This window comes from Argiope bruennichi, chromosome 4, assembly GCF_947563725.1.
Source record: "Argiope bruennichi chromosome 4, qqArgBrue1.1, whole genome shotgun sequence".
Taxonomy (NCBI): Eukaryota; Metazoa; Arthropoda; class Arachnida; order Araneae; family Araneidae; genus Argiope; species Argiope bruennichi.
The window spans coordinates 138,218,544-138,290,632 of NC_079154.1; the positions used below are offsets into that span (position 1 = coordinate 138,218,544).

A 72,089-nucleotide genomic window follows, 5' to 3' on the forward strand; every position below is an offset into this window, starting at 1 on the left:
GTTCGGTCAGAGACTCTGGGCATGCGCAGACTCATTCCTTCTCTTATACAAATGGTTTTCATGCATGGATTTGCACCATCATGGAATGAAAATAAATAAATAAACATGTGGCTTTAATTTTGACCTCCCAACGGATCGTATGTTGCCTAGTGGTCCGAGTGTCAGCCTGCGAACAAGTGGTCGTAGGTTCGATCCGCGCTGTCACCATTCGTTTTACTTTAAATTTTCATCATCATATTATTATTATTTTTTTAATTTTAAGTATAGAGAAAATTATTATTTTTCTTTTCAGGAAGTAAAATTTTGAACAGAATTAACAAAGATTTCAATATTATATATAAAAATACTTCCAAAATAAAGAAATTGTACAAATAAAAGTCTCTGTTCGGTCAGAGACTCTGGGCATGCGCAGACTCATTCCTTCTCTTATACACATGGCTTTCATGCATGGATTTGCACCATTATAGAATGAAAATAAATAAATAAACATGTGGCTTTAAATTCGACCTCCCAACGGATCGTATGTTGCCTAGTGCTCCGAGTGTCAGCCTGCGAACAAGTGGTCGTAGGTTCGATCCGCGCTCTGACCATTCGTTTTACTTTCACTTTTCATCATCATATTATTATTATTTTTTTTTAATTTTAAGTATAGAGAAAATTATTATTTTTCTTTTCAGGAAGTAAAATTTTGAACAGAATTAACAAAGATTTCAATATTATGTATAAAAATACTTCCAAAATAAAGAAATTGTACAAATAAAAGTCTCAGTTCGGTCAGAGACTCTGGGCTTGCGCAGACTCATTCCTTCTCTTATACACATGGCTTTCATGCATGGATTTGCACCATTATAGAATGAAAATAAATAAATAAACGTGTGGCTTTAAATTCGACCTCCCAACGGATCGTATGTTGCCTAGTGGTCCGAGTGTCAGCCTCTGAACAAGTGGTCGCAGGTTCGATCCGCTCTCTCGGCATTCGTTTTAGTTTTACATTTCTTCATATTAATATTATTTTTTTTAATTTTAAGTATAGAGAAAATTATTATTTTTCTTTTCAAGAAAAAAAGTTTAACCAGAGTTTACAAACATTTCAATATTATATTTAAAAATACTTCCAAAATAAAGAAATTGTACAAACAAAAGTCTCAGTTCGGTCAGAGACTCTGGGCATGCGCAGACTCATTCCTTCTCTTATACACATGGCTTTCATGCATGGATTTGCACCATTATAGAATGAAAATAAATAAATAAACATGTGGCTTTAAATTCGACCTCCCAACGTATCGTATGTTGCCTAGTGGTCCGAGTGTCTGCCTGCGAACAAGTGGTCGTAGGTTCGATCCGCGCTCTCACCATTCGTTTTACTTTCACTTTTCATCATCATCATATTATTATTTTTTTTTTAATTTTAAGTATAGAGAAAATTATTATTTTTCCTTTCAGGAAGTAAAATTTTGAACAGAATTAACAAAGATTTCAATATCATATATAAAAATACTTCCAAAATAAAGAAATTGTACAAATAAAAGTCTCTGTTCGGTCAGAGACTCTGGGCATGCGCAGACTCATTCCTTCTCTTATACACATGGCTTTCATGCATGGATTTGCACCATTATAGAATGAAAATAAATAAATAAACATGTGGCTTTAAATTCGACCTCCCAACGGATCGTATGTTGCCTAGTGGTCCGAGTGTCTGCCTTTGAACAAGTGGTCGTAGGTTCGATCCGCGCTCTCACCATTCGTTTTACTTTCACTTTTCTTCATATTATTATTATTTTTTTTAATTTTAAGTATAGAGAAAATTATTATTTTTCTTTTCAAGAATAAACGTTTAACCAGAGTTTACAAACATTTCAATATTATATTGAAAAATACTTCCAAAATAAAGAAATTGTACAAATAAAAGTCTCAGTTCGGTCAGAGACTCTGGGCATGCGCAGACTCATTCCTTCTCTTATACACATGACTTTCATGCATGGATTTGGACCATTATAGAATGAAAATAAATAAATAAAAATGTGGCTTTAAATTCGACCTGACAACGGATCGTATGTTGCCTAGTGGTCCGAGTGTCAGCCTGCGAACAAGTGGTCGTAATTTCGATCCGCGCTCTCACCATTCGTTTTACTTTCACTTTTCATCATCATATTATTATTATTTTTTTTAAATTTTAAGTATAGAGAAAATTATTATTTTTCTTTTCAGGAAGTAAAATTTTGAACAGAATTAACAAAGATTTCAATATTATATATAAAAATACTTCCAAAATAAAGAAATTGTACAAATAAAAGTCTCTGTTCGGTCAGAGACTTTGGGCATGCGCAAGACTCATTCCTTCTCTTATACACATGGCTTTCATGCATGGATTTGCACCATTATAGAATGAAAATAAATAAATAAACATGTGGCTTTAAATTCGACCTCCCAACGGATCGTATGTTGCCTAGTGGTCCGAGTGTCAGCCTGCGAACAAGTGGTCGTAGGTTCGATCCGCGCTGTCACCATTCGTTTTACTTTAAATTTTCATCATCATATTATTATTATTTTTTTAATTTTAAGTATAGAGAAAGTTATTATTTTTCTTTTCAGGAAGTAAAATTTTGAACAGAATTAACAAAGATTTCAATATTATATATCAAAATACTTCCAAAATAAAAAAATTGTACAAATAAAAGTCTCTGTTCGGTCAGAGACTCTGGGCATGCGCAGACTCATTCCTTCTCTTATACACATGACTTTCATGCATGGATTTGGACCATTATAGAATGAAAATAAATAAATAAACATGTGGCTTTAAATTCGACCTGACAACGGATCGTATGTTGCCTAGTTGTCCGAGTGTCTGCCTGTGAACAAGTGGTCGTAGGTTCGATCCGCGCTCTCACCATTCGTTTTACTTTCACTTTTCATCATCATCATATTATTTTTTTTTTTAATTTTAAGTATAGAGAAAATTATTATTTTTCTTTTCAGGAAGTAAAATTTCGAACAGAATTAACAAAGATTTCAATATTATATATAAAAATACTTCCAAAATAAAGAAATTGTACAAATAAAAGTCTCTGTTCGGACAGAGACTCTGGGCATGCGCAGACTCATACCTTCTCTTATACACATGGCTTTCATGCATGGATTTGCACCATTATAGAATGAAAATAAATAAATAAACATGTGGCTTTAAATTCGACCTACCAACGGATCGTATGTTGCCTAGTGGTCCGAGTGTCAGCCTGTGAACAAGTGGTCGCAGGTTCGATCCGCTCTCTCGGCATTCGTTTTAGTTTTACTTTTCTTCATATTAATATTATTTTTTTTAATTTTAAGTATAGAGAAAATTATTATTTTTCTTTTCAAGAATAAACGTTTAACCAGAGTTTACAAACATTTCAATATTATATTTAAAAATACTTCCAAAATAAAGAAATTGTACAAACAAAAGTCTCAGTTCGGTCAGAGACTCTGGGCATGCGCAGACTCATTCCTTCTCTTATACACATGGCTTTCATGCATTTATTTGCACCATTATAGAATGAAAATAAATAAATAAACATGTGGCTTTAAATTCGACCTCCCAACGGATCGTATGTTGCCTAGTGGTCCGAGTGTCAGCCTGCGAACAAGTGGTCGTAGGTTCGATCCGCGCTGTCACCATTCGTTTTACTTTAAATTTTCATCATCATATTATTATTATTTTTTTAATTTTAAGTATAGAGAAAATTATTATTTTTCTTTTCAGGAAGTAAAATTTTGAACAGAATTAACAAAGATTTCAATATTATATATCAAAATACTTCCAAAATAAAAAAATTGTACAAATAAAAGTCTCTGTTCGGTCAGAGACTCTGGGCATGCGCAGACTCATTCCTTCTCTTATACACATGACTTTCATGCATGGATTTGGACCATTATAGAATGAAAATAAATAAATAAACATGTGGCTTTAAATTCGACCTACCAACGGATCGTATGTTGCCTAGTGGTCCGAGTGTCAGCCTGTGAACAAGTGGTCGCAGGTTCGATCCGCTCTCTCGGCATTCGTTTTAGTTTTACTTTTCTTCATATTAATATTATTTTTTTTAATTTTAAGTATAGAGAAAATTATTATTTTTCTTTTCAAGAATAAAAGTTGAACCAGAGTTTACAAACATTTCAATATTATATTTAAAAATACTTCCAAAATAAAGAAATTGTACAAACAAAAGTCTCAGTTCGGTCAGAGACTCTGGGCATGCGCAGACTCATTCCTTCTCTTATACACATGGCTTTCATGCATTTATTTGCACCATTATAGAATGAAAATAAATAAATAAACATGTGGCTTTAAATTCGACCTCCCAAAGGATCGTATGTTGCCTAGTGGTCCGAGTGTCAGCCTGCGAACAAGTGGTCGTAGGTTCGATCCGCACTCTCACCATTCGTTTTACTTTCACTTTTCATCATCATATTATTATTTTTTTTTTTTTAATTTTAAGTATAGAGAAAATTATTATTTTTCTTTTCAGGAAGTAAAATTTTGAACAGAATTTACAAAGATTTCAATATTATATATAAAAATACTTCCAAAATAAAGAAATTGTACAAATAAAAGTCTCAGTTCGGTCGGAGACTCTGGGCATGCGCAGACTCATTCCATCTCTTATACACATGGCTTTCATGCATGGATTTGCACCATTATAGAATGAAAATAAATAAATAAACATGTGGCTTTAAATTCGACCTCCCAATGGATCGTATGTTGCCTAGTGGTCCGAGTGTCAGGCTGTGAACAAGTGGTCGCAGGTTCGATCCTCTCTCTCTGCATTCGTTTTAGTTTTACTTTTCTTCATATTATTATTATTTTTTTTAATTTTAAGTATAGAGAAAATTATTATTTTTCTTTTCAAGAATAAACGTTTAACCAGAGTTTACAAACATTTCAATATTATATTTAAAAATACTTCCAAAAAAAGAAATTGTGCAAATAAAAGTCTCAGTTCGGTCCGAGACTCTGGGCATGCGCAGACTCATTCCTTCTCTTATACACATGACTTTCATGCATGGATTTGGACCATTATAGAATGAAAATAAATAAATAAACATGTGGCTTTAAATTCGACCTGACAACCGATCGTATGTTGCCTAGTGGTCCGAGTGTCAGCCTGCGAACAAGTGGTCGTAATTTCGATCTGCGCTCTCACCATTCGTTTTACTTTCACTTTTCATCATCATATTATTATTATTATTTTTAATTTTAAGTATAGAGAAAATTATTATTTTTCTTTTCAGGAAGTAAAATTTTGAACAGAATTAACAAAGATTTCAATATTATATATAAAAATACTTCCAAAATAAAGAAATTGTACAAATAAAAGTCTCTGTTCGGTCAGAGACTCTGGGCATGCGCAGACTCATTCCTTCTCTTATACACATGGCTTTCATGCATGGATTTGCACCATTATAGAATGAAAATAAATAAATAAACATGTGGCTTTAAATTCGACCTCCCAACGGATCGTATGTTGCCTAGTGGTCCGAGTGTCAGCCTGCGAACAAGTGGTCGTAGGTTCGATCCGCGCTGTCACCATTCGTTTTACTTTAAATTTTCATCATCATATTATTATTATTTTTTTAATTTTAAGTATAGAGAAAATTATTATTTTTCTTTTCAGGAAGTAAAATTTTGAACAGAATTAACAAAGATTTCAATATTATATATCAAAATACTTCCAAAATAAAAAAATTGTACAAATAAAAGTCTCTGTTCGGTCAGAGACTCTGGGCATGCGCAGACTCATTCCTTCTCTTATACACATGACTTTCATGCATGGATTTGGACCATTATAGAATGAAAATAAATAAATAAACATGTGGCTTTAAATTCGACCTGACAACGGATCGTATGTTGCCTAGTTGTCCGAGTGTCTGCCTGTGAACAAGTGGTCGTAGGTTCGATCCGCGCTCTCAAAATTCGTTTTACTTTCACTTTTCATCATCATCATATTATTTTTTTTTTTTAATTTTAAGTATAGAGAAAATTATTATTTTTCTTTTCAGGAAGTAAAATTTCGAACAGAATTAACAAAGATTTCAATATTATATATAAAAATACTTCCAAAATAAAGAAATTGTACAAATAAAAGTCTCTGTTCGGACAGAGACTCTGGGCATGCGCAGACTCATACCTTCTCTTATACACATGGCTTTCATGCATGGATTTGCACCATTATAGAATGAAAATAAATAAATAAACATGTGGCTTTAAATTCGACCTACCAACGGATCGTATGTTGCCTAGTGGTCCGAGTGTCAGCCTGTGAACAAGTGGTCGCAGGTTCGATCCGCTCTCTCGGCATTCGTTTTAGTTTTACTTTTCTTCATATTAATATTATTTTTTTTAATTTTAAGTATAGAGAAAATTATTATTTTTCTTTTCAAGAATAAACGTTTAACCAGAGTTTACAAACATTTCAATATTATATTTAAAAATACTTCCAAAATAAAGAAATTGTACAAACAAAAGTCTCAGTTCGGTCAGAGACTCTGGGCATGCGCAGACTCATTCCTTCTCTTATACACATGGCTTTCATGCATTTATTTGCACCATTATAGAATGAAAATAAATAAATAAACATGTGGCTTTAAATTCGAACTCCCAACGGATCGTATGTTGCCTAGTGGTCCGAGTGTCAGCCTGCGACCAAGTGGTCGTAGGTTCGATCCGCGCTGTCACCATTCGTTTTACTTTAAATTTTCATCATCATATTATTATTATTTTTTTAATTTTAAGTATAGAGAAAATTATTATTTTTCTTTTCAGGAAGTAAAATTTTGAACAGAATTAACAAAGATTTCAATATTATATATCAAAATACTTCCAAAATAAAAAAATTGTACAAATAAAAGTCTCTGTTCGGTCAGAGACTCTGGGCATGCGCAGACTCATTCCTTCTCTTATACACATGACTTTCATGCATGGATTTGGACCATTATAGAATGAAAATAAATAAATAAACATGTGGCTTTAAATTCGACCTGACAACGGATCGTATGTTGCCTAGTGGTCCGAGTGTCAGCCTGCGAAAAAGTGGTCGTAGGTTCGATCCGCACTCTCACCATTCGTTTTACTTTCACTTTTCATCATCATATTATTATTATTTTTTAATTTTAAGTATAGAGAAAATTATTATTTTTCTTTTCAGGAAGTAAAATTTTGAACAGAATTTACAAAGATTTCAATATTATATATAAAAATACTTCCAAAATAAAGAAATTGTACAAATAAAAGTCTCAGTTCGGTCGGAGACTCTGGACATGCGCAGACTCATTCCATCTCTTATACACATGGCTTTCATGCATGGATTTGCACCATTATAGAATGAAAATAAATAAATAAACATGTGGCTTTAAATTCGACCTCCCAATGGATCGTATGTTGCCTAGTGGTCGGAGTGTCAGCCTGTGAACAAGTGGTCGCAGGTTCGATCCTCTCTCTCTGCATTCGTTTTAGTTTTACTTTTCTTCATATTATTATTATTTTTTTTAATTTTAAGTATAGAGAAAATTATTATTTTTCTTTTCAAGAATAAACGTTTAACCAGAGTTTACAAACATTTCAATATTATATTTAAAAATACTTCCAAAATAAAGAAATTGTGCAAATAAAAGTCTCAGTTCGGTCAGAGACTCTGGGCATGCGCAGACTCATTCCTTCTCTTATACACATGACTTTCATGCATGGATTTGCACCATTATAGAATGAAAATAAATAAATAAACATGTGGCTTTAAATTCGACCTCCCAACGGATCGTATGTTGCCTAGTGGTCCGAGTGTCAGCCTGCGAACAAGTGGTCGTAGGTTCGATCCGCGCTGTCACCATTCGTTTTACTTTAAATTTTCATCATCATATTATTATTATTTTTTTAATTTTAAGTATAGAGAAAATTATTATTTTTCTTTTCAGGAAGTAAAATTTTGAACAGAATTAACAAAAATTTCAATATTATATATCAAAATACTTCCAAAATAAAAAAATTGTACAAATAAAAGTCTCTGTTCGGTCAGAGACTCTGGGCATGCGCAGACTCATTCCTTCTCTTATACACATGACTTTCATGCATGGATTTGGACCATTATAGAATGAAAATAAATAAATAAACATGTGGCTTTAAATTCGACCTGACAACGGATCGTATGTTGCCTAGTGGTCCGAGTGTCAGCCTGTGAACAAGTGGTCGTAGGTTCGATCCGCGCTCTCACCATTCGTTTTACTTTCACTTTTCATCATCATCATATTATTATTTTTTTTTAATTTTAAGTATAGAGAAAATTATTATTTTTCTTTTCAGGAAGTAAAATTTCGAACAGAATTAACAAAGATTTCAATATTATATATAAAAATACTTCCAAAATAAAGAAATTGTACAAATAAAAGTCTCTGTTCTTTCAGAGACTCTGGGCATGCGCAGACTCATACCTTCTCTTATACACATGGCTTTCATGCATGGATTTGCACCATTATAGAATGAAAATAAATAAATAAACATGTGGCTTTAAATTCGACCTACCAACGGATCGTATGTTGCCTAGTGGTCCGAGTGTCAGCCTGTGAACAAGTGGTCGCAGGTTCGATCCGCTCTCTCGGCATTCGTTTTAGTTTTACTTTTCTTCATATTAATATTATTTTTTTTAATTTTAAGTATAGAGAAAATTATTATTTTTCTTTTCAAGAATAAAAGTTTAACCAGAGTTTACAAACATTTCAATATTATATTTAAAAATACTTCCCAAATAATTAAATTGTACAAATAAAAGTCTCAGTTCGGTCAGAGACTCTGGGCATGCGCAGACTCATTCCTTCTCTTATACACATGGCTTTCATGCATGGATTTGCACCATTATAGAATGAAAATAAATAAATAAACATGTGGCTTTAAATTCGACCTACCAACGGATCGTATGTTGCCTAGTGGTCCGAGTGTCAGCCTGAGAACAAGTGGTCGCAGGTTCGATCCGCTCTCTCGGCATTCGTTTTAGTTTTACTTTTCTTCATATTAATATTATTTTTTTTAATTTTAAGTATAGAGAAAATTATTATTTTTCTTTTCAAGAATAAAAGTTTAACCAGAGTTTACAAACATTTCAATATTATATTTAAAAATACTTCCCAAATAATTAAATTGTACAAATAAAAGTCTCAGTTCGGTCAGAGACTCTGGGCATGCGCAGACTCATTCCTTCTCTTATACACATGGCTTTCATGCATGGATTTGCACCATTATAGAATGAAAATAAATAAATAAACATGTGGCTTTAAATTCGACCTGACAACGGATCGTATGTTGCCTAGTGGTCCGAGTGTCAGCCTGTGAACAAGTGGTCGTAGGTTCGATCCGCGCTCTCACCATTCGTTTTACTTTCACTTTTCATCATCATCATATTATTATTTTTTTTTAATTTTAAGTATAGAGAAAATTATTATTTTTCTTTTCAGGAAGTAAAATTTCGAACAGAATTAACAAAGATTTCAATATTATATATAAAAATACTTCCAAAATAAAGAAATTGTACAAATAAAAGTCTCTGTTCTTTCAGAGACTCTGGGCATGCGCAGACTCATACCTTCTCTTATACACATGGCTTTCATGCATGGATTTGCACCATTATAGAATGAAAATAAATAAATAAACATGTGGCTTTAAATTCGACCTACCAACGGATCGTATGTTGCCTAGTGGTCCGAGTGTCAGCCTGTGAACAAGTGGTCGCAGGTTCGATCCGCTCTCTCGGCATTCGTTTTAGTTTTACTTTTCTTCATATTAATATTATTTTTTTTAATTTTAAGTATAGAGAAAATTATTATTTTTCTTTTCAAGAATAAAAGTTTAACCAGAGTTTACAAACATTTCAATATTATATTTAAAAATACTTCCCAAATAATTAAATTGTACAAATAAAAGTCTCAGTTCGGTCAGAGACTCTGGGCATGCGCAGACTCATTCCTTCTCTTATACACATGGCTTTCATGCATGGATTTGCACCATTATAGAATGAAAATAAATAAATAAACACGTGGCTTTAAATTCGGCCTCCCAACGGATCGTATGTTGCCTAGTGGTCCGAGTGTCAATTCGCAAACAAGTGGTCGTAGGTTCGATCCGCTTTCACGCGATTCGTTTTGCTTTCACTTTTCTTCGTATTATTATTATTTTTTTAATTTTAAGTATAGAGAAAATAATTATTTTTCTTTTCAGGAAGTAAAATTTTGAACAGAATTAACAAAGATTTCAATATTATATATAAAAATACTTCCAAAATAAAGAAATTGTACAAATAAATGTCTCAGTTCGGTCAGAGACTCTGGGCATGCGCAGACTCATTCCTTCTCTTATACACATGGCTTTCATGCATGGATTTGCACCATTATAGAATGAAAATAAATATATAAACATGTGGCTTTAAATTCGACCTCCCAACGGATCGTATGTTGCCTAGTGGTCCGAGTGTCTGCCTGCGAACAAGTGGTCGTATGTTCGATCCGCGCACTCACCATTCGTTTTACTTTCACTTTTCATCATCATCATATTATTTTTTTTTTAATTTTAAGTATAGAGAAAATTATTATTTTTCTTTTCAGGAAGTAAAATTTTGAACAGAATTAACAAAGATTTCAATATTATGTATAAAAATACTTCCAAAATAAAGAAATTGTACAAATAAAAGTCTCAGTTCGGTCAGAGACTCTGGGCATGCGCAGACTCATTCCTTCTCTTATACACATGGCTTTCATGCAAGGATTTGCACCATTATAGAATGAAAATAAATAAATAAACCTGTGGCTTTAAATTCGACCTCCCAACGGATCGTATGTTGCCTAGTGGTCCGAGTGTCTGCCTGCGAACAAGTGGTCGTAGGTTCGATCCGCGCTCTCACCATTCGTTTTACTTTCACTTTTCATCATCATATTATTATTATTTTTTTTTAATTTTAAGTATAGAGAAAATTATTATTTTTCCTTTCAGGAAGTAAAATTTTGAACAGAATTAACAAAGATTTCAATATTATATATAAAAATACTTCCAAAATAAAGAAATTGTACAAATAAAAGTCTCTGTTCGGTCAGAGACTCTGGGCATGCGCAGACTCATTCCTTCTCTTATACACATGGCTTTCATGCATGGATTTGCACCATTATAGAATGAAAATAAATAAATAAACATGTGGCTTTAAATTCGACCTACCAACGGATCGTATGTTGCCTAGTGGTCCGAGTGTCAGCCTGCGAACAAGTGGTCGTAGGTTCGATCCGCACTCTCACCATTCGTTTTACTTTCACTTTTCATCATAATATTATTATTATTTTTTTTAATTTTAAGTATAGAGAAAATTATTATTTTTCTTTTCAGGAAGTAAAATTTTGAACAGAATTAACAAAGATTTCAATATTATATATAAAAATACTTCCAAAATAAAGAAATTGTACAAATAAAAGTCTCTGTTCGGTCAGAGACTCTGGGCATGCGCAGACTCATACCTTCTCTTATACACATGGCTTTCATGCATGGATTTGCACCATTATAGAATGAAAATAAATAAATAAACATGTGGCTTTAAATTCGACCTACCAACGGATCGTATGTTGCCTAGTGGTCCGAGTGTCAGCCTGTGAACAAGTGGTTGCAGGTTCGATCCTCTCTCTCTGCTTTCGTTTTAGTTTTACTTTTCTTCATATTATTATTATTTAATTTTAAGTATAGAGAAAATTACTATTTTTCTTTTCAAGAATAAAAGTTTAACCAGAGTTTACAAACATTTCAATATTATATTTAAAAATACTTCCAAAATAAAGAAATTGTACAAACAAAAGTCTCAGTTCGGTCAGAGACTCTGGGCATGCGCAGACTCATTCCTTCTCTTATACACATGACTTTCATGCCTGGATTTGCACCATTATAGAATGAAAATAAATAAATAAACATGTGGCTTTAAATTCGACCTACCAACGGATCGTATGTTGCCTTGTGGTCCGAGTGTCAGGCTGTGAACAAGTGGTCGCAGGTTCGATCCGCTCTCTGGGCATTCGTTTTACTTTCACTTTTCATCATATTATTATTATTTTTTTTAATTTTAAGTATAGAGAAAATTATTATTTTTCTTTTCTGGAAGTAAAATTTTGAACAGAATTAACAAAGATTTCAATATTATATTTAAAAATACTTCCAAAATAAAGAAATTGTACAAATAAAAGTCTCAGTTCGGTCAGAGACTCTGGGCATGCGCAGACTCATTCCTTCTCTTATACACATGGCTTTCATGCATGGATTTGCACCATTATATAATGAAAATAAATAAATAAACATGTGGGTTTAAATTCGACCTCCCAACGGATCATATGTTGCCTAGTGGTCCGAGTGTCAGCCTGCGAATAAGTGGTCGTAGGTTCGATCCGCGCTCTCACCATTCGTTTTACTTTCACTTTTCATCATATTATTATTTTTTTTTTAATTTTATGTATAGAGAAAATTATTATTTTTCTTTTCAGGAAGTAAAATATTGAACTGAATTTCAAAGATTTCAATATTATATATAAAAATACTTCCAAAATAAATAAATTGTACAAATAAAAGTTTCAGTTCGGTCAGAGACTCTGGGCATGCGCAGACTCATTCCTTCTCTTATACACATGGCTTTCATGCATGGATTTGCACCATTATAGAATGAAAATAAATAAATAAACATGTGGCTTTAAATTCGACATCCCAACGGATCGTATGTTGCCTAGTGGTCCGAGTGTTAGCCTGCGAACAAGTGGTCGTAGGTTCGATTCTCTCTCTCGGCATTCGTTTTAGTTTTAATTTTCTTCATATTATTATTTTTTTTTTAATTTTAAGTATAGAGAAAATTATTTTTTTTCTTTTCAGGAAGTAAAATTTTGAACAGAAATAACAAAGATTTCAATATTATATATAAAAATACTTCCAAAATAAAGAAATTGTACAAATAAAAGTCTCAGTTCGGTCAGAGACTCTGGGCATTTGCAGACTCATTCCTTCTCTTATACACATGGCTTTCATGCATGGATTTGCACCATTATAGAATGAAAATAAATAAATAAACACGTGGCTTTTAATTCGACCTCCCAACGGATCGTATGTTGGCTAGTGGTCCGAGTGTTAGCCTGCGAACAAGTGGTCGTAGGTTCGATCCTCTCTCTCGGCATTCGTTTAGATTTCATTTTCTTCATATTATTATTATTTTTTAATTTTAAGTATAGTAAAAATTATTATTTTTCTTTTCAAGAATAAAAGTTTAACCAGAGTTTACAAATATTTCAATATTATATTTAAAAATACTTCTAAAATAAAGAAATTGTACAAATAAAAGTCCCAGTTCGGTCAGAGACTATGGGCATGCGCAGACTCATTCCTTCTCTTATACACATGGCTTTCATGCATGGATTTGCTCCATTATAGAATGAAAATAAATAAATAAACGTGTGGCTTTAAATTCGACCTCCCAACGGATCGTATGTTGCCTAGTGGTCCGAGTGTTAGCCTGCGAACAAGTGGTCGTAGGTTCGATTCTCTCTCTCGGCATTCGTTTTAGTTTTAATTTTCTTCATATTATTATTTTTTTTTAATTTTAAGTATAGAGAAAATTATTTTTTTTCTTTCCAAGAATAAAAGTTTAACCAGAGTTTACAAACATTTCAATATTATATTTAAAAATACTTCTAAAATAAAGAAATTGTACAAATAAAAGTCTCAGTTCGGTCAGAGACTATGGGCATGCACAGACTCATTCCTTCTCTTATACACATGGCTTTCAGGCATGGATTTGCTCCATTATAGAATGAAAATAAATAAATAAACATGTGCCTTTAAATTCGACCTCCCAACGGATCGTATGCTGCCTAGTGGTCCGAGTGTCAGCATGCAAACAAGTGTTCGTAGGTTAGATCCGCGCTCTCACCATTCGTTTTACTTTCACTTTTCATCATATTATTATTTTTTTTTTATTTTTAAGTATAGAGAAAATTATTATTTTTCTTTTCAGGAAGTAAAATTTTGAACGGAAATAACAAAGATTTCAATATTATATATAAAAATACTTCCAAAATAAAGAAATTGTACAAATAAAAGTCTCAGTTCCGTCAGAGACTCTGGGTGCGCAGACTCTTTCCTTCTCTTATACACGTGGCTTTCATGCATGGATTTGCACCATTATAGAATGAAAATAAATAAATAAACATGTGGCTTTAAATTCGACCTCCCAACGGATCGTATGTTGCCTAGTGGTCCGAGTGCAAGCCTGCGAACAAGTGGTCGTAGGTTCGATCCACGCTCTCACCATTCGTTTTACTTTCACTTTTCATCATATTATTATTATTATTTTTTTAATTTTAAGTATAGAGAAAATTATTATTTTTCTTTTCAGGAAGTAAAATTTTGAACAGAATTAACAAAGATTTCAATATTATATATAAAAATACTTCCAAAATAAAGAAATTGTACAAACAAAAGTCTCAGTTCGGTCAGAGACTCTGGGCATGAGCAGTCTCATTCCTTCTCTTATACACATGGCTTTCATGCATGGATTTGCACCATTATAGAATAAAAATAAATAAATAAACATGTGGCTTTAAATTCTTCCTCCCAGCGGATCGTATGTTGCCTAGTGGTCCGAGTGTTAGCCTGCGAACAAGTGGTCGTAGGTTCGATCCGCGCTCTCACCATTCGTTTTACTTTCAATTTTCATCATATTATTATTATTTTTTTTTTAATTTTAAGTATAGAGAAAATTATTATTTTTCTTTTCAAGAATAAAAGTTTAACCAGAGTTTACAAACATTTCAATATTATATTTAAAAATACTTCTAAAATAAAGAAATTGTACAAATAAAAGGCTCAGTTCCGTCAGAAACTATGAACATGCGCAGACTCATTCCTTCTCTTATACACATGGCTTTCATGCATGGATTTGCTCCAGTATAGAATGAAAATAAATAAACATGTGGCTTTAAATTCGACCTCCCAACGGATCGTATGTTGCCTATTGGTCCGAGTGTTAGCCTGCGAACGAGTGGTCGTAGGTTCGATCCTCTCTCTCGGCATTCGTTTTGGTTTTACTTTTCATCATATTATTATTATTATTTTTTTAATTTTAAGTATAGAGAAAATTATTATTTTTCTTTTCAAGAATAAAAGTTTAACCAGAGTTTACAAACATTTCAATATTATATTTAAAAATACTTTCAAAATAAAGAAATTGTACAAACAAAAGTCTGAGTTCGGTCAGAGACTCTGGGCATGCGCTGACTCATTCCTTCTCTTATACACATGGCTTTCATGCATGGATTTGCACCATTATAGAATGAAAATAAATAAATAAACATGTGGCTTTCAATTCGACCTCCCAACGGATCGTATGTTGTCTAGTGGTCCGAGTGTCAGCCTGCGAACAAGTGGTCGTAGGTTCAATCCTCTCTGTCGGCATTCGTTTTACTTTCACTTTTCATCATATTATTATTTATTTTTTTAATTTTAAGTATAGAGAAAATTATTATTTTTCTTTCCAGGAAGTAAAATTTTGAACAGAATTAACAAACATTTCAATATTATATTTAAAAATACTTCCAAAATAAAGAAATTGTACAAATAAAAGTCTCAGTTCGGTCAGAGACTCTGGGCATGCGCAGACTCATTCCTTCTCTTATACACATGGCTTTCATGCATGGATTTGCACCATTATAGAATGAAAATAAATAAATAAACATGTGGCTTTAAATTCGACCTCTCAACGGATCGCATGTTGCCTAGTGGTCCGAGTGTCAGCCTGCGAATAAGTGGTCGTAGGTTCGATCCGCGCTCTCACCATTCGTTTTACTTTCACTTTTCATCATATTATTATTTTTTTTTTTTTTAATTTTATGTATAGAGAAAATTATTATTTTTCTTTTCAGGAAGTAAAATTTTGAACAGAATTAACAAAGATTTCAATATTATATATAAAAATACTTCCAAAATAAATAAATTGTACAAATAAAAGTTTCAGTTCGGTCAGAGACTCTGGGCATGCGCAGACTCATTCCTTCTCTTATACGCATGGCTTTCATGCATGGATTTGCACCATTATAGAATGAAAATAAATAAATAAACACGTGGCTTTTAATCCCAACGGATCGTATGTTGCCTAGTGGTCCGAGTGTAAGCCTGCGAACAAGTGGTCGTAGGTTCGATCCGCGCTCTCACCATTCGTTTTACTTTCACTTTTCATCATATTATTATTATTATTATTTTTTTTAATTTTATGTATAGAGAAAATTATTATTTTTCTTTTCAGGAAGTAAAATATTGAACTGAATTTCAAAGATTTCAATATTATATATAAAAATACTTCCAAAATAAATAAATTGTACAAATAAAAGTTTCAGTTCGGTCAGAGACTCTGGGCATGCGCAGACTCATTCCTTCTCTTATACACATGGCTTTCATGCATGGATTTGCACCATTATAGAATGAAAATAAATAAATAAACATGTGGCTTTAAATTCGACCTCCCAACGGATCGTATGTTGCCTAGTGGTCCGAGTGTCAGCCTGCGAATAAGTGGTCGTAGGTTCGATCCGCGCTCTCACCATTCGTTTTACTTTCACTTTTCATCATATTATTATTATTTTTTTTTTTTAATTTTATGTATAGAGAAAATTATTATTTTTCTTTTCAGGAAGTAAAATATTGAACTGAATTTCAAAGATTTCAATATTATATATAAAAATACTTCCAAAATAAATAAATTGTACAAATAAAAGTTTCAGTTCGGTCAGAGACTCTGGGCATGCGCAGACTCATTCCTTCTCTTATACACATGGCTTTCATGCATGGATTTGCACCATTATAGAATGAAAATAAATAAATAAACATGTGGCTTTAAATTCGACCTCCCAACGGATCGTATGTTGCCTAGTGGTCCGACTGTTAGCCTGCGAACAAGTGGTCGTAGGTTCGATTCTCTCTCTCGGCATTCGTTTTAGTTTTAATTTTCTTCATATTATTATTTTTTTTTAATTTTAAGTATAGAGAAAATTATTTTTTTTCTTTCCAAGAATAAAAGTTTAACCAGAGTTTACAAACATTTCAATATTATATTTAAAAATACTTCCAAAATAAAGAAATTGTACAAACAAAAGTCTCAGTTCGGTCAGAGACTCTGGGCATGCGCAGACTCATTCCTTCTCTTATACACATGGCTTTCATGCATGGATTTGCACCATTATAGAATGAAAATAAATAAATAAACACGTGGCTTTTAATCCCAACGGATCGTATGTTGCCTAGTGGTCCGAGTGTAAGCCTGCGAACAAGTGGTCGTAGGTTCGATCCGCGCTCTCACCATTCGTTTTACTTTCACTTTTCATCATATTATTTTTTTTTTTTAATTTTAAGCATAGAAAAAATTATTATTTTTCTTTTCAGGAAGTAAAATTTTAACAGAATTAACAAAGATTTCAATATTATATATAAAAATACTTCCAAAATAAAGAAGTTGTACAAATAAAAGTCTCAGTTCGATCAGAGACTCTGGGCATGCGCAGACTCATGCATGGATTTGCATCATTATAGAATGAAAATAAATAAATAAACACGTGGCTTTTAATCCCAACGGATCGTATGTTGCCTAGTGGTCCGTGTGTAAGCCTGCGAATAAGTGGTCGTAGGTTCGATCCGCGCTCTCACCATTCGTTTTACTTTCACTTTTCATCATATTATTATTTTTTTTTTTTTTAATTTTATTTATAGAGAAAATTATTATTTTTCTTTTCAGGAAGTAAAATATTGAACTGAATTTCAAAGATTTCAATATTATATATAAAAATACTTCCAAAATGAATAAATTGTACAAATAAAAGTTTCAGTTCGGTCAGAGACTCTGGGCATGCGCAGACTCATTCCTTCTCTTATACACATGGCTTTCATGCATGGATTTGCACCATTATAGAATGAAAATAAATAAATAAACATGTGGCTTTAAATTCGACCTCCCAACGGATCGTATGTTGCCTAGTGGTCCGAGTGTTAGCCTGCGAACAAGTGGTCGTAGGTTCGATCCTCTCTCTCGGCATTCGTTTAGATTTCATTTTCTTCATATTATTATTATTTTTTAATTTTAAGTATAGTAAAAATTATTATTTTTCTTTTCAAGAATAAAAGTTTAACCAGAGTTTACAAACATTTCAATATTATATTTAAAAATACTTCTAAAATAAAGAAATTGTACAAATAAAAGTCTCAGTTCGGTCAGAGACTATGGGCATGCGCAGACTCATTCCTTCTCTTATACACATAGCTTTCATGCATGGATTTGCTCCTTTATAGAATAAAAATAAATAAATAAACGTATGGCTTTAAATTCGACCTCCCAACGGATCGTATGTTGCCTAGTGGTCCGAGTGTTAGCCTGCGAACAAGTGGTCGTAGGTTCGATTCTCTCTCTCGGCATTCGTTTTAGTTTTAATTTTCTTCATATTATTATTTTTTTTTAATTTTAAGTATAGAGAAAATTATTTTTTTTCTTTCCAAGAATAAAAGTTTAACCAGAGTTTACAAACATTTCAATATTATATTTAAAAATACTTCTAAAATAAAGAAATTGTACAAATAAAAGTCTCAGTTCGGTCAGAGACTCTGGGCATGCGCAGACTCATTCCTTCTCTTATACACATGGCTTTCATGCATGGATTTGCACCATTATAGAATGAAAATAAATAAATAAACATGTGGCTTTAAATTCGACATCCCAACGGATCGTATGTTGCCTAGTGCTCCGAGTGTCAGCCTGCGAACAAGTGGTCGTAGGTTCAATCCTCTCTGTCGGCATTCGTTTTACTTTCACTTTTCATCATATTATTCTTTTTTTTTTTAATTTTAAGTATAGAGAAAATTATTATTTTTCTTTTCAGGAAGTAAAATTTTGAACAGAATTAACAAAGATTTCAATATTATATTTAAAAATACTTCCAAAATAAAGAAATTGTACAAACAAAAGTCTCAGTTCGGTCAGAGACTCTGGGCATGCGCAGACTCATTCCTTCTCTTATACACATGGCTTTCATGCATGGATTTGCACCATTATAGAATGAAAATAAATAAATAAACATGTGGCTTTAAATTCGACATCCCAACGGATCGTATGTTGCCTAGTGCTCCGAGTGTCAGCCTGCGAACAAGTGGTCGTAGGTTCAATCCTCTCTGTCGGCATTCGTTTTACTTTCACTTTTCATCATATTATTCTTTTTTTTTTTAATTTTAAGTATAGAGAAAATTATTATTTTTCTTTTCAGGAAGTAAAATTTTGAACAGAATTAACAAAGATTTCAATATTATATTTAAAAATACTTCCAAAATAAAGAAATTGTACAAACAAAAGTCTCAGTTCGGTCAGAGACTCTGGGCATGCGCAGACTCATTCCTTCTCTTATACACATGGCTTTCATGCATGGATTTGCACCATTATAGAATGAAAATAAATAAATAAACATGTGGCTTTAAATTCGACCTCCCAACGGATCGTATGCTGCCTAGTGGTCCGAGTGTCAGCATGCGAACAAGTGTTCGTAGGTTAGATCCGCGCTCTCACCATTCGTTTTACTTTCACTTTTCATCATATTATTATTATTTTTTTTTTAATTTTAAGTATAGAGAAAATTATTATTTTTCTTTTCAGGAAGTAAAATTTTGAACAGAAATAACAAAGATTTCAATATTATATATAAAAATACTTCCTAAATAAAGAAATTGTACAAATAAAAGTCTCAGTTCGGTCAGAGACTCTGGGCATGCGCAGACTCATTCCTTCTCTTATACACATGGCTTTCATGCATGGATTTGCACCATTATAGAATGAAAATAAATAAATAAACATGTGGCTTTAAATTCGACCTCCCAACGGATCGTATGTCGCCTAGTGGTCCGAGTGTTAGCCTGCGGACAAGTGGTCGTAGGTTCGATCCTCTCTCTCGGCATTCGTTTAGATTTCATTTTCTTCATATTATTATTATTTTTTAATTTTAAGTATAGTAAAAATTATTATTTTTCTTTTCAAGAATAAAAGTTTAACCAGAGTTTACAAACATTTCAATATTATATTTAAAAATACTTCTAAAATAAAGAAATTGTACAAATAAAAGTCTCAGTTCGGTCAGAGACTATGGGCATGCGCAGACTCATTCCTTCTCTTATACACATAGCTTTCATGCATGGATTTGCACCATTATAGAATGAAAATAAATAAATAAACACGTGGCTTTTAATCCCAACGGATCGTATGTTGCCTAGTGGTCCGAGTGTAAGCCTGCGAACAAGTGGTCGTAGGTTCGATCCGCGCTCTCACCATTCGTTTTACTTTCACTTTTCATCATATTATTATTATTATTATTTTTTTTAATTTTATGTATAGAGAAAATTATTATTTTTCTTTTCAGGAAGTAAAATATTGAACTGAATTTCAAAGATTTCAATATTATATATAAAAATACTTCCAAAATAAATAAATTGTACAAATAAAAGTTTCAGTTCGGTCAGAGACTCTGGGCATGCGCAGACTCATTCCTTCTCTTATACACATGGCTTTCATGCATGGATTTGCACCATTATAGAATGAAAATAAATAAATAAACATGTGGCTTTAAATTCGACCTCCCAACGGATCGTATGTTGCCTAGTGGTCCGAGTGTCAGCCTGCGAATAAGTGGTCGTAGGTTCGATCCGCGCTCTCACCATTCGTTTTACTTTCACTTTTCATCATATTATTATTATTTTTTTTTTTTAATTTTATGTATAGAGAAAATTATTATTTTTCTTTTCAGGAAGTAAAATATTGAACTGAATTTCAAAGATTTCAATATTATATATAAAAATACTTCCAAAATAAATAAATTGTACAAATAAAAGTTTCAGTTCGGTCAGAGACTCTGGGCATGCGCAGACTCATTCCTTCTCTTATACACATGGCTTTCATGCATGGATTTGCACCATTATAGAATGAAAATAAATAAATAAACATGTGGCTTTAAATTCGACCTCCCAACGGATCGTATGTTGCCTAGTGGTCCGACTGTTAGCCTGCGAACAAGTGGTCGTAGGTTCGATTCTCTCTCTCGGCATTCGTTTTAGTTTTAATTTTCTTCATATTATTATTTTTTTTTAATTTTAAGTATAGAGAAAATTATTTTTTTTCTTTCCAAGAATAAAAGTTTAACCAGAGTTTACAAACATTTCAATATTATATTTAAAAATACTTCCAAAATAAAGAAATTGTACAAACAAAAGTCTCAGTTCGGTCAGAGACTCTGGGCATGCGCAGACTCATTCCTTCTCTTATACACATGGCTTTCATGCATGGATTTGCACCATTATAGAATGAAAATAAATAAATAAACACGTGGCTTTTAATCCCAACGGATCGTATGTTGCCTAGTGGTCCGAGTGTAAGCCTGCGAACAAGTGGTCGTAGGTTCGATCCGCGCTCTCACCATTCGTTTTACTTTCACTTTTCATCATATTATTTTTTTTTTTTTAATTTTAAGCATAGAAAAAATTATTATTTTTCTTTTCAGGAAGTAAAATTTTAACAGAATTAACAAAGATTTCAATATTATATATAAAAATACTTCCAAAATAAAGAAGTTGTACAAATAAAAGTCTCAGTTCGATCAGAGACTCTGGGCATGCGCAGACTCATGCATGGATTTGCATCATTATAGAATGAAAATAAATAAATAAACACGTGGCTTTTAATCCCAACGGATCGTATGTTGCCTAGTGGTCCGTGTGTAAGCCTGCGAATAAGTGGTCGTAGGTTCGATCCGCGCTCTCACCATTCGTTTTACTTTCACTTTTCATCATATTATTATTTTTTTTTTTTTAATTTTATTTATAGAGAAAATTATTATTTTTCTTTTCAGGAAGTAAAATATTGAACTGAATTTCAAAGATTTCAATATTATATATAAAAATACTTCCAAAATGAATAAATTGTACAAATAAAAGTTTCAGTTCGGTCAGAGACTCTGGGCATGCGCAGACTCATTCCTTCTCTTATACACATGGCTTTCATGCATGGATTTGCACCATTATAGAATGAAAATAAATAAATAAACATGTGGCTTTAAATTCGACCTCCCAACGGATCGTATGTTGCCTAGTGGTCCGAGTGTTAGCCTGCGAACAAGTGGTCGTAGGTTCGATCCTCTCTCTCGGCATTCGTTTAGATTTCATTTTCTTCATATTATTATTATTTTTTAATTTTAAGTATAGTAAAAATTATTATTTTTCTTTTCAAGAATAAAAGTTTAACCAGAGTTTACAAACATTTCAATATTATATTTAAAAATACTTCTAAAATAAAGAAATTGTACAAATAAAAGTCTCAGTTCGGTCAGAGACTATGGGCATGCGCAGACTCATTCCTTCTCTTATACACATAGCTTTCATGCATGGATTTGCTCCTTTATAGAATAAAAATAAATAAATAAACGTATGGCTTTAAATTCGACCTCCCAACGGATCGTATGTTGCCTAGTGGTCCGAGTGTTAGCCTGCGAACAAGTGGTCGTAGGTTCGATTCTCTCTCTCGGCATTCGTTTTAGTTTTAATTTTCTTCATATTATTATTTTTTTTTAATTTTAAGTATAGAGAAAATTATTTTTTTTCTTTCCAAGAATAAAAGTTTAACCAGAGTTTACAAACATTTCAATATTATATTTAAAAATACTTCTAAAATAAAGAAATTGTACAAATAAAAGTCTCAGTTCGGTCAGAGACTCTGGGCATGCGCAGACTCATTCCTTCTCTTATACACATGGCTTTCATGCATGGATTTGCACCATTATAGAATGAAAATAAATAAATAAACATGTGGCTTTAAATTCGACATCCCAACGGATCGTATGTTGCCTAGTGCTCCGAGTGTCAGCCTGCGAACAAGTGGTCGTAGGTTCAATCCTCTCTGTCGGCATTCGTTTTACTTTCACTTTTCATCATATTATTCTTTTTTTTTTTAATTTTAAGTATAGAGAAAATTATTATTTTTCTTTTCAGGAAGTAAAATTTTGAACAGAATTAACAAAGATTTCAATATTATATTTAAAAATACTTCCAAAATAAAGAAATTGTACAAACAAAAGTCTCAGTTCGGTCAGAGACTCTGGGCATGCGCAGACTCATTCCTTCTCTTATACACATGGCTTTCATGCATGGATTTGCACCATTATAGAATGAAAATAAATAAATAAACATGTGGCTTTAAATTCGACCTCCCAACGGATCGTATGCTGCCTAGTGGTCCGAGTGTCAGCATGCGAACAAGTGTTCGTAGGTTAGATCCGCGCTCTCACCATTCGTTTTACTTTCACTTTTCATCATATTATTATTATTTTTTTTTTAATTTTAAGTATAGAGAAAATTATTATTTTTCTTTTCAGGAAGTAAAATTTTGAACAGAAATAACAAAGATTTCAATATTATATATAAAAATACTTCCTAAATAAAGAAATTGTACAAATAAAAGTCTCAGTTCGGTCAGAGACTCTGGGCATGCGCAGACTCATTCCTTCTCTTATACACATGGCTTTCATGCATGGATTTGCACCATTATAGAATGAAAATAAATAAATAAACATGTGGCTTTAAATTCGACCTCCCAACGGATCGTATGTCGCCTAGTGGTCCGAGTGTTAGCCTGCGGACAAGTGGTCGTAGGTTCGATCCTCTCTCTCGGCATTCGTTTAGATTTCATTTTCTTCATATTATTATTATTTTTTAATTTTAAGTATAGTAAAAATTATTATTTTTCTTTTCAAGAATAAAAGTTTAACCAGAGTTTACAAACATTTCAATATTATATTTAAAAATACTTCTAAAATAAAGAAATTGTACAAATAAAAGTCTCAGTTCGGTCAGAGACTATGGGCATGCGCAGACTCATTCCTTCTCTTATACACATAGCTTTCATGCATGGATTTGCTCCTTTATAGAATGAAAATAAATAAATAAACGTGTGGCTTTAAATTCGACCTCCCAACGGATCGTATGTTGCCTAGTGGTCCGAGTGTTAGCCTGCGAACAAGTGGTCGTAGGTTCGATTCTCTCTATCGGCATTCGTTTTAGTTTTAATTTTCTTCATATTATTATTTTTTTTTTAATTTTAAGTATAGAGAAAATTATTTTTTTTCTTTCCAAGAATAAAAGTTTAACCAGAGTTTACAAACATTTCAATATTATATTTAAAAATACTTCTAAAATAAAGAAATTGTACAAATAAAAGTCTCAGTTCGGTCAGAGACTATGGGCATGCGCAGACTCATTCCTTCTCTTATACACATGGCTTTCATGCATGGATTTGCACCATTATAGAATGAAAATAAATAAATAAACATGTGGCTTTAAATTCGACCTCCCTACTGATCGTATGTTGCCTAGTGGTCCGAGTGTCAGCCTGCGAACATGTGGTCATAGGTTCGATCCTCTCTCGGCATTCGTTTTAGTTTTAGTTTTCTTCATATTATTATTTTTTTTTTAATTTTAAGTATAGAGAAAATTATTATTTTTCTTTTCAGGAAGTAAAATTTTGAACAGAATTAACAAAGATTTCAATATTATATTTAAAAATATTATATTTAAAAATATTTCTAAAATAAAGAAATTGTAGAAATAAAAGTCTCAGTTCGGTCAGAAATTCTGGGTATGCGCAGATTTATTCCTTTCTTATACGCATGACTTTCATGCACGCAGTTGCACCACTATTGAATAAAATATAAGATAGAGATATAAGATAGATTTTAAGTCTCGATGTCTTGCACATGCGCAGAGATCAACCGTATGCTTTGCATTGTGCATTTTGAAGCAGATTTCCATCACATTTAAATTTGGTTAATTATTAAGAATCTTTGATTGCGGAGCTGACGGAACCATCCGTGGCCTTTAGTTTTATTTTTCATCATATTATTATTATTTTTTTTAATTTTAAGTATAGAGAAAATTATTATTTTTCTTTTCAAGAATAAAAGTTTAACCAGAGTTTACAAACATTTCAATATTATATTTAAAAATACTTCCAAAATAAAGATATTGTACAAACAATAGTCTCAGTACGGTCAGAGACTCTATGCATGCGCAGACTCTGTTCTTCTCTTATACACATGGCTTTCATGCATGGATTTGCACCATTATAGAATGAAAATAAATAAATAAACATGTGGCTTTAAATTCGACCTCCCAACGGATCGTATGTTGCCTAGTGGTCCGAGTGTCAGCCTGCGAACAAGTGGTCGTAGGTTCGATCCTCTCTCGGCATTCGTTTTAGTTTTAGTTTTCTTCATATTATTATTTTTTTTTAATTTTAAGTATAGAGAAAATTATTATTTTTCTTTTCAGGAAGTAAAATTTTGAACAGAATTAACAAAGATTTCAATATTATATTTAAAAATATTATATTTAAAAATATTTCTAAAATAAAGAAATTGTAGAAATAAAAGTCTCAGTTCGGTCAGAAATTCTGGGTATGCGCAGATTTATTCCTTCTCTTATACGCATGACTTTCATGCACGCAGTTGCACCATTATTGAATAAAATATAAGATAGAGATATAAGATAGATTTTAAGTCTCGATGTCTTGCACATGCGCAGAGATCAACCGTATGCTTTGCATTGTGCATTTTGAAGCAGATTTCCGTCACATTTAAATTTGGTTAATTATTAAGAATCTTTGATTGCGGAGCTGACCGAACCATCCGTGGCCTGGTGGATGGAGTTACATGTTGCAGTTTACTCTTTTTGGTTGTCTTAAGTTCGAGTCTGAAAGCCGATGAAAAATTATATATTTTTTTATTCATTATTATTTTTTATTTTTTTTGGTCCATATATATTCTATATCTACAAAGAATTCAACCAAATTTCATACTTCTTAAAATAAAATTTAATGTCAAAATATCTATAAGTTTAATTGAAATTTTAAGTCTCGATGTCTTGCACGTGCGCAGAGACCAACCGTATGCTTAGCATTGTGCATTTAGAACCAGATATCTATCACATTTGAAACTTGGTTAATGGTATTAAGAATCTTAGATTTCTGGGATGACCGAAGCATTCGTGAGCTGGTGGATGGAATCACATGTTGTTTTCTGATCCCTTTTTTTTTTTTTTTTTGTTGTTGTTGTCTTAAGTTCGGATCTGAAAGCCGAAGAATAATTTTTATACATTTTTCTGTTTGTCTTTTTCCCAATATTTTTTAAATACTATTTTCACATTTTTTACGAATTCGACCCACTTTCCAGCCCCATAAATGAAAAATTGACTTTAAAACTGCTCTAAATTTCATTGAAATTTTAAGTGTCGAGATCTTGGACTTTTTCAGAGATCATTCGTTTTCTTAGTATTGAGCTTTTAGATGAGATTTCAATCGCATTTGAAACTTGATGAAGTGAATCGTATGAAGAATCTTAGACCGGGGCGCTGCAGTAGGAATGTGTGACCTGGTTTATAGAACGATATTGTTTTTAATGCTCATTTTTGCTGGTCTCTGTTCGTGTCTGGAAAGCGATGAATAATTTATAGATATTTTCATTCTTTTTTCATTATTATGTAAATACTAACTTTTCAGTTATTACGACCCATTTTGCAACTCATCAACTGCTGCGTAGATGACACGGCGGCATGATGGCAGTGGACTTGTTCTTATTTTCCAGGCGTTTAATTGGGATCTGAATCATGTCATTCAAATTTTCTATTTTTTTAAAACTCATTTTATACTATTGCCAATATTATTCTGAATATATCTACATAACATTCTATAATTTTCACTTCTAATAATGTACTTCAAAATATCTATACAAGAATTATTATCTTTAGATGTCAGAGGGTTTTACATGCATATTGCATGGTTTTGTTCAATGCATTATGCCTTTAGAACAGATATACCATCATAGTGTAAACAAAATCTTGTTCGCAATATATTTCTTCTCATCTACTACTGTTTATTTGACGAGGTGGTATGATGTCGGAGGGCTTGTTCCCATTTTGCAGGCCTTCGATTCGAATCTGAATCTTATCATTCAGAATTTCTTTTTTTAAAAGGTTTTTTTTATACTATTGTGTACATAATTCCGAATATATCTACAAATTATTTCATTATTTTCACTTAAAAAAACGTAAATGTACTAAAAAATATCTGCACAAAAAATATAATTTTTAAATGTCAGGATCTCGCACATGCGCAATGCATACTTCTATCGAATATAGTAAGTATGCAGAATACATATGTCATCGTATTGCAAAACATAATCCTGTTTCAAAGTAACAAGTTATTTTTTTCTCGTTTAGAGCTGTGAAGGTGGCTTAGTGTTATGATGGTGTAACTGCTTTTATTTTGCCGGTCTTCTGTTCGAATCTGAATCCTTTAAATCAGAGTTCTGGTTTTTTTTTGTTCCAATTTTTCTACTATTGTACATATATAATTCCCAATATATCCATAAAACACTCCTGAATTTTCACTTGGAATAACAGATATATACTAAAAAGTTCCTTTACAAAAATATTATTTGTAGATGTCAGGGTCTTGCAATCGAATACATTGTGCAATTAGAATAGATATACTGTCGTATATTAAACGAGGTCCTGCTTAAAATTTAGAAGTTATATCTCCTATGCTTCAAATGTGTTGTTGGTGAGTTGGTGTGGTGGTAATGGATTTGTTTCAATTTTTCAGGCCTTCAGTTCGAATCTGAATCCTGTCATTCAAAATTCCTTTTTTTTTTTCAAAATTCTTTTGTACCACTTTATATATAATTCCGAATATATCTACAGAACATTATGTAAATTTCGCTTCAAATAATGGAAATATTATACAAAACATCTATATAAAAATTATTATTTTAAGACAAGGTATTACGCAAGCGCAATAAACGCTTATAGCCAATAATAGGCCGGGATAGCCTGATTGGTAGAGCGTCGGATTCGCGTCCCTTAGGTTGCGAGTTCGAACCCCGCTGGCCGAAGATTCCCCGCATGCTTGGTGGCTGACGCGCGTTAAATCTGTCGTGGTCACAAAGTCCTCCATGTCAAGAGTAATACCACTGGGGGTACTGGATCAGGGGTGATCGTTCTCCGATTCAGATCTAACTGTGGATGAGTGAATGAAATCCACCCCGTAAAAAGGGTTGTGACGTGTGTGTAGCTAAGTCGTTCTCTTGGCCCTAGATGGCGCTACTATTGAAACAAGAGGCGCTCCCCTTGAGGCTTAAATCGGCTGTCGTCGACAGCGGGCTTGTTCATGGCAAGTGCCATTAGAAACAACAACAACAACATTGTGCCTTTAGGATGGATATACCTTAATAGAAGAAATTAGAAGAAGTTCTATTCCTAAGTTAAATGAAATTTTTCCACTGCCACTAATGGATAAATTGCATTTTTTTATGATGGAAGGGTTCTTGTTCCTATTTTGCAGGCCTACAGTTTGAGTCTGAATTCTTTCAATCAGAGTTCTTTTTATACCTTCAGATTTTTTCTACTGTTTTATATATAATCCCCAATATATCTACAAAACATTCCATATGTTTCACTTGAAATAATAGAAATATACTACAAAGTACATATACAAAAAATATTATTTGTTGTTGTTCGGGTGTCGAATCTGCGCAACACATGCTTCTATCCAATACATCGCGCCTTTGGAATATATATAATATCATACATTAACATCTATAATTACAGATGACTATTAAATTTTGCGCTAAATGTAAAAAAGTGTTTGGCCATCTGTCTGCCTGTACTTTCAAAGGCATGTAAATGCATAATTCCAAAATCTAATAGTTTAAGTATCTGAAATATGGAACGAAATTTTGTGACTGCATGAGTAGTTATGTATCATTTTTTTTTTTTTGAAAAAACGCTTTTAAAACACAAATTTGATTTTTAGATATTCTTAAGCGCATACAAGGGATTCATTGCCAAGAGATTGACTTGTATTTACATGATAGATTCAGTAATAATTCCAAATTCACATCAATGGTTAATATTTCATAAAAATTGCACGCCAATCCAAGGCGTTTTCTGGAATAACAACTTTATTAACGAATATTTGAAAAGGCTTTGGAAGACCAGTCCCGCTGGTTAAGTATACTTTCTTCTAAATGTTCGAAATGAGTTTCTTAATTCAGACTTTTCCATAGCATTGAGATTAATGAATTAGGGATAAGTATGTGAGTATATTTTGCAATAATTTGATGCCAATTATTTCAGTTTTGGCTATATTTTTTGGGATAATCATCTTGATTTATTAAATTCAAAGTGGAACTTTGTATAAATAAAAAAAAAATATATATCCACATATTTCCTGTTGTTGTTGTTTCTAATGGCACTTGTCATAGACAAACTCGCTGACATAGTCAGCGATTTAAGTCGAAAGAGCGCCATCTAGTGCCATGAGTACCACTTAGTCTAGAGAATACCCTTTTTACGGGGCGGACTTCATTCATGCATTTTTTTCACAGATTGTAATTTAGACCTCAATCAGAGACACATTCGACAGAGGCCTCAATCAGACGATCACCTTTGAACCAGTATCCAAAGTTTTATTATCTCGAGAATTCTGTGACCACGACAATTGTATACGTGCACCTGCCACCACATACACGAGGAGTCTTCGGGTGGCGGGGCTCGAACTCACATCCCAAAAGATGCGAATCCAACGACCTACCAACAAGGATATCCCGGCCCACGTATTTTCCTTTAATCGCTATTTAAGAACTTAGTTTTCCTCATGCGTAGATTTTCGCCAAACATATTTCGATTATACAACATACTTAGATTTCGCCAAACTTCAGTCATCAATTTCAAAAACATTAAATTTAATTTTATCGCTTAATATGGCATGGCTATAAAAATCTTTCTACATTTTAGCAAAAGAGATTTGTTTCTCTTTATTAAATGTCAATGTTAAGATTTTTCTGGTAGCCTAATGTATAATTAGAAATAGCTTCCCTGAGAAATAATTATTCCGGCTTAAACTCTTCTTCCTAGTGGTTTACGGCTCAATGCAGTCAAGCATGGCTCTTTGCGCTTAAACTTAATGTTTTAGATATTTTTACAACACTAATTTTTTTTCATTTTTATCTAATAATGTTTCTCTTACTTATCGAAATGTGAATTCCCCACAAGGTTTATTTCTTATTAAGAAAGATTTATTACATTCTTTTGGTCGATACTTTGAACGCACCATGACTTCACCGAGCTTTCATTGTAATTTCTTTGAGATTTGCCTCCTTCAATAACTCGAATTACAAAATCTCGAGTATAAATTCGGAGTATGTTTCGGATATAGAGCTAATTTTGAGAATTTGGATAGTAAATTATAGTGAATTGTAGCTTCGAATTTATTATATTGGTTCACTTAAAGAACCAGGTGACCAAACTGGAATTTTTTATGAAGTGCCTGCTTCATTTTGTAACTCTCAAATGTGAAGTTTAATCAGTTGAGTTATTATCACTTCCTCATTGTTTCCTTTTTAATACGTCCTTTAATCAACATTTTAACATTTCTATAAGTGTCAGAGTTAAAAGAATATCTTATGGTGCAATTTTAGACGTGTATATATATACAGGGTGTTCATTAATTATTGTCGGGGTTTCCGTACCTCATAACTTTCGAATAAAAAATATTACGCAAAAACCGATTACGTATTCGTAAATGACAACTCAAAGAATTTTATTAATGATATTAAAAAGATTAATGAATTTGCACATGGCTGCCCTTCGTGGCTCGTAACATATTGAGACGAAATTCGATTTCCCTCCAAGTGTCCGAATTATGAGAAGGAGAATCTTTCTTGTACGTGGTCCTGAAGCGACGTTGAGTAGTTATGTCAGATTTAGTTTCGAAATACCACAATACACACATTGCTTTTTCTTGCATGCTCACCATTTTTATTTATGACGTCATAATTACCCAGACTGCAAATGTGCTAAGATCGCATTGTTGCCACGTAAAACTCTTTGAGTTGTAATTTACGAATACGTAATTGGTTTTTGCGTAATATTTTTTATTCGAAAGTTATGAGGTACGGAAACCCCAACAATAATTAATGAACACCCTGTATATATATATATATATATATATATATATATATATATATATATATATATATATATATATATATATATTCTCCATCATTTTCATAATGCTCATACAGGGGGTCATTTAGGGATTGCTAAAATGTTAGATAGAATAAGATGACGGTTTTATTAATCTTTCTTATATCGAACTGTTCGACGATTTCTTAGCTATCTTAAAGAAAATCAGACGTAGAAGAGTATTCCGCCGTTTCCATCGGATCACCTGAGATCCTTTCCACCGGCAGAAGCGGCCTGTGATCCAGCTGGAATTGATTTCTTCGTTTCCCAAACTCTTTGCAGTTAAATAAGTGATTTGCAGTTTGCATGGATTATTTGATTCGATACGCAATTGCGAAAGCACCTCCCTAGCGCAAAAGCATCTGAAGTTGTTTTTGGTGGCTATTCAAATGAAATGGGGATTCCCAAGTGTTATATCAGATCGAGATACTATGTTTCTTTCAAAGGCAGTGGCCAATTTTTATGGATGTGCAGTGTAGAGAATCAGCCACTTCAACCAACACCATAAAATGCAAACTGAAATAAAACGCACTCCGATATATTATCGATTCATGTCGATGTTAATCAGAGAGTTTAGGATGCCATTTTATCTTTCGCGTATCGAGAAACGACGGGATTCACACTTTTTTATCTCTCATATATATTAGTACGAAGCAAAAATGACTCAGGGTATCATTAGAAAACTCATTATGCAGCCCTTTAATTTGCAAAGCAAAAGTAGTTCGGTAAATTTTTCGTCTTTGCCCTTTTGAAAGACAGGAGAGAGATAGTGAGATAGGATGCAAAACATTGACCAGTAGCTTATGCACCAGAGGACCTATTATGGATTCTCAAACCGATTAGAAAAGTAGGTTTATCTGAAAAATTGTTAAAGAAATATTTTGGATCTTATAAAGTTACGCGAAAATTATCGAATGAAAAGTAAAAAGTTGATTACGTCCCGGGTTGCCCATTGGAAAACAGAAAAGGTAGTTCATGTGCCACAAATAAAGCCTTACCATGGCAGACACACATGGAGATGTATAAAGAATCATAAAGTTTAATCTATCGATATTAAAAAATATGTTTATAAATATTAAATATCTGTTTTAAAATTCAAATGGAAAATCGATTGGACCGCTCAGAAAATCGTTGAAACGTCCGAATACGGCCATTCAGTTAGGTTTATATCTGCAAATGGATAACAAAGGTTAAGTTAGTTTAGTTTAGTTATATTAACGTCCCGTTTGAAGCAACACTAGGGCTATTTCGGGACGGACCTCGTCATTTTGAACCGCGGTCAGATGACAAGGACGACACCTGAGCTGGCACCCCCTCTCCACACCACACCAGCGGGAGGACCTAACAAAGGTTAAAGGTCAGCCGTGTATAAAGTATAAGGTTAAAGGTCAGCCGTGGGATCGGTGATGCAAATGACATTTTGAGAAGGTTGAGTGGCTCCTTTGGATGTGTTAAGAAAAGTTCTTTATATTTTTGGCTCAATTGTTAACTTACACACAACACAGGCAACTGCTTTTTAAATAGTTTTCAAAAATAAATTGTATCCATTTTGATTTATGTTTTTAACTCTTTCCATACTGCGCATGGAGAGAAAGTGAATTTGTATCTGTTACCATTTTGATGTATAATTCAATTTCCAGCGGAGTGTTCAGACATTTCATAAAGAAGTAGTTTATCTTTGAAAATTTTTTTAAAAATAATTTATAAAGAATTCTTTGGTTTTCATCTGTAATTCATACATTTTGAAGAATGTAGAAAAAAGATTAACTTTTCTGAGCTCGAGCTTTGAATGTATTTATAATGTGTAGAAAAGAGTTATTGCTTTTATGTATTGCGTGGCCAGAAATTCTCCGTTAGATTTGTAAAAGTTCTGTATGTAATTTTAAACTAGTAATTTTACTAACGTTATGTGAGGAATTTCCCATTTTTTTTGCTCTATGAATCATATATGGGTCCCATTCTTCAGGACCATTCAAAAAAGGATTTAGAGTTGTACACCTTTTTTTAAAAACTTTTTACGTTTTTACCTTTTTTACGCCATTTTTAGAATAAAGATTCAGTTTACAAATCTCTGATTTTGAAAGTCGGGGTCATACCTGGCTATCCATTTTAAGGAGACGAAAAAAGAAGTCAAACTAGAACGAAGACTACATATTATTTCAGCTAGGATTAGTTTGGATTAGGAGCCAATCAATATCATGGTGTGCCTGCACTGACGCCTATGAAATGGAGCCATCACTTTTTGTTGTTCCTTACATGAAAACACCGCTTATAACATATTAAGTAATCACTGATATTTGCTGAATGACAGGCTAATTTTTTATGAAAGTCAGCAGATTTATTTCTCAATTTATCCCAATAATTATTTCGGGTTCGAATTTGGGTAAAAAAATTTCTAATCTTTTCTTAAGGTGATTTGCTGAGTACAAATCTTTGGAAGAAGAGAAAAAATTATAAGAAGTTTCTAGATTCTGGTGAATCTATAAAAACTCAAATGATTAATCGGTTTTCCTATTACTATTGCTTGCACTCCACGTTAGGTTTCCTTTACAAAATATTATGAACTATGTAGTTGTCTTGAATATAGCTTAACTCTATACATTTTATTAACTATCATTGTTTCTTGTGAATGGGTTCTCCATGTCTTTAGTTTCACCTTTTCAAGAATTGCTCATCATTGATACAGAGTTGAATAATAATGGGTAAGTTGCGTTTTTTTTTTTTTTTTTTTTTTTTTTTTAGTATGCGTAAATATATTAATGGAAGATTAGTAGATTTGTTTTTATCTCTTGAAGATGCAAAGAATTGTTATACTGAAATATTAGTTTATAATTTTTTTTCCGAAGAAGCTTATCTTTAATATTTTATAATTTATATGTTAAAAAATTCTTCTTAGATTTGACGATTTAATTTTCATATTTGAGAACATATTTTTAATTTTCAGAATTGTTTTACCTTCTCTTTATAATGGAAATTTTTGTGTTTATTATTAGCAGAAAATTCCATTCCAGATTGTCTTTTGAAATGAATGTAAAACTATTTATTATGTATCACTATTAATATTAAACTTGGAGAAAAAATGACGTTGCATTTTTATTTCGTAATAGCATAGCATTTTAGGCTTCAATCGTCTTGGTCTAGTGCTAGTTTCATTAGGCAGTGCTCTCTGGAAAGGAAGTTTACAGTCGTTCGATTTGTAGGAAAATTAAAAGTCTGAATCTTTGTTCTTTATTAGAAATAGAAGTTGTATTTTGGAATTAATGTATAAAATTTCACTCTTTAAAATTACAGCTTTACATTAGCTAAAGCATGCTATTGAAATAGGCAACTAAACAAATGGAATTTTATTCAAGTTATAAGTGTTGTCACTATTTTTTAAAATTAAATCTGCCGAAAACTAAATGCATAGAAATAAAATTGGTATCAGTGAAAAGTTGACTTTTAAATTCTTAGAAAATTGGTTTCTTTGTTGTATGTTCCAGAATTGTAGAGGAAAATTATCTATTACTAGAAATGAAATTTTGCAATGAGTTTAATTTTTTAATTAAAAAGCTAAAATTTCGAAAAAGTGAATTTTTTTCGGTGAATGACACTCCTCCAGACGTCGCTGTTTGCCAAATTTGATAGCTTTAGGTCCAAAGATATGTCCGAAGAGCGTTGCATTCCTTGTGTAATGAGAATCTTTGCACTGTGTAATATAAAGAAAATCAACTAACCCAAAAATAGGAAAATTTCTTGAAATTTAGTAATACAGGACATGAATTTCGGGTCTATTTCTAGCAACCATATTAATGCTTTTAATAGAACTTCGAATGTTATTGGACTATCTGTGATGACGAGCCGAAATTTTTGAAATGCATCATTTGAACAAATGTCAATACTTAAAAACTTTTATCATTTTTGCTACAATGGTGTGGAAGAAACTAATACAGTATGAAGCATATAAAAGTAACTCTGTTTATATTGAAATTTGGGTCCACAGTTTTTTCAATTGCTCCTTCTTGCTTTGAATTTTTCATGCAGAACGTTTTAACTTTGCTTGTTGCTTTGATAACACATTCTGCAAAATCGTAGCACAATTATAGTTTTTTGGCGTGGTTTTCTTAGCAGGCTTTTACTGGGAGAAATTAATGTTTCATTATCAAAACATTTTGCAAACACTTTCAAAGCCACTGGGATTATTGGTAATTCTAATGAAATAAACTAATAAAAATATGATTATACACCACCTATTGTAAATATTCCAACATATATTTATTGTATAATAAACTCATCAAGGCAAAAGCCCTTGGAAAACCATGCCAGTGTTAAGAAACGTAAAACGTATTTGTTTGATAATCTTTTTTGTTATGTCAATGCAAGCTGAATAAGGTATTCTCCTTTTCTTATCCGAATGTTAATAATAGCAGAAGGCTTTAACACGTCTTGGAATGTTGAGTAAGCTTATATGTTCTGTTATGCAACGAGACGTTCATATATTTGTCTGATATGCTATTACGTTTACGATGCAGATGGTGTATCATTGTATGGCGCAGCTTAGCCAAAGCTGTTTTTTGTTATAGAAACATTGTTCATTCATTCTGTTATGTTTGCCATTGATTTCAAGTCTATATAAAGACTCCTGTAGAATTTTTTTAAAAATTTTAACATTGATTTAGGTTTAGATTGAGATACAATGGAACCATGTTGAACGAGCATAATTCGCTGAGGGAATCTTATTCGGAATGCAATATACTTGTAGAACGAAACACTTGTCTATACAAATCTGTAAGATACAAGATGTCTTCCACTTCGAAAAGAAATGAAAAAGGCATTTCTTTATATAATTATTTATAATTAGAGATAAAAATAACCACAATTTCTCTTTCAGCTCGTTTCACAAAGAATTTAGATTCCAAAGCGACATTTGCGTCCGTATGCTGTCTATACTGAAACTATCTTCGCTCCAAGTGTCATTCTTCCAATTTCTGGATTAAATATCCAACACTGGGTTTCAAGTAGGTTTGAGGAGAGCGCCTGATCTTAATAATCACACCACACCATGCTTGGATGACGGAGGACTATATTTTCTTTTGGATTTTCCCACTCTATTGGACTAACCAGGTATGTCTACATAATTGTGGCATCCTAGCCTCTTAGCGGTTACTTGTGTGGAAAATTCGGAGATTATATATTTCTTTTCCACTCTTTCAGAATACTCGAGGATTGGATTTTAATGCCTTCCAAGGTTTTTACAAATCGCTCAAAACATTTTTAAAACACAAAAGACAATTTGGCATACGAAGCAATCGAATCCCTTTTCAAAGATGAGTAATAGATCGCAAATCATGAATAACCAGGCAATAAATGCAATCCCATTGAATTAAAAATAAAAGTTGAATATCTTTCCGATACGATATGCATTAAAATCGTTCAGGTGAATTTTCCAAAATACTCAAACTACAATTCAATTATTCCAATAATTTTCATGATTGATAATTTGGAGATCAGCTCTATTCTAAATATTGATTGTCCAAAATCTTTCATTTAACTCCCTATACAGTTTCGTGTCGAGATATTTCTAACTAATATCAAATGTTTCATTGAACTTGTTGACAATTCCTTTGGTTTCTTCATAATACAGCTTCCATTTCTTTCAGTACGTTAAAACGTTAGTTTCGGTGATTACATGCTGTTATTCGAACTTCTGCTTAAGAATTGTGATATAGCAAATCTCGGATTGTGTAGTAAAAATTAAATTCTTAAAAAGGAGACTTTTATTGTTAAAACAAGTTTAACTACTTAATCAAGAGCCGCATCTGGATGTTGAGAATAAAAATCTTATAGTTGATATTTGTTCGTGTCGAAGAATTTTTGTCGAAAACAAGGTTTTATAAGAAAAGGAATAAATTGTTTGTTCAAATATTAAAATTCCAAACACCAAGGCGTACTAGTTTTCTGCTCTATTGGTTATGGAATTTCCTAGATATACTATAGAGAAGTGACTAAGTGCTGAATACAATCAGACAGATCGAGATAAATTTGTGCACGATGAAAAGAATTTTTCTGGATGATGAAAATGTTAAATAAAAGACTTTTTAACTTTGAGTAGTTTTCAGAATGACCTAATTTTTTTAAATGAATGAGTGATAAATCGAATTTCTGTTCTATGTGATGGCAGGGGAATACAAAAATTATTGAAATTCTAATGTCACTAGCCTTTTTATAGGAGTTAAATGCGTTATTTTGTAATTCATGTTAAAAGTGTAAGGATTTTTACATTTTAAAAACGTGAAAAGTGCTAGTCGCTGATTCATAAGTGGAACCTATAGTGCACACTTAAATTCCCGATCGTTGTCTTAAACATTCTGTTGCTTTTTGAAAGAATTTGCTTATATTTAGGTTTTCTTCAGTTGTCCAATCCAAGTTATACATAAAAAAAATCTTTAAATTGCCTTTTATTAGAAGTTTGTGTCATTGGTCAATTCCTACTTATTTCGTTATTCGTGTAGGTTTATATTAATATAGTAAATCTAAATTGTATAAGCGTAGTTGGTAGTCATGCATTTTGTTTGCATCCTTCCCATAATGCTATTCTTATTGCTTTACCTTTATTTAATCAAATCGCAAATTCTCCCGCATGTTATTACATGAAATGTATTATAAAATTTCAGTGGAGGTTTATTTTAACGTTTTCGGCGTGAAGCGAGTCATATTAAATGAAGTCTTAAAATTTATTAATTAAAATTTGGGAAATTACATTTAGTTTTGTATCCATCTAATATAAGAAATACAAAAATCTTATATTGAGATTGCAAATTTGAAACAGTAAGCTGAAGAAATGCAAGGAAAACATTAGTGGTAATGCAGTACGTCTAACTCCAGATTTATACTTACAAATATCTATTTTTAAACTTAAGAATCATTTCATGTATTCTATACAGATGGCATTTTATCGAAAGTTTAATTCTTAATATATTTTGATTGTAATGAATCGAATTATTTCGAGACATGATCGAAAATTACTAGATGTCCATTTTTGACAGTTTCATACCGAATTTTGAGGAAAATGATGTTTAAAATCATGAATCGATGAAAGCAGTGCAGAATATAGGTAATATTTGCATGGAATTTAGAATAATGCTTTTGAGCAAACCGCACGTCTTATTTAATCTGTTTTCCTGCTTTAATTCACCGTTTCGCTCATCATAACTAGCATAAATTCGCCGGGTTTAGTATTTTTAAAATTAGGTTTGTGTTAATTTCAAAAAAGTCGTTTCCGCGATGCATGGCTGGACGCAACGGGGGTACTGACGTGCATTTTATTCTGAGGTTAAAATGCATTATGTAAATGAGAATATTGAGAAGTAATGTGCATTGTGAATGACATCGCGTCTCATCTTAAGCATGGGCGTGATGTACGGAATGGAATTAATATTTCGTTTTGGGAGTCGTCATGTATTTAGTCGAAACAGTGCAAGGTCACATTAGGCCGTGAATGAAGTGATGGCATAGGGGAGTGTGGAAATAGCCAATATGAATACGTAATAAATTATTTCGCCATGGGTTTATGGGAAAAGAAACGATTGCCTTCATGGCTAACTCGTCGAGTTATCGCGTATTGTTACGCAATGTTGAAAATTGGGAATTGGAAGTGTTAGCGGGGGTTGAGAGACAATTGTTGACTGTATCATGGTTTGGGTTATGTAGATAATATTTGCGAACATCAGAAACTCCAAGTGGAACTGGCTGCGTGGGTAAGGTGTAAAAGTTTGAGTATCGGGGTGGCGTTGGAGGTGTGGGTTATGTTTGTGAAAGTGTGGGTCTCTGGGTGGCGTTGGAGGTGTGGGTTATGTTTGTGAAAGTATGGGTCTCTGGGTGGCGTTGGAGGTGTGGGTTATGTTTGTGAAAGTGTGGGTCTCTGGGTGGCGTTGGAGGTGTGGGTTGTGTATGTGAAAGTGTGGGTCTCTGGGTGGCGTTGGAGGTGTGGGTTGTGTATGTGAAAGTGTGGGTCTCTGGGTGGCGTTGGAGGTGTGGGTTGTGTATGTGAAAGTGTGGGTCTCTGGGTGGCGTTGGAGGTGTGGGTTGTGTATGTGAAAGTGTGGGTCTCTGGGTGGCGTTGGAGGTGTGGGTTGTGTATGTGAAAGTGTGGGTCTCTGGGTGGCGTTGGAGGTGTGGGTTGTGTATGTGAAAGTGTGGGTCTCTGGGTGGCGTTGGAGGTGTGGGTTGTGTATGTGAAAGTGTGGGTCTCTGGGTGGCGTTGGAGGTGTGGGTTGTGTATGTGAAAGTGTGGGTCTCTGGGTGGCGTTGGAGGTGTGGGTTGTGTATGTGAAAGTGTGGGTCTCTGGGTGGCGTTGGAGGTGTGGGTTGTGTATGTGAAAGTGTGGGTCTCTGGGTGGCGTTGGAGGTGTGGGTTGTGTATGTGTGAGTTGTGGTTTTAGGGGTGACGGTGTGGGTTGTGTATGTGTGAGTTGTGGTTTTAGGGGTGACGGTGTGGGTTGTGTATGTGTGAGTTGTGGTTTTAGGGGTGACGGTGTGGGTTGTGTATGTGTGAGTTGTGGTTTTAGGGGTGCCGGTGTGGGTTGTGTATGTGTGAGTTGTGGTTTTAGGGGTGCCGGTGTGGGTTGTGTATGTGTGAGTTGTGGTTTTAGGGGTGCCGGTGTGGGTTGTGTATGTGTGAGTTGTGGCATTTGCGTACTGTGCAAGGATTTGATACTTCTAATCATTTGGGGTGGCTTAGTTTCACCTTCGTGGCCAATATTTTAATAGGAATTAGGAATATAATATAATATAAGCGGCGAGTTTAAAACGTTTTGAAGTAAGAAAATTATTGAAAAATGTTTAGGAAATTGAAGTGAACGAGGTTTAATATGTAAGAATTTAATTCGTAATTTTAAATTATTTTGTATTTAAATCCCATCAATAGGTAGTTATATTTTTTCGGATGGATACATTACTAAATATTCATGCTGAGTTTCTCCCTCCCTTGAATCTCAAACCAGAGGAAACATAGAACAATTAATTAATAGATAATCTTTAATAAGTAACTCTTTGCTTAAGTCAGCAATTATAACTTGTAATGACTTTAATCAATAACTGAAGTATCTCCTTTATAGTAAGGGGAAAAAAATTGGCGGATACCATATTAATGCAAACTTTCCAATGAGCAGAGTAGATTAAAATTCATATTAAGATTAAATTTGATATTTCAGTGACATAAATCCCGGAAAACCCAAAGTTTTGCTATGACGGAATCCGATAAAAAGAAAAATTTATACTCGTAATTATACTTAAATTAAAATATTAATTTAATAGAACTTTTAAAATATCCAATTTCTCTGAATAATATTCATTTATTCTCATTTAGGGGGGATTGGAGTGAGTGACGGCTTATTGGGAATCAATATCTCAATGTAATTAAAAGCTGCCATTTTCTTTCAAATTCCAATTAGCTGTTTTTGCCATCAAAAGCAGTATTAGCTCCGTATCTGAGGCTCAATTATTTGACATTTCGTACTTGAAACGAACTTTTTCTCCCGGTTTTGGAATTAAAATCTCCAATCTGCCTCGTTCTTTTTTGGCTTTCTGTACATTAACTATTCCTCTAGTTGATGTAACAATTTGGAATCTCATTAAAAATACCTAGTTCAATTCGGTGTCTAATATTTATACATCCTAATGTGATACATATAATTTTTACTGAATAAAGAAGACGAATTCTTACTCTTCAGTTATCTAGAAATAACTTAGTTTGTTCTATATCGCAATTCGGAAATGGAAGTTTGAATAGCTTCATGTGAAGGAATTGCAATTGTCTTCGAATCAAAATGAATGAATTAAAGGCAGTAATCGGTTAGAATAAGGCTAGGAAAAACCTTTCAGAAATAGAATTGAATTAAGCTACTAAGCATTTGAGATAAAAAAAAAATCGTACTAAATTAAGCTATTTTGAACTTACTTGAAATTATTCAGATAAATTTCGTATTGCATTTTATACTTAAGTATATAAAAAAATTATCTTCATAACACTTAAAAATATGAAATGAGTTAAGGCAAAGATGTTTTTTCTGAAATCAAATTTGTTTATTGTAAAGAAAAACAAAAGAGGAATAATCTCTGTAGTCCATTCCCTTTTAAAATTTAAAAATTACTAACAGTTGCCCGCTCAAATGTTTTTATCTATTGGAAACTTTCTAAAATGCATTAAAATCTGCACATTTAATGTGGAAGAAATATTCATAATCTTTGAATATTCCACTCGAGTAGTTTCTAAGCGACGAAAATGCTATAATCATGTGGATTTTACATGGTACAGTCTAATATGACAGAGGAAACAGTGGCAGTTGCTCTCTTGTGCCCTCTTCTATAAATGAACAGAATGTTTAATGCAAATTTGACAAGTCTTTTGTGTAAGACTATCCAGTGGGAAACGTTTAAATCAAATATCTGTAATACTAGAAAGTTTCTGTTGAATTCACTGGCCTTTTCACTCATCAGTGAAATACGTCATAGAAGTCATCAATTTAACAAAATCGCCTGCCGTTGTTGGAGCTGTTCACTGCAAAGAACACTTTTTATGCTGTTCGCTTGAAACAGTGGCCAACTCCTGTAAGCAAAGCGACCGCCTTTTCTCTTGACGAAAATATGGATGGCAGCTATCTGGATGGCCACGAAATTTTTTCTTTCGTACAGAAGTAATATCGGTGAGTTACGATATTTATAATTATCATATCGTGATGAATGTTGGATATAATCATGTGATTATATCTATGGTAATTATAACTGTAAAAATGTACACATTTTTTTTCACTAGGCATTGACAGACAGTACAACATGGCCTATATCCATGTCATTTTGCTTGATAAAGGCACTACGTCAACCACCAGTAGTGTTGCTTTCTGTTCCATGCACTTGATTGTCCACCCCAAATATGCTGGATGCGAGGAAGTATTCCTTACAGGTGATGTTGAAGGTGATGAGACAATTCAAGGGCGCAGTAAGTTCGCTATTTATATTAACAAAACGGCATGGAATTTGAAAACCATTAATTGGTTCATCTAGAAATTAAATTACTGGAGGCTGCAAAGAGATGCGAAACATAATTATCTTAAAATATTTATTGAAACAGATGCAGCCCTATTGGCTACTTACCATAATGAATTACCGGAATTCAAACGCCTGTCATACGCGTTTCTGAGTATAGGATTCAAAGTAATTGAACGTCTTAGAATGGAATCACCCAGTGACCCTCGTTATGAGGGAAATACTCCATGGCCAGGAACCGTTTGAAACTAGATTCCAGCATCTACGCAGGACAAAAATGCTTCTAGGTAATTCTGTTGTCTCTGCATGGCTTGTGGTAAACTTTCTAGAATGACCAAATTTATTAAGTTAAATGAATGCCCTTTCAGTTCCAGCCATAAAGTATCTACATATCTAGATACCTACTACACATGTCCTGGAAAGAACGTCATTGAAGTAATATCGGTAAGTTGTGCGAATTGTCACACCATCAAATGATTTCCAATCATTGGCTTGGATTATCGAATGAGAACCATAACAATGTACTTCTATTTGTTTTAGGTATTCTTCTGTCAGACAACTCATGGCCGTTGATGCTACTTTTCCGGTTAAAAAGTATGTCATCACCATCGATAATACGCTTTTCAAGGTCCAAAAACGTCTTCACTAGAAAGCAGTTCTTTATACGGGGAGGATATTCCCTTCAGATGAGTTCGAAGTACATGGAATTCAAAGGCATGGTAAGTTTCTGAATTATAACAATAAAACTACCACAGAGAGACACTCGATAACCATTTTATTTGGTTTCTCCAGAAAGTATATCGGTGGCAGTTAAAGATAAATAAACCATAATTTCCTGGAAATAATTATTGAAATATCTACAGTAGTTTTACCTAAGAAAAGAGTTGATATACTTATTTCACGATATCAACTTCTAAACGTAATTGTCGAAGTAATCGGCCTAGGTAAGGCTTTCTTCATGGTGTATACTAAGGAAATATTGCATGGACAGAAACTTTTTCAAACATACGCCTGTGGCAGATGAGCAAAAGATGTTTCCATGTAATTTTTTTTCGTCTCACTTTCAACCTCCAGTAAACTCATTTTTTGGAACGCTCTAAATTCATTGTAATTTTTATTTAAAATGCATATAATTTTCAATATTTTGTTAATCGAAGTAACTGGTACATACTAATATCAGTAAGGTCACCAATTTCATTTCCTTTTAAAGTATTTAAATGATAATCCAGAAAACTTCGGTTGTAACCTTAAGAAAGAAAACGTCCATGTTTGTCAAACGAAGCTTCAAGCCTTGTTTCTTTCTCCATTATGCACTCATTCGTTCGTTCCGAGACAGTTTAAATGATTCTATGACAGTTTCTAGAAAAGGGCAAAATAACATATGGTATTCTGAAGTCTAACCAATAACTGCGGCTACTGTGCTAATGCTATTTGAGCATTATTTGCTCCACTTCTGATCCTTAGAGAATACATATATGCACAGCTTCTGAAAGATCTTGTTTAGTTAATTATTTTAAAATCTATAAATCACTATAAAGTTTCATTTTCAAAAGATCAGCCATTGGTAAACTTAAATCTACATTTGAAGTAGGATTTCTATTCTCGCTTCTATTAATAGTGAAATCATAAGCTTCGTTTGTAATTATCAATGCATATTTAAAGAGTAAAACTGTCATGTATATTCTGCCATTGAATGGTTTCTTGTTTTTCAGATCTAATCTATTCCGATTCAGATGTTGACTTGTTTTGTTCGAAGTGATCCTGCCACAACATGCAGTATCTGAAGCTTCTATCAAGTGCAAACTAGAATTCGGAGCCACTACAGTTAAAATGTTGATTTCCGGACAAATGTAGTTGGTTAGTAAAATTATAAATGTTACACCAAATCCAAAATGTATATTTTCTATCAAAAATCATCAGTTTGCATAGTGGTGAAACTGTGATTACTAATGTAATGGCAAATTATTTGAAAATATCAATATATCTTTGAAGTATTTCATGATCCCATTTTAAGGCTATGACAATGAATCTTACATTTTTTGGGATATTTTTTTAAAATTGGGAAAGCTTGAAGTGCATGTAATTATCATTCAAAACAAATGTTTGGCATATCAATCGATATTTCATCTAAATTGTTTGAAATTTTCATATATCTACTTAAAACGACTAAAATATTGGTTTGCATTCATTTTCTTTAAACGTAGTGCTTGCTTTGTACTTTGAGAAACAAGCTATTCTGAGACAATCGATATCGATAAACATGTTTCATGTAGATAAATTAAAATGTAATAGATGATTTATAGGAAAATCAAATAAGTCAAATTTCCAACAAAACTAAAAATTTACTGCCACAGAACGAATTTTTGAAATAAAAATTTGCATATGCATTCCTCCCTTATTGTCAACGGATAATCCATCTTTATGTTATGAGGTGATTTGTTACGATTGCTTTTCATCACCGCTTACTGTAACACAATTTGAAAAATTGAATTTTATTGTTATGAAACGATTCATTGTAGTTTCTTCACATCAGCATAAGGGCTTGTAATATACTTCTCAATTTATCTACAATTTTATAAAAATGGTAGTCATTTGTTTTTATTTTGTACTGAATGTTAATGATTTCGTAACTAATTTCATTATTGTCGATTTCTAGAAAGTAACTTAATATTATAATGATGATGATGAAATAAGTGATCAAATATCTGAATATATTTGCTATAATTATCTGTGTATAGTTCTAATATGAAGGGATTTTGCAACTCGTAATTATCTGAACATTCTTTTTTGAAATACTGGTCTTAATTAGGGAAAAATGTTTTATGCTAATTTTCGGTAGTTGGCCCCGAAATCTCTGAAAATATTTTAAATATATATTGCTAAGCTGCAACTTGGAGTTTTTGCACATGAAATGGTTCTATGCTTTGAAAATTATATTTTATGCTTGAATTTTAAATTTGTTTGATGGTTGGAACTGTAATTTTAAAATAGTTTTTTTTCTTTTTTTTTTTTTGCTCCTCGGTAAGTTTTACATCCGAAAATGACATAAAATTTATAGTATTAATGATTCCTAAATCCAAATTTAATAGTACATGGTATCGATACTCATTGTTTAAATTTAAATTCAACTTTAATATTTCTGAAATTTTACCGTAGTTTGAGAAGGTATATTAAAATTAATCATCTATTCGTTGCATCCATTTGCAGCTGCGTTTTAATTCAAGATTTTATTCTTGTTAACTATTACTAGCTTATTTTTTTAAAATGTATTTATAGTAAGATGAATAGTAAATTTAAAATACTAAATCTTGAATCCTATATACCTTAATTCGGTTTTTAATTTTGATGCAAATGTGTACATCCGCTGATAAAGGATACTTTGATTGGTTCGGCCGGCCAGCCAATCAAAGTATCCTTTGATTCTTAGAAAGCATTTGATCACTGTGTCTGATCACCATGGTGATCAATATGCCTATAGGAAAAAATGACGCTTTTTCATGATTAGAAGGAATTTAAATTTCTAAATCTAACCTAATGCAATAAAATATCGGATTTCTTGAGAAAAAGCGAATGGATGCGACGAATGTTATAGTACTGTCTTTTTTTTTCCTTCAGTAATACGAGACTTTGACTTTTAAAAAAACAATAGATCTTCTAAAAACATTTTTAAATTATTTAATAAAATATCAAATTGTCACTTTTTAATGTGTAATAGAAATCAGAATAAGTTTTATGAATTTCCACTGAAATTAATTCTATCCGTATACAATAAATTATGTTAATTTTCTTTAATTTTGTTTTAAGAATCGGTGCTTCCATTAAATTTTTAAACTCAAGTATATCAATTTTATGTTAAATCAATGCTTTAAAATCAATCACTTTAAAAACTGACTTTCTTCATATGCTTATTACATAAAGTAAAAAAAGCGAATTTATTTTGTTGAGTATACCGAATTCTCAATTCCATTCATTTATGTTCTACTTGTTATGTTGTAATAATATTGTAAATTGTATTTCTTTGTATATTAAATATGCAAATAAAGTGTGTATTTTGAATTCTATTTTGTATTTAATTACCAAATAGCCTTGTCTCCTTTCTAATTGCTTTGATAATTTAATACTTCCACTTCGTGAGCGGGCTTGTAAAATGCAATAATGACAATACTTCTTAGAAACTATTCCTCTCACACGTTCGCAAACTGAAATTTGTACATGCATCCAAGTCCTCTAAAACAATACTGAATATATTCTAATTAAAATTAGAAATTCATAAGATGTATTACTAATTATTAGTTTCTATCCTGTTCCTGAAATCGTATTGTTTCAATTCAAATATAATGGAACATAAATATAAGATATTAGAAACGGGTCATTCTCTAGAAATACAGAAGTTGATTAACTGGAATTTTTAAAGTCTTGAATTCTAATTCATCGTCATTCGAATTTCAAGGTAAGTTTTACTCATTGCGTGTTCTTTCCCGATCACAATTGAAAAGTTTTGATTTTTAAATTCGGGACAAAATCATTCGCATTTTAAAAACTGACAGAGCTAGATGTGAACTGTGCAATTTATCTCGCTATCTTTGCTCATTTTGTATATTAACACATTACGTACGGCGCTTCCAGGGCCCTGCACATATTAGGACGGTCTAGAAAGCATGCTTGGTAAGCAAAAAGGATGCATATATGCACATTTTTAATTTGCATTTTGTATTATATTTATATAAATCTTAAATATTACTCTGTATTTCATACATATATTTATAAGATTTTTTACATTTTAACAAATATTTATTTCGCAGACTTGAATAATACTTTTGTGTGTTATTTGGTAAAGCATATTTCCTTGTGCATGGTGTTCGGCACGATTTGCCGCAGTATCTTGTTTTAACGACACTTCTCGAATTTTCTCGTGTTTTGCGTCCCATCTGTTTCGGACCACTCTAGAGATTCCTCGTATAGCATATCCCGTCTGTTATTGCTTCATATATAACAAAGTTAGTGATTTTAGAAAGTACAAGTTTACCCAAAAACGTGCTGTCCCAGACGTATGTCTTAAGACTTCTTTGCGGTCCTTAATTTGTGAAATATTTGCCTATGGTTGGTTATGCATTATTTAGCCAAAAAACACGAAAAGTGATATCTCGTGATCCTGCCCCAACATTCTGTCAGCTAAAATCGAGAAATCTTGTGACCTGTACGCAATCTGTTAACATCTATCTGGAAATGGATCGAATGTTTCCTATTTACTATATTCAAATGGGTTGCAATTTAACTATGTAAACTATCTTCCGTTTTCATTTAAAATCTTGCCTCTCAGTATTAGTTTTTAGATTTTGTCTCCAATTTGTATGTTGTGGGTTAATCGAATTTCTATTGCAATAATAAAACTTTCTCTCCTCTCAAATTGCAGATTCGATAAATTTCATTGCATAAATATGTTCTACTCTAGGTTAATAGTCAAATTATTAGACGATGACCTTAGGACATTACATATTGAAATAAATGAGAGCTAAATCATATGAACTTTTAAAACGATTTTTTCGGTATATTAAAAGAAAAATATTGCTATAAATCTGAAGATAAAGAAAGAAAAGCTTTAAATGAATTGGAATTGCATCTGATGCATTGAACTTTTTACGAAACAAAATCTGAAATTTTGCTTCTTACTGTCCCCATTATGCTTTATTTGTATTAAAATCAACGACTTTAACCAGGAATTGTTGAGCTTTTTACAAGTTTACATGAATCTTTTAAACAACGATACAATCTCATCGAAAAAAATTCTAAATTTCTAAAAATATTCTAATTTGTATATCGTCGTATATAAATTCTTACAATAAATATAAATCGTCGTTAATTGACTACCGAGAATGCATCTTGATGTGATTATTTAAAATAACTGTCAATAAACGGTTTTAAATCAGTTTTTAAAGTTGTCAACCGATTAACCGTTCAGCAGAAAAATCCTCGAGTCTGCATTTACAACTTATCAACACATTTTATAAAAATTCTTTTCTTCCTTTTTACCGAGTAGCAATTACTGCGAAAGCAGTTTCCTTACCTTTTTCATATCTGAAATTTCATTTTGCGATAATGCATTTCGTAATCATCAAATTAAAGAATTTATTTTGATTACGAAATTTAAAATTATACGTTTACTGCTATTATATCGAATTTTGTATTTTGCAAGAATTTACCATTAAAGTACTGGTCTTAAGCAAAATAAAAAAAAAAACTTTTTGCATTTTTAATTTCAGTTTACTGGTCTGAACTCGAAATTTTCAATAAGAATTTTTTGCCACAAAGCAAATCCTAAAATGCATTTTTGTATGCTAAAAATGTGTAATATATATTCTTATGTTTGGTTACTATACTGTTGTCAAGAAAGGCGAGGGGTGGGGAATACTTTCTCAACATTATCTATACTGTTTTAATTAATTTAGAATATATTTCTAATAAATACTGCAATCATAACAGTTATATGTTGGCGCACATGAAACAAGATATGCGCTTTTTGATAAAATCTTTTATGTTAGTATTTAAAAAATATTTTCCATTTTGAAAATTCTTTACTACTGCGATTGTAATTTAAAACTGAGTTCTCTTTTCTTTAATCTCTACATCACAATGATGTAACATTCATAGCATTTAACTGCTCTCGGATAAAAATGTAAAAAATTAGTCTTGTGACCATTCATTTAGTATAATTCCGATTACCGCTGTTCAGAAATATGTTGATATTTTTTCTAAAGATATAATAAATCGGAATTGTATATTCTTTGCGTCCATTTACAAAGATTTTCAAACCAACCGTCTAGTGTTGCTTCAAACGGGACGTACTCTATTTGAAATTAAAGAGTGATATTAATACCAGTTTTAAGTAAGAAATTTTGAATCCAAAATGCATTTCAGCTTTTCATTTCACATAATTATTCGTTTACCTACAAACGAAGAATAATTTTTTATATAATTGTTTAACCATCTAATCAAAATATCCTTTAATTCTTAGAAAACATTTGATCAGTGTGTCTGATCACAACAATCAATACTTGATGCTGTCACATGTATAATATGAATTAAAATTATTAGACACCGGAAAATTTACGGGAGATACGAGAAAGTAAAAGATATTTTTTGAGAAAAATGGTGAATGCATGTCATGAATGTCTCATAATCAAGTGCTGCTTTTTGATTACCTTTTTCAATAATGAAATGAAAAATTTAGCAACTGATTATTTAGAATTCTAAATATTAAATTTGGAAAAAACAAACAAAAAGTATTAAATGCAATTATTTCTTTCTAAATCATTGAATTCAATATTTAATTTTTTCTTATTCTAAATTGAATGATACATCGAAAAATTCGTTGACAATCCAATTAAAAATTCACTATACTATTTATTTTACATGTATGTGATTTTTAAGACATATACATATATTATAGTAATAGAATTCGTAACTAAACTATCATCCTATGTAAAATGCTTTTTTTATTACTAAATTGTTTAAATTTCTTGTTAAACTTATTGCATGCAGTATCTGATTTACTTTGATATATGTTCTGAATTCAAATGCATTTATACTGTAACAATCTTGAAAAGCATCTGTTTTTGCACAAACTTGCAAATAAAGTATGTATTTTGCATTCATTTTGTGTTTACTTACTAAATATTTTTGTCATTTGTCAAAAATAATTGCTTTTATAGAATTTTGATATTTGCTAGACTACTCTTACAAATTCGTATACTGAATCGAAGATTGTGCGTGAGCCGTTTGAAGAAGACCGAATCGATTCGAATCTTGGAGGGCGGGAAGAATAGACATTCATAAGAATTTCTCGTTGCTGGTTTCTATCTTATTCCAGAAATTATTTTATTCGTTTCCTTTTAAATCAAAATCACTAGAATTCATTGCACTAGTGTAATGATAGTACATACTAGTGAAATTATTTAAAACCTGTTTATGCTCGAGAAATATAATAAAATTTTGAGAATTCGTATTTTTCTTTGATTTTTTTTTTTTAAATTTTTTATGTATATATTTTTAAAATAAATCTAATTTGATTTGAAAACTGACAATTATTTAGTCTTTCATATTTTTCTTTTTATAGTTGGTGATTGCAAGAGAATAAAATTTTGAGTCGGGGAAAAAATGAATCGAATTTTTAAAAACTTTGAACTAATTGGATGTAAATTGTACAGTTTAGGTTAAAGTTTCATTGAACTACTATTGCTCATTTTCCATATTAAAATTAATTTAAAAATGATTTAAATATTCTTTTATTACTTCTTTTATTAAATCGCCTATCATTTATTAAATATGTACATATTTATTGTAATGATTTATTTGAAATCATATTTTTTATCTTACCACACTGACTTTAAACTCTTTACTTCGGATTTTATATTATGCGAAATTCGATTTTCCATTGCAATAAAAATTCGATTCACTTCTTTCAGCTGCCAATTGGCAAATGAAGGTGAAGGTGTTCTACTTTTCACTGCTAGATATATTAACATTTAAGCAAAATTCATAAGACTGTAAAATATCGCATAAATAAGTTCTAACTAATTATAAACTGAAAGTCTATTTTATCAGTTTATAAAGGGAAAAATAATTTCAATACAAAATTCTGGTTAGTTACGTTTATGTTAGTTATATTAACGTCCCGTTTGAAGCAACACTAAGGCTATTTTGGGACGGACCTCGTCATTTTGAACCGCGGTCAGATGACGAGGACGACACCTGAAAAAATTCTGGAAGTCAAAGCAAAAATCATAAATGTGCAAAATATAAACATAAAAGTTTTCGATTAGTTGGAACCATTATTATATCTATAATATACTGAGATTTTTATTTAAAAATATTTGGGGCTTTGCTTTTTATGGCATTTGATTCTAAAAAGACGTAAAGTAATATAACCTTTGCCAAGAATCGAAAGGAATTAATATGGATGTAAACACCAAGTTCACATGTACATTTTAAACAGCCATAAATTCTTCTCATAAAATAAAAATAAAAAAAAATGTTCACAGTCTAGATTTCAACGTTTAATACTTACATTCATATCGGTTCGAATCTGAATACCTATGCTCCGAGTTTCTCGTCTTTTTTTTAGTTATTTTTTATATTAATGTATATATGCAATTCAAATAATTTCATCACAGTATTTCATTTCAAACATGTGAAATATATTACAAAATATTTTACACAAAATTAATAATTTATGGATGTCCTTCTATCCAATGCATTGCGCTTTTAGGTATATATACCGTGAAATATTAGTCGGAGATATATCCTGAAAAAAGAAGTTATATATCATTTAATCGCTTTGAGGAAGTATAGTGGGGTGGTATGCTTGCCCTTGTTTTTCACATTTTTTGCGGGCCTTTGGTTCAAATCTGAGTCCTAACACCTGGAGTCCCTTTTTTTAAGGTAATTTTTTATATTAATGTCTATACAATTCATATATTTTCATCGGAATATTTCATTAATTTGATTTCCGATATCTGAAATATACTACAATAACTCTATACACAATTTATAGTTTTTGGATGTCTGCACCTCGCACATGAGCAGAAAATTCTTCTATCTATTGTATTGTTCTTTTAAAATTGTGCTTTATGAAATACCAGCCGCCTTTGGCGACCAGCCGTTTCGCCAGTATTACCGCTCACTCAAACAAAACATGTTTAATCTTCAAATATTGATAGTCATACCAAACTTATACTGTTGTTTAGATCGTTTCGTTCAATTTACTATATATATTTTGCTAATGTGTTGTCATTTCCGGTAAAACTTCAACTTTAGTTAAAAGTGGAAATGATGAAATTGCAATTAATATAAAGATATTTTTTAATAAAACCAAGCGTTTTATTTTATTTATCATCTTTATTGTTATTTATTTATGATTATTATTATCAAATATGAGTATTGCAAACAGAATCGATCGGTATTTAAGTCTTATATGTACTATAAAATATTTTTCATAATTTATGTAATATCTCAAACAATAATTCAACAAAAATCTCTCAGATTCAGCATAAAATTCAGTTTTTAGTTTTGCTTTCAAAAAGATTGAAATGAAATCAATAAAAATATTTTGTTCCAGCCTATAAATATATTTCAAAAATTATGAATTCTAAATTTAATGCAGTAAGGTATCAGATTCTGAGAAATATTCTGGACACACCAAATTTTAAATAAATGAATGAATGTTTCTATTTTCAACGATCAACTAAGACTTATTTATGAAGTTTTGAAAGGGAAAAATTTAGAAAAACTCAACATTTTCATAATCTTAGGTCAATTAATCTTGAGAAACCTGCGCGCTGATTGGCGTATTTTCTTTGAAACGATCGATGGAAAATCTAAAATTATCCTTTTTTTATTAAATAGTGATGTTCAAATTTTCATAAATAAGGCAGTTTAAGTGATTGATTTAGTTGATTGGAAATTAACTCTTTTTATTTAAAATATTATTGTTTCAAGAACATTTTGTTATTCGTGATTTCCACAGCAGATGCTTTATGTAAAATCAAAAATTCATTATTTATTAGAGCATTTATTGAATGAAGTTACATAAAATATAATCATTTTCCATTTAGACCATTTTAGCAGATCTGTGTCTTACTAAAGGTTTACAAATTAACTGTGGGGCCCTGATTTGAATGGATATCTTGTTCATATTAAACAAAACTTGCCTTAAAATAAAACTGATTTATTGGATTAATAATATAGAGAGTGTAAAAGATCATAAAATAATTTTTTTTGAATTTATTTTTTAAAAAAATAATATTTTATATTTGTTTCATTTCCTACAGACACGTGCCGGAAATTATATTTTTGCAGATTTCTTTTCCAAAAGGATTTAATTTATTTTTAGTTGGAGTTTTAATCAATGTGATGGCAACACTTTGAAAAAAGCTAATTTTTTCCCATGAATGCGAAACGTGCTCGTGTAGCTTAAATTTTATTTTTATTTTGTACGAAAAAAATTGTTGAAAAATATAGTTAAAATATTTATTTAGAAGTTCATTAAAAATAGAAATTTAATTTTAAGGTTAAAATATTGGTATCGTTTAAAAGATAAATTTTTGATCTTTAACTTCATATAAAAATCTATTTTGTGCGGTAATATTTTCGGAAATTATAGCAGAAACACACCAAAATTTCGCATATTTTTTAAATAAATAAAATTCTAATTAAAAATTCGAAAAAATAACCCCCAGGTGCACATTCCCGCCCTCCAAGGTATACACGTGCCAAATTTGGTAGCTGTAGGTTGAATGGTCTGGCCTGTACAGCGCCAACACACACACACACACACACACACACACACACACACACACACACACACACACACACACACACACACACACACATTGAGCTTTATTATAAGTATAGATTAGACGGAGACGGAAATATTAGACAGCGAACAAAGCAAAAGCTTCTGAGGTAAGATAGTGTTCATTTAGTCAACTATCTTTTCTTTTTTTCCTTAGTAACATTTTTAGAATTTTTTTTTCAGATAAGTTTTTTTTTCCACTGTTATTTGAAATATCATTTTTAAATTCTAGAATTTATTCCATATCACTTCAGAAATAAAATAAATCAAATGCATGTGTTACTGTAATCAAAAAATCCATACACACATGCGTCGTGATCTTTGCATTTAATAAACAGTCTTTTTATGAAGGGATTCATTATTATATAAATATCTTCAAGACAAGACATGTGACTTTAAATAGAGTCATTTGCCGGGTCATCAATAGAGTTGTGGTTAGAGCAACAGACTCACTTGTCGGAGGATAGTTTTTTAAACGTAACATTTAAAGAAGTTTCTTTTTTATCATTTGTTGGCATTTTCTACTGACTTTTTTAAAAGACATTTATAAATTTCAATTAGTTTTTTATTAATATTTCTCAAGAAACAAGATAAATCAACGAAATAAATTTCTATGGTGGAACAAATTTGGAGACATGTGCAGTTATCTTTGCATTTAATATAGAGAAAGCTCTTATGAAGGATTGCACTTATAATGCAAATATCGAAAAGACATGTGACTTTAAATTGAACTATTAGCTGGGCCATAGATAGAGTTGTGAATATAGCAAATTCATTGCGTTGTATAAGGTTCGATCTTGCTTCTTAAGTCAATAATATTCTCTACTGTTTTCTCCTTAACTTTTAAAGAAGTATCCTTCATATATTTTTTAAACTTTTTCTATTGATATTTTGAAAAGATGTTTATAAATTACAAGCATTTATTCCATCTTACTTCAGAAATAAATCAAATGCATGAGTTACTGTAATCAAAAAATCCATACACACATGCGCCGTGATCTTTGCATTTAATAAATAGAGTTTTTTTATAAAGGGATGTGTTATTATATAAATATCTGGATGACAAGTCATGTGATTTTAAATGGATCCCTTAGCCGTATTTCGATAGAGTTTGGAACAGAGCAACGGACTTTTATTCCGTTGTCTGAAATTTGATCCTGCTACTTATTCAACCATTTTTTTCCAGTAACTTTTAAAGAAGTTTTTTTTTTTTTTTTCATTTCTTTAATTTTTCTACTGGTATTTGAAAAATAAAATTATAAATTCTAAAATGTGTTTTATATTATTTTAGAACTAAAATAATCAAATGTATAAATAACTGAATCAAGCACATCCTTACAAACATGCGCCGCGATCTTTGCATTTAAAAAGCAGAGTTCTTTATAAAGTGATAAATTTATTATATAAATATCGGGAAGACATGACATGTGACTTTAACTTAGCCGTTTGTTGGGTTATAAATAGAGTAGTGAATATAGCAAAAGATAACCGTTCGGTCTTCTAAAGTTAGGTCCTGCTCTCTTAATTCAACAATTTCCTTTATTATTTATATTTATATCTAAAGAAATTTCTTTTTTTATTTATTTAATTTTTTACAAATAATTTAAAAAGATATGCATAAATTACTAAGAATTTATTTAATAATCCTATAGAAATAAAATAAATCTGAGGTATAACTTACTATAATCAATCAAATCCTTGAAGAATGCGCTGTGACCTCTGCATTCCCAATTGAGAGTACTTTTACGAAAGGCAGAACTAATTATATAAATATCTGGAAGACTTGACATGTGACTTTAAAATGAGACGGTTACTGTGTCATTGATGGAATAGTGGACACAGCAGCGGATTTCCGATCCGTTGTTTGGGGTTCGAACCTGGTACTTAATTCAGATGAATTTTTTTTATTATTTTACTCCGCTAATTTTTAAAAAGTATCATTTTTTTAAAATTTTGTTATTATTTCTAATGATATTTTAAAAAAAACATTTATAAATCACATTAATTTATTTTATGTTACTTCAATACTAATATAGATCAAAGATAAAAACTTCTGTAATCAATTCATTTAAATACGATTCTTCGACGCTTTTGTCGGAAGGGAATTTTCAAATCAAAATTCGAAGCTTAAAGAAGAAAAATATTCAAAAATAGGGTTAGGAAATCAGAAAAATTCAAATAAAAATATGAAATAAAAATTCCTTTCTAAAAGAAGCAAAATAAGCGACTCGAACCGATGTCCCCCGACACGCGCATTGCTCTGATCACTCTACAGAATTTCACACACACATTCACAGGTGTTAACTATACGCGTGTTCTATTAAGATTGTAATCCCCATGAAGAACAGAAGCATGAAAAAAAGACACAATGTAAGCGTAAAGCGATCATAGATAGTTTGTATAATAAGGTCATTTTTGCTGGAAGAGAGATTTCATACAAAATTCGCCATTAAAAGAGGGAAAACATTACAAAATATTGTCGCAAAAATCGGAAAAATTAGAAAACATTACTAAATGAAAATACATAAATAAAAAAAACAGCAAAATAAGCGACTCGAGCCTACAATCCTGAAGAAATAAACGATCGCGCTGTTCTGAACAGCGCGATTACAACAATACGACATTTTTCGCACGCGTAAAAAGTGAAAGTAAAAAATATTTCCAAAATAAAGAAATTATAGAAATAAATGTCTCAGTTCGGAAAGAGACTCTGGGCATGCGCAAACTTATTCCTTCTCTTATACACATGGCTTTCATGAATGGATTTGCACCACTATATAATAAAAATATATAAATAAACATGTTACTTTAAATGCGGCCTCAAAACGGATCGTATGTTGCCGTGTGGTCCGAATGTCAACCTGCGATCAAGTAGCCGTAGGTTCGATCCGAGCTCTCGGCGTTCGTTTTACTTTCATTTTTCTTCATATTAATTATTAATTTTTGAATTTTAAGTATAGAGTTAATTATTATTTTTCTTTTCAAGTAGTAAAAGTTTGGGCAGAATTTACAAAGATTGCAATATTATATTTAAAAATACTTCCAAAATAAAGAAATTGTGCAAATAAAAGTCTCAGTTCGGTCAGAGATTCTGGGCATGCGCAGACATATTCCTTCTCTTATACACATGGCTTTCATGCATGGATTTGCACCATTATAAAAAAAAATAAATAAATATACAGGTGGCTTTAAATTCGGCCTCCCAACGGATCGTACGTTGCCGTGTGGTCCGAGTGTCAACCTGCGATCAAGTGGACGTAGGTTCTATCCGCGCTCTCGGCGTTCGTTTTACTTTCATTTTTCTTCATATTAATTATTAATTTTTGAATTTTAAGTATAGAGTTAATTATTATTTTTCTTTTCAAGTAGTAAAATTTTGGGCAGAATTTACAAATATTGCAATATTATATTTAAAAATACTTCCAAAATAAAGAAATTGTGCAAATAAAAGTCTCAGTTACGGTCAGAGATTCTGGGCATGCGCAGACATATTCCTTCTCTTATACAGATAGCTTTCATGCATGGATTTGCACCATTATAGAATAAAAATAAATAAATATACATGTGGCTTTAAATTCGGCCTCCCAACGGATCGTATGTTGCCTAGTGGTCCGAGTGTCAGCCTGCGAAAAAGTGGTCGTAGGTTCGATCCGCGCTCTCTCCATTCGTTTTACTTTCACTTTTCATCATATTATTATTAATTTTTTTTTTTAATTTTAAGTATAGAGAAAATTATTATTTTTCTTTTCAGGAAGTAAAATTTTGAACAGAATTAACAAAGATTTCAATATTATATATAAAAATACTTCCAAAATAAAGAAATTGTACAAATAAAAGTCTCAGTTCGGTCAGAGACTCAGGGCATGCGCAGACTCATTCCTTCTCTTATACACATGGCTTTCATGCATGGATTTGCACCATTATAGAATGAAAATAAATAAATAAACATGTGGCTTTAAATTCGACCTCCCATTGAATCGCATGTTGCCTAGTGGTCCGAGTGTCAGCCTGCGAACAAGTGGTAGTAGGTTCGATCCGCGCTCTCGCAATTTCTATTACTTTCACTTTTAATCATATTACAATAATTTTTTTTTTAATTTTAAGTATAAAGAAAATTATTATTTTTCTTTTCAGGAAGTAAAATTTTGAACAGAATTAACAAAGATTTCAATATTATATATAAAAATACTTCCAAAATAAAGAAATTGTACGAATAAAAGTCTCAGTTCGGTCAGAGACTCTTGGCATGCGCAGACTCATTCCTTCTCTTATACACATCTCTTTCATGCATGGATTTGCACCATTATAGAATGAAAAAAATAAATAAACATGTGGCTTTAAATTCGACCTCCCAACGAATCGTATGTTGCCTAGTGGTCCGAGTGTCAGCCTGCGAACAAGTGGTCGAAGGTTCGATCCGCGCTCTCACCATTCGTTTTACTTTCACTTTTAATCATATTACAATAATTTTTTTTTTAATTTTAAGTATAAAGAAAATTATTATTTTTCTTTTCAGGAAGTAAAATTTTGAACAGAATTAACAAAGATTTCAATATTATATATAAAAATACTTCCAAAATAAAGAAATTGTACGAATAAAAGTCTCAGTTCGGTCAGAGACTCTTGGCATGCGCAGACTCATTCCTTCTCTTATACACATCTCTTTCATGCATGGATTTGCACCATTATAGAATGAAAAAAATAAATAAACATGTGGCTTTAAATTCGACCTCCCAACGAATCGTATGTTGCCTAGTGGTCCGAGTGTCAGCCTGCGAACAAGTGGTCGAAGGTTCGATCCGCGCTCTCACCATTCGTTTTACTTTCACATTTCATTATCATATTATTATTATTATTATTTTTTAATTTTAAGTATAGATAAAATTAATATTTTTCTTTTCAGGAAGTAAAATTTTGAACAGAATTAACAAAGATTTCAATATTAAATATAAAAATACTTCCAAAATAAAGAAATTGTACAAATAAAAGTCTCAGTTCGGTCAGAGACTCTGTGCATGCGCAGACTCATTCCTTCTCTTATACACATGGCTTTCATGCATGGATTTGCACCATTATAGAATGAAAATAAATAAATAAACATGTGGCTTTAAATTCGACCTCCCAACGAATCGTATGTTGCCTAGTGGTCCGAGTGTCAGCCTGCGAACAAGTGGTCGTAGGTTCGATCTGCGCTCTCGCCATTCGTTTTACTTTAACTTTTCAACATCATATTATTATTATTTTTTTAATTTTAAGTATAGAGAAAATTATTATTTTTCTTTTCAGGAAGAAAAATTTTGAACAGAATTAACAAAGATTTCAATATTATATATAAAAATACTTCCAAAATAAAGAAATTGTACAAATAAAAGTCTCAGTTCGGTCAGAGACTCTGGGCATGCGCAGACTCATTCCTTCTCTTATACACATGGCTTTCATGCATGGATTTGCACCATTATAGAATGAAAATAAATAAATAAACATGTGGCTTTAAATTCCACCTCATAACGGATCGTATGTTGCCTAGTGGTCCGAGTGTCAGCCTGCGAACAATTGGTCGTAGGTTCGATCCGCGCTCTCACAATTCGTTTTACTTTCACTTTTCATCATATTATTATTATTATTTTTTTTAATTTTAAGTATAGAGAAAATTATTATTTTTCTTTTCAGGAAGTAAATTTTTGAACAGAATTAACAAAGATTTCAATATTATATATAAACATACTTCCAAAATAAAGAAATTGTACAAATAAATGTCTCAGTTCGGCCAGAGACTGTGGGCATGCGCAGACTCATTCCTTCTCTTATACACATGGCTTTCATGCATGGATTTGCACCATTATAGAATGAAAATAAATAAATAAACATATGGCTTTAAATTCCACCTCTCAACGGATCGTATGTTGCCTAGTGGTCCGAGTGTCAGCCTGCGAACAAGTGGTCGTAGGTTCGATCCGCGCTCTCACCATTCGTTTTACTTTCACATTTCATTATCATATTATTATTATTATTATTTTTTAATTTTAAGTATAGATAAAATTATTATTTTTCATTTCAGGAAGTAAAATTTTGAACAGAATTAACAAAGATTTCAATATTAAATATAAAAATACTTCCTAAATAAAGAAATTGTACAAATAAAAGTCTCAGTTCGGTCCGAGACTCTGTGCATGCGCAGACTCATTCCTTCTCTTATACACATGGCTTTCATGCATGGATTTGCACGATTATAGAATGAAAATAAATAAATAAACATGTGGCTTTAAATTCGACCTCCCAACGAATCCTATGTTGCCTAGTGGTCCGAGTGTCAGCCTGCGAACAAGTGGTCGTAGGTTCGATCTGCGCTCTCACCATTCGTTTTACTTTAACTTTTCAACATCATATTATTATTATTTTTTTAATTTTAAGAATAGAGAAAATTATTATTTTTCTTTTCAGGAAGAAAAATTTTGAACAGAATTAACAAAGATTTCAATATTATATATAAAAATACTTCCAAAATAAAGAAATTGTACAAATAAAAGTCTCAGTTCGGTCAGAGACTCTGGGCATGCGCAGACTCATTCCTTCTCTTATACACATGGCTTTCATGCATGGATTTGCACCATTATAGAATGAAAATAAATAAATAAACATGTGGCTTTAAATTCCACCTCATAACGGATCGTATGTTGCCTAGTGGTCCGAGTGTCAGCCTGCGAACAAGTGGTCGTAGGTTCGATCCGCGCTCTCACAATTCGTTTTACTTTCACTTTTCATCATCATATTATTATTTTTTTTTTTTTAATTTTAAGTATAGAGAAAATTATTATTTTTCTTTTCAGGAAGCAAATTTTTGAACAGAATTAACAAAGATTTCAATATTATATATAAACATACTTCCAAAATAAAGAAATTGTACAAATAAATGTCTCAGTTCGGCCAGAGACTGTGGGCATGCGCAGACTCATTCCTTCTCTTATACACATGGCTTTCATGCATGGATTTGCACCATTATAGAATGAAAATAAATAAATAAACATATGGCTTTAAATTCCACATCCCAACGGATCGTATGTTGCCTAGTGGTCCGAGTGTCAGCCTGCGAACAAGTGGTCGTAGGTTCGATCCGCGCTCTCACCATTCGTTTTACTTTCACATTTCATTATCATATTATTATTATTATTATTTTTTAATTTTAAGTATAGATAAAATTATTATTTTTCATTTCAGGAAGTAAAATTTTGAACAGAATTAACAAAGATTTCAATATTAAATATAAAAATACTTCCTAAATAAAGAAATTGTACAAATAAAAGTCTCAGTTCGGTCAGAGACTCTGTGCATGCGCAGACTCATTCCTTCTCTTATACACATGGCTTTCATGCATGGATTTGCACGATTATAGAATGAAAATAAATAAATAAACATGTGGCTTTAAATTCGACCTCCCAACGAATCGTATGTTGCCTAGTGGTCCGAGTGTCAGCCTGCGAACAAGTGGTCGTAGGTTCGATCTGCGCTCTCACCATTCGTTTTACTTTAACTTTTCAACATCATATTATTATTATTTTTTTAATTTTAAGAATAGAGAAAATTATTATTTTTCTTTTCAGGAAGAAAAATTTTGAACAGAATTAACAAAGATTTCAATATTATATATAAAAATACTTCCAAAATAAAGAAATTGTACAAATAAAAGTCTCAGTTCGGTCAGAGACTCTGGGCATGCGCAGACTCATTCCTTCTCTTATACACATGGCTTTCATGCATGGATTTGCACCATTATAGAATGAAAATAAATAAATAAACATGTGGCTTTAAATTCCACCTCATAACGGATCGTATGTTGCCTAGTGGTCCGAGTGTCAGCCTGCGAACAAGTGGTCGTAGGTTCGATCCGCGCTCTCACAATTCGTTTTACTTTCACTTTTCATCATATTATTATTATTTTTTTTTTTAATTTTAAGTATAGAGAAAATTATTATTTTTCTTTTCAGGAAGTAAATTTTTGAACAGAATTAACAAAGATTTCAATATTATATATAAACATACTTCCAAAATAAAGAAATTGTACAAATAAATGTCTCAGTTCGGTCAGAGACTGTGGGCATGCGCAGACTCATTACTTCTCTTATACACATGGCTTTCATGCATGGATTTGCACCATTATAGAATGAAAATAAATAAATAAACATGTGGCTTTAAATTCCACCTCCCAACGGATCGTATGTTGCCTAGTGGTCCGAGTGTCAGCCTACGAACAAGTGGTCGTAGGTTCGATCCGCGCTCTCACCATTCGTTTTACTTTCACTTTTCATCATCATATTATTATTATTTTTTTAATTTTATGTATAGAGAAATTTATTATTTTTCTTTTCAGGAAGTAAAATTTTGAACAGAATTAACAAAGATTTCAATATTATATATAAAAATACTTCCAAAATAAAGAAATTGTACAAATAAAAGTCTCAGTTCGGTCAGAGACTCTGGGCATGCGCAGACTCATTCCATCTACACATGGCTTTCATGCATGGATTTGCACCATTATAGAATGAAAATAAATAAATAAACATGTGGCTTTAAATTCCACCTCCCAACGGATCGTATGTTGCCTAGTGGTCCGAGTGTCATCCTGCGAACAAGTGGTCGTAGGTTCGATCCGCGCTCTCACCATTCGTTTTACTTTCACTTTTCAACATCATATTATAAATTTTTTTTTTTTTAAATTTTAAGTATAGAGAAAATTATTATTTTTCTTTTCAAGAATAAAAGTTTAACCAGAGTTTACAAACATTTCAATATTATATTTAAAAATACTTCCAAAATAAAGAAATTGTATAAACAAAAGTCTCAGTTCGGTCAGAGACTCTGAGCATGCGCAGACTCATTCCTTCTCTTATACACATGGTTTCATGCATGGATTTGCACCATTATAGAATGAAAATAAATAAATAAACATGTGGCTTTAAATTCCACCTCCCAACGGATCGTGTGTTGCCTAGTGGTCCCAGTGTCAGCCTGCGAACAAGTGGTCGTAGGTTCGATCCGCGCTCTCACCATTCGTTTTACTTTCACTTTTCAACATCATATTATTATTTTTTTTAAATTTTAAGTATAGAGAAAATTATTATTTTTCTTATCAGGAAGTAAAATTTTGAACAGAATTAACAAAGATTTCAATATTATATATAAAAATACTTCCAAAATAAAGAAATTGTACAAATAAAAGTCTCAGTTCGGTCCGAGACTCTGGGCATGCGCAGACTCATTCCTTCTCTTATACACATGGCTTTCATGCATGGATTTGCACCATTATAGAATGAAAATAAATAAATAAACATGTGGCTTTAAATTCCACCTCCCAACGGATCGTATGTTGCCTAGTGGTCCGAGTGTCAGCCTACGAACAAGTGGTCGTAGGTTCGATCCGCGCTCTCACCATTCGTTTTACTTTCACTTTTCATCATCATATTATTATTATTTTTTTAATTTTATGTATAGAGAAATTTATTATTTTTCTTTTCAGGAAGTAAAATTTTGAACAGAATTAACAAAGATTTCAATATTATATATAAAAATACTTCCAAAATAAAGAAATTGTACAAATAAAAGTCTCAGTTCGGTCAGAGACTCTGGGCATGCGCAGACTCATTCCTTCTCTTATACACATGGCTTTCATGCATGGATTTGCACCATTATAGAATGAAAATAAATAAATAAACATGTGGCTTTAAATTCCACCTCATAACGGATCGTATGTTGCCTAGTGGTCCGAGTGTCAGCCTGCGAACAAGTGGTCGTAGGTTCGATCCGTGCTCTCACAATTCGTTTTACTTTCACTTTTCATCATATTATTATTTTTTTTTTTTAATTTTAAGTATAGAGAAAATTATTATTATTCTTTTCAGGAAGTAAAATTGTGAACAGAATTAACAAAGATTTCAATATTATATATAAACATACTTCCAAAATAAAGAAATTGTACAAATAAAAGTCTCAGTTTGGTCAGAGACTCTGTGCATGCGCAGACTCATTCCTTCTCTTATACACATGGCTTTCATGCATGGATTTGCACCATTATAGAATGAAAATAAATAAATAAACATGTGGCTTTAAATTCCACCTCATAACGGATCGTATGTTGCCTAGTGGTCCGAGTGTCATCCTGCGAACAAGTGGTCGTAGGTTCGATCCGCGCTCTCACCATTCGTTTTACTTTCACTTTTCAACATCATATTATAATTTTTTTTTTTTTAATTTTAAGTATAGAGAAAATTATTATTTTTCTTTATAAGAATAAATGTTTAACCAGAGTTTACAAACATTTCAATATTATATTTAAAAATACTTCCAAAATAAAGAAATTGTATAAACAAAAGTCTCAGTCCGGTCAGAGACTCTGAGCATGCGCAGACTCATTCCTTCTCTTATACACATGGCTTTCATGCATGGATTTAAACCATTATAGAATGAAAATAAATAAATAAACATGTGGCTTTAAATTCCACCTCCCAACGGATCGTATGTTGACTAGTGGTCCGAGTGTCAGCCTGCGAACAAGTGGTCGTAGGTTCGATCCGCGCTCTCACCATTCGTTTTACTTTCACTTTTCATCATCATATTATTATTATTTTTTTAATTTTAAGTATAGAGAAATTTATTATTTTTCTTTTCAGGAAGTAAAATTTTGAACAGAATTAACAAAGATTTCAATATTATATATAAAAATACTTCCAAAATAAAGAAATTGTACAAATAAAAGTCTCAGTTCGGTCAGAGACTCTGGGCATGCGCAGACTCATTCCATCTACACATGGCTTTCATGCATGGATTTGCACCATTATAGAATGAAAATAAATAAATAAACATGTGGCTTTAAATTCCACCTCCCAACGGATCGTATGTTGCCTAGTGGTCCGAGTGTCATCCTGCGAACAAGTGGTCGTAGGTTCGATCCGCGCTCTCACCATTCGTTTTACTTTCACTTTTCATCATCATATTATTATTATTTTTTTAATTTTAAGTATAGAGAAATTTATTATTTTTCTTTTCAGGAAGTAAAATTTTGAACAGAATTAACAAAGATTTCAATATTATATATAAAAATACTTCCAAAATAAAGAAATTGTACAAATAAAAGTCTCAGTTCGGTCAGAGACTCTGGGCATGCGCAGACTCATTCCATCTACACATGGCTTTCATGCATGGATTTGCACCATTATAGAATGAAAATAAATAAATAAACATGTGGCTTTAAATTCCACCTCCCAACGGATCGTATGTTGCCTAGTGGTCCGAGTGTCATCCTGCGAACAAGTGGTCGTAGGTTCCATTCGCGCTCTCACCATTCGTTTTACTTTCACTTTTCAACATCATATTATAAATTTTTTTTTTTTTTTAAATTTTAAGTATAGAGAAAATTATTATTTTTCTTTTCAAGAATAAAAGTTTAACCAGAGTTTACAAACATTTCAATATTATATTTAAAAATACTTCCAAAATAAAGAAATTGTATAAACAAAAGTCTCAGTTCGGTCAGAGACTCTGAGCATGCGCAGACTCATTCCTTCTCTTATACACATGGTTTCATGCATGGATTTGCACCATTATAGAATGAAAATAAATAAATAAACATGTGGCTTTAAATTCCACCTCCCAACGGATCGTGTGTTGCCTAGTGGTCCCAGTGTCAGCCTGCGAACAAGTGGACGTAGGTTCGATCCGCGCTCTCACCATTCGTTTTACTTCACTTTTCAACATCATATTATTATATTTTTTAAATTTTAAGTATAGAGAAAATTATTATTTTTCTTTTCAGGAATTAAAATTTTGAACAGAATTAACAAAGATTTCAATATTATATATAAAAATACTTCAAAAAAAAAAGAAATTGTACAAATAAAAGTCTCAGTTCGGTCAGAGACTCTGGGCATGCGCAGACTCATTCCTTCTCTTATACACATGGCTTTCATGCATGGATTTGCACCATTATAGAATGAAAATAAATAAATAAACATGTGGCTTTAAATTCGACCTCCCAACGGATCGAATGTTGTCTAGTGGTCCGAGTTTCAGCCTGCGAACAAGTGGTCGTAGGTTCGATCCACGCTCTCAATATTCGTTTTACTTTCACTTTTCAACATAATATTATTATTATTTTTTTAATTTTAAGTATAGAGAAAATTATTATTTTTCTTTTCAGGAAGTAAAATTTTGAACAGAATTAACAAAGATTTCAATATTATATATAAAAATACTTCCAAAATAAAGAAATTGTACAAATAAAAGTCTCAGTTCAGTCCGAGACTCTGGGCATATGCAGACTCATTCCTTCTCTTATACACATGGCTTTCATGCATGGATTTGCACCATTATAGAATGAAAATAAATAAATAAACATGTGGCTTTAATTTCGACCTACCAACGGATTGTATGTTGCTAGTGGTCCGAGTGTCAGTCTGCGAATAAGTGGTGGTAGGTTCGATCCGCGATCTCACCATTCGTTTTACTTTCACTTTTCATCATATTATTATTTTTTTTTTTAATTTTAAGTATAGAGAAAATTATTATTTTTCTTTTCAGGAAGTAAATTTTGAAAAGAAATAACAAATATTTCAATATTATATATAAAAATACTTCCAAAATAAAGAAATTGTACAAATAAAAGTCTCAGTTCGGTCAGAGACTCTGGGCATGCGCAGACTCATTCCTTCTACACATGGCTTTCATGCATGGATTTGCACCATTATAGAATGAAAATAAATAAATAAACATGTGGCTTTAAATTCCCCCTCCCAACGGATCGTATGTTGCCTAGTGGTCCGAGTGTCATCCTGCGAACAAATGGTCGCAGGTTCGATCCGCGCTCTCACCATTCGTTTTACTTTCACTTTTCAACATCATATTATAATTTATTTTTTTTTTTTTAATTTTAAGTATAGAGAAAATTATTATTTTTCTTTTCAAGAATAAAAGTTTAACCAGAGTTTACAAACATTTCAATATTATATTTAAAAATACTTCCAAAATAAAGAAATTGTATAAACAAAAGTCTCAGTTCGGTCAGAGACTCTGAGCATGCGCAGACTCATTCCTTCTCTTATACACATGGCTTTCATGCATGGATTTGCACCATTATAGAATGAAAATAAATAAATAAACATGTGGCTTTAAATTCCACCTCCCAACGGATCGTATGTTGCCTAGTGGTCCGAGTGTCAGCCTGCGAACAAGTGGTCGTAGGTTCGATCCGCGCTCTCACCATTCGTTTTACTTTCACTTTTCATCATCATATTATTATTATTGTTTTAATTTTAAGTATAGAGAAATTTATTATTTTTCTTTTCAGGAAGTAAAATTTTGAACAGAATTAACAAAGATTTCAATATTATATATAAAAATACTTCCAAAATAAAGAAATTGTACAAATAAAAGTCTCAGTTCGGTCAGAGACTCTGGGCATGCGCAGACTCATTCCATCTACACATGGCTTTCATGCATGGATTTGCACCATTATAGAATGAAAATAAATAAATAAACATGTGGCTTTAAATTCCACCTCCCAACGGATCGTATGTTGCCTAGTGGTCCGAGTGCCAGCCTGCGAACAAATGGTCGTAGGTTTGATCCGCGCTTTCACCATTCGTTTTACTTTCACATTTCATTATCATATTATTATTATTATTATTTTTTAATTTTAAGTATAGATAAAATTATTATTTTTCTTTTGAGGAAGTAAAATTTTGAACAGAATTAACAAAGATTTCAATATTAAATATAAAAATACTTCCAAAATAAAGAAATTGTACAAATAAAAGTCACAGTTCGGTCAGAGACTGTGGGCATGCGCAGACTCATTCCTTCTCTTATACACATGGCTTTCATGCATGGATTTGCACCATTATAGAATGAAAATAAATAAATAAACATGTGGCTTTAAATTCCACCTCCCAACGGATCGTATGTTGCCTAGTGGTCCGAGTGTCAGCCTGCGAACAAGTGGTCGTAGGTTCGATCCGCGCTCTCGCCATTCGTTTTACTTTCACTTTTCATCATCATATTATTATTATTTTTTTAATTTTAAGTATAGAGAAATTTATTATTTTTCTTTTCAGGAAGTAAAATTTTGAACAGAAATAACAAAGATTTCAATATTATATATAAAAATACTTCCAAAATAAAGAAATTGTACAAATAAAAGTCTCAGTTCGGTCAGAGACTCTGGGCATGCGCAGACTCATTCCTTCTCTTATACACATGGCTTTCATGCATGGATTTGCACCATTATAGAATGAAAATAAATAAATAAACATGTGGCTTTAAATTCCACCTCCCATCGGATCGTATGTTGCCTAGTGGTCCGAGTGTCATCCTGCGAATAAGTGGTCGTAGGTTCGATCCGCGCTCTCACCATTCGTTTTACTTTCACTTTTCAACATCATATTATAATTTTTTTTTTTTTAAATTTTAAGTATAGAGAAAATTATTATTTTTCTTTTCAAGAATAAAAGTTTAACCAGAGTTTACAAACATTTCAATATTATATTTAAAAATACTTCCAAAATAAAGAAATTGTATAAACAAAAGTCTCAGTTCGGTCAGAGACTCTGAGCATGCGCAGACTCATTCCTTCTCTTATACACATGGCTTTCATGCATGGATTTGCACCATTATAGAATGAAAATAAATAAATAAACATGTGGCTTTAAATTCCACCTCCCAACGGATCGTATGTTGCCTAGTGGTCCGAGTGTCAGCCTGCGAACAAGTGGTCGTAGGTTCGATCCGCGCTCTCACCATTCGTTTTACTTTCACTTTTCATCATCATATTATTATTATTGTTTTAATTTTAAGTATAGAGAAATTTATTATTTTTCTTTTCAGGAAGTAAAATTTTGAACAGAATTAACAAAGATTTCAATATTATATATAAAAATACTTCCAAAATAAAGAAATTGTACAAATAAAAGTCTCAGTTCGGTCAGAGACTCTGGGCATGCGCAGACTCATTCCATCTACACATGGCTTTCATGCATGGATTTGCACCATTATAGAATGAAAATAAATAAATAAACATGTGGCTTTAAATTCCACCTCCCAACGGATCGTATGTTGCCTAGTGGTCCGAGTGCCAGCCTGCGAACAAATGGTCGTAGGTTTGATCCGCGCTTTCACCATTCGTTTTACTTTCACATTTCATTATCATATTATTATTATTATTATTTTTTAATTTTAAGTATAGATAAAATTATTATTTTTCTTTTCAGGAAGTAAAATTTTGAACAGAATTAACAAAGATTTCAATATTAAATATAAAAATACTTCCAAAATAAAGAAATTGTACAAATAAAAGTCACAGTTCGGTCAGAGACTGTGGGCATGCGCAGACTCATTCCTTCTCTTATACACATGGCTTTCATGCATGGATTTGCACCATTATAGAATGAAAATAAATAAATAAACATGTGGCTTTAAATTCCACCTCCCAACGGATCGTATGTTGCCTAGTGGTCCGAGTGTCAGCCTGCGAACAAGTGGTCGTAGGTTCGATTCGCGCTCTCACCATTCGTTTTACTTTCACTTTTCAACATCATATTATAATTTTTTTTTTTTTAAATTTTAAGTATAGAGAAAATTATTATTTTTCTTTTCAAGAATAAAAGTTTAACCAGAGTTTACAAACATTTCAATATTATATTTAAAAATACTTCCAAAATAAAGAAATTGTATGAACAAAAGTCTCAGTTCGGTCAGAGACTCTGAGCATGCGCAGACTCATTCCTTCTCTTATACACATGGCTTTCATGCATGGATTTGCACCATTATAGAATGAAAATAAATAAATAAACATGTGGCTTTAAATTCCACCTCCCAACGGATCGTATGTTGCCTAGTGGTCCGAGTGTCAGCCTGCGAACAAGTGGTCGTAGGTTCGATCCGCGCTCTCACCATTCGTTTTACTTTCACTTTTCATCATCATATTATTATTATTTTTTTAATTTTAAGTATAGAGAAATTTATTATTTTTCTTTTCAGGAAGTAAAATTTTGAACAGAATTAACAAAGATTTCAATATTATATATAAAAATACTTCCAAAATAAAGAAATTGTACAAATAAAAGTCTCAGTTCGGTCAGAGACTCTGGGCATGCGCAGACTCTTTCCTTCTGTTATACACATGGCTTTCATGCATGTATTTGCACCATTATAGAATGAAAATAAATAAATAAACATGTGGCTTTAAATTCGACCTCCCAACGGATACTATGTTGACTAGTGGTCCGAGTGTCAGCCTGCAAACAAGTGGTCGTAGGTTCGATCCGCACTCTTACCATTCGTTTACTTTCACTTTTCATCATATTATTATTATTATTATTTTAATTTTAAGTATAGATAAAATTATTATTTTTCTTTTCAGGAAGAAAAATTTTGATCAAAATTAACAAAGATTTCAATATTATATATAAAAATACTTCCAAAATAAAGAAATTGTACAAATAAAAGTCTCAGTTCGGTCAGAGACTCTGGGCATGCGCAGACTCATTCCTTCTGTTATACACATGGCTTTCATGCATGGATTTGCACCATTATAGAATGAAAATAAATAAATAAACATGTGGCTTTAAATTCCACCTCATAACGGATCGTATGTTGCCTAGTGGTCCGAGTGTCAGCCTGCGAACAAGTGGTCGTAGGTTCGATCCGCGCTCTCACCATTCGTTTTACTTTCACTTTTCAACATCATATTATAATTTTTTTTTTAATTTTAAGTATAGAGAAAATTATTATTTTTCTTTTCAAGAATAAAAGTTTAACCAGAGTTTACAAACATTTCAATATTATATTTAAAAATACTTCCAAAATAAAGAAATTGTATAAACAAAAGTCTCAGTTCGGTCAGAGACTCTGAGCATGCGCAGACTCATTCCTTCTCTTATACACATGGCTTTCATGCATGGATTTGCACCATTATAGAATGAAAATAAATAAATAAACATGTGGCTTTAAATTCCACCTCCCAACGGATCGTATGTTGCCTAGTGGTCCGAGTGTCAGCCTGCGAACAAGTGGTCGTAGGTTCGATCCGCGCTCTCACCATCCGTTTTACTTTCACCTTTCAACATCATATTATTAGTTTTTTTTAATTTTAAGTATAGAGAAAATTATTATTTTTCTTTTCAGGAAGTAAAATTTTGAACAGAATTAACAAAGATTTCAATATTATATATAAAAATACTTCCAAAATAAAGAAATTGTACAAATAAAAGTCTCAGTTCGGTCAGAGACTCTGGGCATGCGCAGACTCATTCCTTCTCTTATACACATGGCTTTCATGCATGGATTTGCACCATTGTAGAATGAAAATAAATAAATAAACATGTGGCTTTAAATTCGACCTCCCAACGGATCGTATGTTGTCTAGTGGTCCGAGTTTCAGCCTGCGAACAAGAGGCTGTAGGTTCGATCCACGCTCTCAATATTCGTTTTACTTTCACTTTTCAACATCATATTATTATTATTTTTTTAATTTTAAGTATAGAGAAAATTATTATTTTTCTTTTCAGGAAGTAAAATTTTGAACAGAATTAACAAAGATTTCAATATTATATATAAAAATACTTCCAAAATAAAGAAATTGTACAAATAAAAGTCTCAGTTCGGTCAGAGACTCTGGGCATGCGCAGACTCATTCTTTCTCTTATACACATGGCTTTCATGCATAGATTTGCACCATTATAGAATGAAAATAAATAAATAAACATGTGACTTTAAATTCGACCTCCCAACGGATCGTATGTTGCCTAGTGGTCCGAGTGTCAGCCTGTGAACAAGTGGTCGTAGGTTCGATCCGCGCTCTCACCATTCGTTTTACTTTAACTTTTCATCATATTATTGTTTTTTTTTTTAATTTTAAGTAGAGAGAAAATTATTATTTTTCTTTTCAGGAAGAAAAATTTTGAACAGAATTAACAAAGATTTCAATATTATATATAAAAATACTTCCAAAATAAAGAAATTGTACAAATAAAAGTCTCAGTTCGGTCAGAGACTCTGGGCATGCGCAGACTCATTCCTTCTCTTATACACATGGCTTTCATGCATAGATTTGCACCATTATAGAATGAAAATAAATAAATAAACATGTGGCTTTAAATTCAACCTCCCAACGGATCGTATGTTGCCTAGTTGTCCGAGTGTCAGCCTGCGAACAAGTGGTCGTAGGTTCGATCTGCGCTCTCACCATTCGTTTTACTTTCACTTTTCATCATATTATTATTTTTTTTTAATTTTAAGTATAGAGAAGATTATTTTTTTTTATTTCAGGAAGTAAAATTTTGAACAGAATTAACAAAGATTTCAATATTATATATAAAAATACTTCCAAAATAAAGAAATTGTACAAATATAAGTCTCAGTTCGGTCAGAGACTCTGGGCATGCGCAGACTCATTCCTTCTCTTATACACATGGCTTTCATACATGGATTTGCACCATTATAGAATGAAAATAAATAAATAAACATGTGGCTTTAAATTCGTCCTCCCAACGCATCGTATGTTGCCTAGTGGTC

General features: G+C 31.9%; 1 protein-coding gene across 4 annotated transcripts; it reads left to right on the forward strand.

The window, feature by feature from the left end:
• The first annotated feature begins 33,678 nt into the window (after nt 1-33,678).
• LOC129967055 (uncharacterized) lies at nt 33,679-44,241 on the forward strand. Of its 4 annotated transcripts, XM_056081700.1 has the most exons (6): nt 33,679-33,864; nt 36,033-36,265; nt 41,639-41,844; nt 41,955-42,137; nt 42,725-42,903; nt 43,897-44,241. In XM_056081700.1, the coding sequence occupies exons 3-6, from the start codon at nt 41,790-41,792 to the stop codon at nt 43,900-43,902; spliced, it is 423 nt and encodes a 140-aa protein (XP_055937675.1). In that variant the 5' UTR covers nt 33,679-33,864; nt 36,033-36,265; nt 41,639-41,789; the 3' UTR covers nt 43,903-44,241. The 4 variants fall into 4 exon arrangements, 2 of the variants coding, with proteins under 2 accessions (XP_055937675.1, XP_055937676.1); XR_008784344.1 differs by lacking the exons at nt 33,679-33,864; nt 36,033-36,265 and adding an exon at nt 42,270-42,628 and having other exon boundaries at nt 39,797-41,844; XR_008784343.1 differs by lacking the exons at nt 33,679-33,864; nt 36,033-36,265 and having other exon boundaries at nt 39,797-41,844; nt 41,955-42,628.
• The last annotated feature ends 27,848 nt before the right edge of the window (nt 44,242-72,089 follow it).

Excerpts from the sequence above, each read along its gene's own strand:
- LOC129967055 (XM_056081700.1), top strand. The coding sequence starts at position 41,790 with ATGGCAGCTATCTGGATGGCCACGAAATTTTTTCTTTCGTACAGAAGT. Across the intron at positions 41,845-41,954 it reads TTCGTACAGAAGTAATATCG|GCATTGACAGACAGTACAAC; the intron begins GTGAGTTACGAT and ends TTTTTTCACTAG. Across the intron at positions 42,138-42,724 it reads TGAGACAATTCAAGGGCGCA|GTATTCTTCTGTCAGACAAC; the intron begins GTAAGTTCGCTA and ends TATTTGTTTTAG.